The following is a 72,089-nucleotide window of genomic DNA, read 5'->3' on the forward strand; positions in this document are numbered from 1 at the left end:
CCTCTCAACCTCCTTGCCTGCTTTGATATCCTTGGCCTTTCTTGTGTCATACTAACGTGTAACATATTCAATGACAACCCTTGACTTCTTCTACTTCCTAGCAGGGGGAATGTTTTAAGGTAGATAGGCCCTAAGGTCCTCACTAGGAATTGTCTCCACAACCTTATCAACCTTGTACCTTAGCCTTGACACAAGCACAAAATCTTTTCTCATCAGTGTGACCATGCGAGAAAATGTAGCTACAATGTAGCTATCATTCATAAAGTCTATTAAGAAATCCTTAGTAGCCTCCTAAAGGCACATCAAGGCTTGAGATTGCCACCTTACTGAAACAAAAGTTTTTCTTTCATGAAGGGTAGCCTAGAAATAAGAAGACAAGTAGATTTCTGTGCTTTCCTTATCTCCCTTAGAGATTTCACTTGATAATTCATTCTCTTTCTAGCAGTAGGACTCTGACGAGGTTGTGTAGCTGGCTTCTCCTTCTCTTACTTCCCCGAGTATGGCTTGATTGATTCATGTTGGTTGTCATCATCTTTCTTTGAATCCTTTGAAACTTGTTAAACTTTTCTTGTAGTTTGATTTGTCCTTGCCATCATCTGATAGTCAAGAATAAAAAAGGAGCAAGCCAAAAAATATGCCTGAACAAAGCGATAGGAGGTGCTTGCAGCTTAAAAAACCATGTGCTATTCCGTCATGCAGGAAGATGGGAAGAAATTGTCACACTCTATAAGATTGCCTGAACAGTGCGGTAGGAGGTGCTTGCAACTTTTCAAACCATGCGCTATCGCTCATGAAAGAAGATGGGAAGAAATCATCACATTTTATGAGATTTCCCAAACAAAGCAGTAGAAGGCACTTCCAACCTTCATGACTACTCTGTACTGCACCATTCAGGAAGATAAGAACAAATAGTCTTAAACCTTGTAGGATTGCGTGAACAAAGCAATAGGAGATGCTTCCAATGTTCACAACCATGCAATGTCGTGCCGTGGAGAATAATGATAATAAGTACACATGCCCAAACAAAGCGATAGAATGTCCTTTCACTATTTAAGACCACACACTATCGCGATGTGGAGGATGACTTACAAACATAATGGGACGAAGAGATTGTGAAAAGGCTCTATAGAATGAAGCGATGCGAACAAGTTGAGGGTATCTTAGGAAGACTTAATCACGCCGTGTGGGGAGATTGGGATAAGAAAAAATGACACGACAGGATGATTTGAGAGGGGTGAAAAATGAGCAAATGACATGGGACATTTTATACTCCCGATTGTTCATACAGTTGACCGTTATAACTATGCCATGTGGCATATGTGCATGCATGACACGTGTCATCAACGATCATTGTTGCGTGCCATCTATTAAGGCATTTTCTATTTTCTCTCCCTTCTCATACGCTATGATATCCCCCTACGATGCAATTAAACATAGTCCACTGACTTTTCTAGCCCCTTCTTAACACTTTATCACTTGTTCCGCATGACGTGAGTAGACTGTGTTGAGAGATTTGGGTCATACTATGATCACATTGTTAAGGCTTAAACTTTGAGATCTTCCATCCTTCCTGCCCATCAAATTATCAACTCCCCCAACCCCTTTAGAGAACTCTCATCCCCTCAACTTTTGCATTTGTCCCCATTAACACCATACCTCCCTATCGTATACATTCTCTAACAAATCCACCTCCTCTCCACATCGATCGAGCAATTCCCTCCTATCCCATCCATAACTCTTGCACAACACGATAAGCTATAGTTTTGGAGTCTTCCTAAAGCCAGTATTGCATTGTCTTGCTTTGAAGGGTTCACTGATGTGTGGTATCTCAAGCTACCTCTTGCTACCATCCTTTTTAACCAAAGATGAGTCTTATTCCTGAAGGTCATGAAGAGATTTTAGAGGAGAGCCCAAGTGAGAAGCTCTTGGTTGCTATCATGGATGGTGGTGACATGGAAGTGTACTCAAAGGCATATGAAATAATCAATCCTTTGTTTGATCTTGCAATTATGCTAGAAAAATTGAAGGACATTCTATTAGAGGAAGTCAAAGAGTTTGAAGAGACAATTGAGGGTAAGTTTTTGGTATTGGATGGCAAGACCTATTGTCATCTAGCTGAATTTACTACCAATTCAATTGAGAAATGCAAAGTAACAACGAGATTAGGAATATTTTCCAAGAAGACTTCTTTTGTCTGCCCATCGACCATTTCTTGTCCTATCCATTCAAAGCCTTGCAACCTTGTTCCAAAATAATTTGCCTTTATTTTCTTTTTTTCCCTTAAAGTTGATATGCAAGGCAAAGGTGATGAAGTAAAAGATACAAACAAAGAGGGAATAAATACAAATGTTTCCATAGTCCTCCATCTTGAAAAAAGTGAAGTTCTAGAGGAGTAGGAAATTAATATTGTAGATGAGGAGCAAGAGAGTTAAAATTTTTGTTGCTCAATTTAGAGCTACTACTGTCATTGATGAGCCCAAAGAGGAGGTAGAGTTATCTAAGGCCTCCCTTACTATTCCAAGAGTTCCTACTCTTATATCAATAGAAAAGAGTATATCCCTCTACCATATTCAATGTCTGCATAAATCAAGGAGGACTACTATATTGCAACCATTTTTGAAGTTTTTGAAGTGGCCAAATACTTCATTGATATAGAAGCAAAGTCAAAAAAGAAGTTTTTGTAACTTGATCTACCGACATCCGATAACTTATTTCTTCCTATTCCTGATGCACTTCCTCTATGCATGAAAAGAGTGGAAGAAGAGAAACCTTCTCTTGAAGATAAGGATTTTGAGAAGAAGCTTGTTGAGCTTGGTATCCAATCTTTTGGTAGAGACTTTAAGTTAAAGGAAGCTGAAAAGGACATTGACAAAAGAGAGATGACTGGATCATGCAATCCCCTTCATGAAAAAGTCATTACCGAGGATGACTTGCAAAAGGTAGATTCAATTTCATCTTGATCTCCCTTCCTATAATCTTCCTTTTTTTTCAAGTTTGTTTCGATTAATCATTACTTACTTTTTTTGCAAATTGAACTCCTTGACAAGGACAATTTTCTTGGGAGAGCTAACGGCTTGAGAGGGAAAGCAACAGAGGGCACTTCCAGAAGGGATCCCTCCTCTCTCATGCAATATATACCTACATTGGATAGTGCCACCTTTGTGCTTTTCACATGCAGTATTCTAAAGATCTTGAGTTGCCAATCTTTTCCCTAAAGATATTGTCATGATTTTTGGGTTACACTCCCCTTAAAATAAATGAAAAAAAGATCATGCTACTTAAAAGAGTTGTAGCACTTAGAATATTTAGGTATGCTGCAGGATTCAATGCGTCAAGAGAGAGATATTTTCTTTGCTACTCTAGTTATGCAGCAACAACTGAGGAGACAAACGTCAACCTTGTTGGGGGCTATAGAAGAAGAAAGTTTTTGAGATATAGGCGTGACATGCCTAGTGATACCAAAAGAATAAAAAACTGAAGTAAAATTGACAAAATTTTACGTAAAATATATTTTTTGAATCTGGATCTTTTTAGAAAGACTCGGTACAAAGTTTCAAAGTGAAGAATTAGTCTCTGTTTGTGGTTGAGCATCATGGTTGTTTGATCTCATCTGTTGTAATTGCCTCCTATAGAACCAATTGAATAATTTCTTTAGTGCATTGATCCTTCTTTGTCCCCCTCCCTTTCTTGTACATCTGAAAAATGAAGTCCTTGATTGATAGTGAGATTTTGCCATTCCTTGAGTATTCCATGTTGCAAGGGGTCCTTTTTTTGCAAAATATGGTCCATATAGGTAGAGAATATGCTAAAAAAATTTAAAATAATGTTAGTTGAACTCATAGGACACAATGTAAAAAACTATCTAGACTTTAAGAAGTGATTGAATACTCACTTAGTAATATGTGATGTCTTTTTCTCCTCAATCATCTGTGATAGCAGTTATTAAACGATTTATTGCCTTCTTGAAATCATCTACATAAGTAATAGATAACTTGTTGTCATAATAATCAATATCTAATTCTCCTAAATGATTTTCTCATGTTAAATTGATCATTTAATATGGGGAAGTGCCAGGGGAGAAAAAGCTAGAATATTGGTTAAGCTAGTAGACCGGCCACAGTAGGGATACAAAGGAGGGAAAATAGGGATCCAAAGGGGGGGCCATCTTCAAAAGAGCCATGTGCAACAATGGGCTAAAAAGACCCTAAGGTTCAGCCCATTAAGACTTCCAAAATGCTAACGTTCCAAAATTCAAAGGTTGTGTCCAAAGGTCAACCATGGGGGAATTGGATGCTTTGTGTGTGCCAAAAACGTCTTTACACATCCCTACATAGGGGGGGGCAAGCCTAGCTTGTAGGGGATGAGAGAGAAAGCCACACACACACACAATCTCCCTTTACACAAAGGGAATGAGGGACACGTGTCAGCTCCCTAGGCTAGATGCCCACAAGGTGTATCCAATTCTTATTGGATGGCCTTGGAGGTGGACCAATGAGAATTAGGCTAGAGTAAATCTAGTTTAATTAATTAAAAAAAATTTAATAAAAGATCAAATCCGGTCCTCAACTGTTGTCAATAGCTTAATTTCTCTCTCTTTTGAAAGTATTGTTCATGCTATCTAACTAGGTGTTATGCTTTTTGTTGCTCTCTCCACCCAAGCACTCTTGTAATTCTCATTAGGAATCTATTCTAATGAAATGCCCACTATGTTCATGCTAATTTCCTCTACACACAAGTTTTTAGGCCATTAAATGTTACATTGGTATCAGAGCACAAGGTTTCTCTTTTCTTGCTCAAGAAGGGAGGTCCTCAAGCTAGCTATAAATGGTTGGTATTATTAATTGCCTGTGAGTAAGTAGAATAGGGATTTTTCAGCCTTGCAGTGCGCCTGCCTTTGTGCAGTTAATGGGGTATCACCGTCGAGAGCTATGGTCTTAATAGTGGAGTCCTACAGGGCTTGCCTATGGCTTAACCACTATTGAGCTATTAGAAGCTTGACAGGAGCCGGTGCTGTTTTGGTGTTGAATGACCCTCTCTTCTATTCCTTGCAATTAATGGTATTCGAGCCACGGGTACAGTAGCTTGAGTTCTTTTTCTAAAGGGGTAAAGAGGAGTAGTAACTAGGGCTTGAAGTGCCAAAGTACACCTAAAAAGTTTACACCTAAAAGTTGTTAGAATGGCTTACAATAGTAAAGAGAGTGAAATTAATGTTGATAACTTTGATTTTGCTAATGAGCAACCTACTAATGATGCTCCGATGCTTGTTAACTATCTTGTTTCTAGGCTTCAAGAAGCCATGGGCAATCCATCTCTTCAAAGTGAAGTGCAACGGCAAATCCGTGCTCACGAGATTCTCCAAGCTCACCACCATGACAAGAGAACACCTAGGAATCCTCCTTGTGAGACTCCCAAAAGAGGTCTCTCTCCGATTCGGGAAGAAGAAGAGAATCCATACGAAGGGCTCGAGATTTTATTTCTTGATGATGCATCTCCTTCCCAAAGGAGAACTCAAGAGCCTCCACCGAAGGAACGAGAAAGAAGTGAGTCTCCCGCCACCTTGGTGGAGATGGCTCCACAAAGACGGCGGGGTAAACGCTCTCCATTACCACCAAAGCGGAGAAGACCATCGCACCCTTCTCCACACCATAATTCAAAGAGGGATGATAAAAAGCAAGAGAAAAAAAAGGCGAGAAAGAGGACACCTTCTTCTCCATCTTCTTCATCCTCTTCCTCTTATGAAAGTGATGGTGAAGACGACGAAGATCAAGACAAGAAAAAGGCGAGAAAGAGGTCACCCTCTTCTCCACCTTCTTCAAATTCTTTACCTTCTGAAGAAAGTGATGGTGCATTCTTTGAACCATGAAAAAGAAGAGTCCATAGGAAATCCTATGCCGCATGGAAGAGGTCGTCCAAGCTGAAGAAGTTCAAAGAGGGAGGGAAGAGCATCTCTTTCCTTACCTATGATGGCACCTTTGGTGCTACAGACAAAGTCTTGGCCTTTATCCAATAGTTTGATGCGACGTTTCGAGATGAGGGCTTCATGGAGTCCTCTAAGCTACGCCATGTAGCTATGCACTTTCAAAAGTCCGCCAGACAATGGTGGTCTAGCCTACGAGCCAACGGTGAAGCTCCGCGAACATGGAAAGCTTTAAGAGCTTCCATTATGAAGCAGTTTTTGGCCACCGATGCCAAAGACAAAGTACTCACCAAATGACGAAGCTTAAAGCTCTCTCCCTATGAATCCATCCACAAATATGTAGACAGGTTTTAGGAGAAATATGAACCTTGCATGGGCCTTGTAAGGAATCCTAATTTTTAGGGATTAAGGCTAATGTTGTGTGGGGTTAAGGGGGCAAGGGCATTGAAGAAGGTAGTTTTGAGTAGGCTTTGATCACCAGATGATCCTTCCATTTGATGCTCTGACTCGAGCTACTAGACAGCTCATCGTCCGTAATATCCTCTAGCATCTTATCAGTCAAGTCTTGGAAATCTTCTTCATCCGTTTGGTCAAGGTATCTTATAGAGATTTCCTCCACTATCTGATGGAACTCGGCAACCCTGTCCTTGTCCAGGGACTTCCCCCTCTGTCTTTGGAGTTAGGCTGACACCCATCATCTGGAATGGAATGATATCATACCCTTCCTCATCACAGAATTTGGTGAGGGTCACCTCGTTTACACAAACATCAAGAGTGGCTAGTATTTGTTGCCATCCAAAAGGTTCAAACATCTCTTCTGGAAAAGGCTCTGGTATGTATGCATCTTGTGCAGTCCTATCAAGAATGCAATTTTCCTTTTTTATACTTCCACATTTCGAAGCTTCTCTTGTCCACTGGTGATCTTTGTTCAGTAGCCAAGACGGTATTCCTCCTTCCTGGTCAGATGTGGAATGCAAGTCTTCTTCTGGGGTTCTTTCTACATCTCTATAGCTATGATCTGTGACACTAATTTTCGTAGTGACATCCTTGTTCCTCAGATAGATATAGTCGTAGCCCTAATCTTGCACCATTTTGAGCTGACGCATGAATGGTCTGCCCAATATGATATCGAAGTTGTTGCTCTCGTCAAAATTCATAATATCAAATGTGTGTTCATATGCAATTACACAAGAGATTACTACAATCTGCTCCAAGATGCCTATGGGTCTTTCCAGATACCCATTTGCCAATTGAAGTTTCATTCTCGTCTTTTTGAGAGTAGTTTTTCCCCATTTTTTCCACATGGCTTTGGTAGCTATGGCTATTCCAGCCCCGGTATCCAAGATTGCTATCAACTTAGTCTCTTTGTACTCCATCGGTAGGGTATGATTTCCTTCTTCACCTTCACAATAATCCCCTACCTTGTTTACTGGTACTGGCTCATGCTTAGTTTGTTTAGAGGGTTTTGTCTTTAGTGTGTTTGGAGAAGCCTTGGGTGAAGGAATTACCAGCCCAAATTTTTCCAAATTTTTCCCGACCTCATCCAAAGATGCGGTCTGATATGCAGTAACTTTGACAGAGTCAATGTACAATGGATAGGGGATGACATCAGCTCATGAAGAATTTTAGTATCCATCATCTTAGGATTAGCTTTCCATTGAGATGGGACTTTCCTTACCTCCGATCAAGTTTCAGGGTTACCAATAAATGAAGGTAAAGTCTTCAATGACTGCGGTTTACTGTCTTCCAATATTCTTGTGCTTGCATCACCATACAATGATCTGATGTCATTTGGGTAGAGCTCATGCTCCAGGTGGATTTTTGGGATAAGAGCTGACACAAGTGTGGCACTTCCATCTTTTCTATTCCTAATATTTTCCCATAGCTCTTGAGGTCATTGTTCTTCTACCTCCGGAATTGGCAGTGGTACTTGAGAATATGTTCCATTTGTTGTATTGGCTACCACCTCTCATATACAATGGTGTTTCGTCTACAGTATTTGGTAGGTTATTATTTTCAATTCCCCGCCCCTCTAACTCCTGAATATTTTCTCGGATTAGTACCTCGATTTTTGGAGCCATGGGAATTGATGGTTCCATATGCGCTTGAGCGGCTTGGATGAGCTCCTTAAACATCTTTAGCCTCTCTTTCTCATAGCCTGGATGAGGGTACTTTAACCACTTATCCTCTTGGGTTTGGTTAGGCTTTAGCCTTGCGTCGTAAGCTTTTAGAATTGCGTCCAAAGGTTCAAACACCTTGTCTACCAAGACCGACCCTCCTGATGGTAGATCCAATGGTTTTTTTATCTCGTTGTTGCTCTCAAGGTCTCTTTACCTTTGAAGTTGTTCCTCTGTTTTTAGCAATTTGGTTTCCAATGCCGTTTTTTCCTTTTTCTCTTTTGGCTTTCATCATGTTTCGTTTTTCCTTCCAGGATTTCCTAGGGGTTTGGACAGACAAGTTTTCTATCTCTTTTTGGCTGGTTGGGATGTTCCTTGCTGCCTCATGTACTTGAGCTCTAATGACCGCGTTTATCGGAATATTTGGTTCTGTTTTTGATCCACTTGAGCTTGGCACAATCCCCACTTTGTTCATGGTTGCTTTTCCTTTGTTTTTGGGGTTTTTTGGACAGTCTGGAATGAGATGGTCGGTCGTGCATCCGTCACAGAATCCAAAAAGTTTCACCCGTTCTCCTTTGTTTGGATAAACTATAGCCCAATGATCACCCCCACATTCATAGCATGGTCCTACAGGTGGTGGAGAAGCTTATGGAGCTCCCATCGGTTGTCCTGTTCTAGAAGGGTAGCCTCTAGGTTTGTAGCCCTGATTTTCCATGAACATGAGCATATTCTCATCGATCAAATAATGGTTTTTAGTTGGTTGTGCTATGTATGATGGCTCGGACATCTCTTCCGGAATTATCCATGGATTATTCCCTTTGGAGCATATGAATTCCCATCAAATCCCCTCTCATAATTATTGTCTAAATCTTCTCGGTATGAGACTACTTAGACCATACTTTGATCAAAAGGTGGTTCTATGGGCTGAGAAATCCTTACCATAGCCCTATTTTCCTAGGGTAAGGGAGGTTGATGACCCAACATAGGTTGAGCTTTTTCCTGGCCGAAGATTTCATTATTCGGCCCTACTTGGCACCTTGGAGGGGGCGGAAGTTTTTGTCCTCCATGTGGTCTGTATTGTCTCTTGCTAACATAGTTCCGATTATAGAAACATTCATGAGTTTCATGGTTTGTCCATTTTATTCTGTAGCACACCATTTCAATATTCACTGTGTGTTTACTCCTAGCCTTTGTTGAAGGTTGCACCACTGGGTTGGATGATCTCCTCCACAAGTATCACATTTTTGAGTGGGCGATTGTCGTGTGTTTGGGTTCGTTATGTTCCCTTGGTTTATCCTCCTGATCACTTCCTCAATCATTTGATCAACCTCCCAATTTTTTCATGGACTCACTAGTGATTGAAGAGGGGATACTCATCCCTTGGTCTGTGTCTTCAGTCACCTCCCCATATGCCTTGCAATTATCTACAATATACAACACCTCTTTTGTGACTTGCTCAAAAGTTACACATGCCTTCAAGTACAAGTCCCTTTCGAGCGTGTCATTTTGCAATCCCTCTATGAAAGGACCGGTAGTCTTTCATCCTAAGGTAGTTCTTGAGTAGGGCATCTTTCTATGTACTGCTTTAAAGGAAGGGATGCTTCCTTCACTTTCCCGTTTTTGTTTTGCCTAAATGCATAGATCTGGGAGACACTGTTATGCTTGATCCCCCTTTTTAAGAATTCTTCAGCGAATTCTCGGAGAAGTTGCTCAATACTTGGGAATTCCATGTTGTTTAATGGTTGGAACTAAGTCAAGGTAGTACCTTCCAATGTCAACCCAAATCCTTCTATTGAGTGTGGAAATTAGGTACTTGTTCCACTCTCAACACTTGTTTGAAGATTGAAACATGGGCATACGGATCTTTAGATCCATTATACTTTTTGGGTACGCATTTTGCCACCTGAGATGGTCGCATACGTCTGGCCTCTGCAACCATCTAACAACTCCTGGTCCGTCACCTGGTGTGGCTTCTTTAGGTTCATAATCTCCTCTTGGTACTAACAGTGGTATCCTATCCGCTATACGTTCACCAAGTCGATCTCATGTAATAGTCGGAGGGATTCCAGTGGTGTAAGTGATGTCAGGAACAGTACTGCCCCTATGTGTGTCCATAAGAATCCTCCACTTGGTTCTCAAGGGGCTCACGGGTATAGTCTCAGGTCTGGTGTGAGTAGTCATGGTTTTTACCTCTTTTGGATCTACATAGTATTGGTGGAGTCGTCCTCCAAAATATGTATATCTCTCTAATTCCTTACGATCCATTGGAGAGTAATTTTGGCCATACTTGTCCATTATGACCATCTGAATACTTCTACCTTCCGTGTACGTGTAAACATACAAGTTTTTTTGGTCTTTCAATTCTTTGATGCGGGGCTCGTCACATATGTATAGAGTGTTTGTTCTCCATTATTGAACTTATAAAGCCCCACATATTGGTTGTCTGTGTTAAGGCGATCTGTCTCATTGGTGCGCCTAAGTACCGCATTTTGTTTCTCCATTTTGGGTGGTTCATCGGCCAGCTCATTATCTACCTTGTTCTTGGTGCCGGTCATTCCCCATTTATCCACAATAAAAGAGTTATGAACCACGAGGTACATTATTCCCTCTAGGTCAAAATATCTATCCCCGTCATAATCAACATCTACAAGGTCTCTGAACTTTTTCAGCTTATTTTTCAACTTAACAACATAGAGGTCCATTCCATCCTTATAGATTTTGGCCTTAAGCACATTTTAAAATTGAAACTTCAAATAGAACCATTTTACACCAGGTGCAGGCTGAGAAGGACCTGCACCCATCGAAGATGTTCCCTTAGGGTTTGACTTGTTAGAATCTTCAATCATGAGGCTGTCTGATCTCTCAGACAAAGTGTAAGAGAAACTCTCCTCTAAAATGGGTTCCAAAGGCGGCAGTGGTCTCTGATTCACACTTTCTTCCGTCGAGTGATTACTCCCTTGATCAAAGATGCTAGGATTCCTATTCTGGTACAATCATCCTAATCGAAAATTCATGAAGAATTGGTAATACAAAATCCAAACCGAGTTACCTTATTAAATAGTTTGAATTTCCCGTTTGATCTTGCTTGCTGGGTAGTATCTTCTAGTACCTGCAACCTGTCAAGAATTTGCTTGATAGCTGTGAGCGTATAGCCGTTCTTGTTAGTTCTTGCCTTTAATCGACAAAACTTAGCTGGGTTTTTTCAGTAGCACACAATTCCTTACACATCCTCAACAATTTGGGTCCAATTTCAATTCTGAAAGAAGCACCAGGTTACTATGGACTAGCTCTTTGTATGTTAAGCTTTTGTCTCTGTTCTAACTCAGAGGTACATGGATCGCGATCCATGTTCCGAAGCCAAATGAACTTTTGTTGCTATCATCATATTAAACATGATTAAGAGGTCTTATGGTACCAATGTTTTTAGAAATGAACCTCTGGATTGGAGGCTAAGTTGAGTTTGTCACTTTGCTTGAGCTTCTATCAGTTCTGAGCTGTCGGATGGTTTCTTGCACCTAAATTCAACTCTGGAAGGACCACTAGACACTCTGTGATGCCCTCTAGCTATGGTGTCAGTTTGGTGTCAAATTGTGTCAGGGGAACATGGATCATGATCCATGTTCCTTTGTGTCAAAATACACTGAAATTTGTCCCACAGCTAGTCCTTGGCCTAGTGATTTGGCTATATGGTTTTTGAATGTTTTAAAGCTTTTTAGGACAAACAAAAGTCATTTTTAGGGTTTATTTCAGTGGTTTCCCCCTTGATCTGATTTTTTCCCCCTTTTGCCCTCTGTTTGAAATTTTTTGATAAGGGTCCTTTGGGAGAAAGTGTTTCAATTGTTATCACTTCCCTGCTTGCCTATTATCAGCTCAAAATTCCAAAAAGGTACATGGATCGCGATCCATGTTTGGCAAGATTTTGGACTGACACTTTGTGAGCTGATCACACAAGGTATGGTGATGCTTTTTCCCAAGTCTTTTTGGATTTGACCAGCTTTTTCCGAGTGAAAAGCAAGATTTTGTGTCTGTTTTGCGTTTTTTGCAAGCAACTCGTTTTTTGGTATTTTGACCAAATTTTTTCACTTTTTGTCTATGGCTCCTTTTGGAGACGTTGTTCAACTAGTAATCAGGAGTACACTGATCAAATCTTATTGTCAGATGTCTACTTGGAACATGGATGGTGATCCATGTTGGGAAGCATCTGTACATGAAATTTGGTTATGTTGATTCCCTTCTTCTAGCTGATCCCAATTCTCATCCTTTTTTGAATTTGGACAAGTAAAAGCTTAGTTTTTCCTTGTTTTTCCCTTTTTCAAGGTTTTGCTCTGCTCACCCCAATCTTTTGATTTTTTTGATCTTTTAGCACTCTATCTCTGACCAAACTCAAGGTTCTGATGCCTGAGAACCTGTTCTAAGCAAAGAAAATAGTTTTAGCACATTTTGCCAAAAAGGTACACGGATCGCGATCCATGTTGGACAGGCAATTGGAAAGTTTTTAGCACAGTCTTTTTCAGCAAGTGTTTTTATCCCCTTCTTGAAAGTTTTGTTGGGTTTGGTCTAGTTTTGAAGCTCTGACCATCACTTCTTCAACTTTTTAGAGTTATGGTCTTCAACACCAAAATAAGGTTTTTGACAGTTTTTCCCTCGATCCTTTTGGCCCCAAATGATGGTGTAATTTGTTTCCTAACCTACTCCTATAAACTGAAATGAATTTGCAAAGATAACTGAACTTAAAATTACAAAAATAACAACAAAGTGTGTGGTGGAATAGCACTTTCCAAGCATGTGAAAAATCAAAGAACAAAATACTATCTTGTACTTCACTCACAACTTCCTTTGCTCTTAAGGAATAGCACTGGCTAGTCTCGGACTCCAGTCTCTACCAAGCACTAAACCTACGTCTAGATGCTTCACTGTCTATGTGTAAGCGGAACGGGTATCAAAAGCTCAAAGGGAAATTTTTGTTTTTGTACATTGAGTCACTCACCACCTAAGGATCGGTTTCCCCGGCAACGACGCCAATGTTAGCGGGTTGCCGCGATAGACATCTGTAACATAGCTCTTTTGTACTAACATAATGACAATATGCAAGGAAGCGACTCGGGATGGGGTACGGAGACTTAATGAGAGTGTCAATCTCACCAAATTGAACTCAGGGGCTACTCGTTCTACGACAAAAGCAAATCAACCACTTCCTAGTTAGACAATCAGTATGCGTCCAATCTCACACCAATCTAGATCATCATGCCTTTTCAGCATCCAAACAAATCCGAAACGCCGTGAAACTTAAGGAGAGGTATCACAACACTTAAGGGATCAATCCTACCAAGTTTTGCCACCATCTGGGAAGGTACATAAATCACGATCCATCACAAAAAATGTGCAGAAAATTGAAATAGAAGTACTTGGAAAGGTCCTCCTTCAACATAGAAACATTTATCCATGGTCAAAACATAAAAAACAACCATTTTAACCTCCAGATCAATGCATTTAGCTCACAAACAATGTGTCTCAAACCACAACAGAATTGAAAATGATCACACTAAAATTGTAGGGCAAGAGACAAGGAACGCAATGTGCTATTCGAAAACGAATTCTGATTACCAGTTCAGGAGAAAAGAAGATTACAATTTGTAGTAGTAAAAGGCCTCCACAGTGCACGTTTTTTAATTCTTCCGGCTAATGATAAATCTCCCCTCAAAACTAAGGGTTATGACTTTAAAAGTTAAGGGGACTTTCCCACGATCATTCCCGGGGGATTCACTATTTGTAATGGGGGGATGTCACCTGTGTGCATCAAAATTAGGGAAACCCCCCTACGTACGGTATCTTACATGCTAACCTACCCCCCTACATACGAACAAGATACGGACGTTCTTGCAATGAGTCATCCCCCCTCATACGGATTTCGTACAGAATGTAATGACCCGCTATTTTTTGTATGCTAATAACATAACAATTTAGAAGCATAGGCTTTTGCAAAAATACATGTTGAAGTGCAAATGAACAAAAATATAGATTGTAGTGTGTTGTGATTTGCAATAGATGTTAAGAGAACAAACCATGAAAAGAAACAAATATAATGAATACTAAATTAAAATAAACCAATCGATTTTCAATGTAATTTGTCAAAAGACGGACATCATTTCCCTTGTAAACTGATACAAATATCAGTCTCAAAAGAAATGATACTAGCCACCTGCTCAGTAGGCTTCCCACATGGGATTTAAGACACACATATGAAATGGATTGTTCTCTAAATAACAAATAATGGTATGCTCATAATAAACAACCATGGATCAGTCTATGCATGTTTCTCTTGACGGTTGTAGCAAATGTTCTCTATCTAGATAACATTGCAAGAGTTTTTAAATATCATCATTACAATCAAAATCTATGCTAGCAAGCAACATTTTTTATAGAAGAGGCTCCAAAGGAACCTCAATAATCTTCATTATCAACTTACCCTAGAATAGTGCAACAAGCAATGGCAACCCCTAGCATTCTCTGATTGTTGGCTAGGCTAGGAGGCAAGGAAGATGTATCTTGATGTTATACTGAATAGCATGTGAAAACACCACCACAGGCTTGATATTCAACATATCAATCTCTCATTATTGTTGGTATCATCATGAGAAAATATTGAGTCCAAGAGAGTAAGCAACTGCAACATGCAACTACAGTACACTTCCTAGCTAGTCAAAGATGAAATTGATGTACCCAAAAGATTGCATTGTTGCTACTAGTATAAAAGGAAATGATAGTATCACATTGAATATAGACTAGGAAACTACCATTGCCTCTCCCTTAGTGGGTAGTGTAGTCATATCCACATGTGTACTTTGTTGCTTTTGAGCTTCAATCAAGGCGCGATCTTTCTTAGACTGCAATGTGCATAGATTCACATTATGAGTCTCTAGAGAAATGTTGTAACTCGTGACTTGTAAACAATAGTCAAAACGTGGAGATTGAATAAAGAGACTGAGAGTCTAAGGGTCCAAGAGAGGTAGTGGATGGCTACTTGACTACAAGAAAGGATCTTTCTTTGTCATTGTGGATGTACTAGTACTCCAGTGCCCACAATCTCTCTCTCTCTCTCTCTCTCTCTCTCTCTCTCTCTCTCTTTTCACAAACCACACATCCAATCTGCTACAAGCTCCAATTGTTCCTCCTAGTCTCATAAAGCCCTCCCCCCTCATCCATGATCCACCTTTCCCTACCAACTTTTAGGAGATTTTTCATTGAGCGTATAAGGATCCCTTATAATAGTCAATAAACATTTACTCATTTAAATAGACTTAGATATATCAAAACGTGATAAGGAGTATGGACCCTTGTCATCTTTACAATATCTTTGCTAAGACTCTTGTCTCTTCCTTCTTTTAATCTTTTGGTGTGCCTTAAAAACTACAAGTGATGAGAAGCTCATGCTTCTTGCTTCCAATTGTTATTATTTGACAAGAGAGATAAAGAAAGGCCCCGAGGATGCAAAAGACACACAGGTGAGAGAGAGAGAGAGATAGAGAGACTTTGTGCGTGTGAGGGGAGAGATGGACATTGACGATCGATGATGAAGACCCGTTCCCCTCCCTCTTTTGGAGTTTCCAACATGGCCCGCAATAGAGCCAAGTTATGAGACTCAGACAAATTAAAAGACATTAACGATTAGTAACAATTAAAATTTTAAAAAAATAACGGCAATTTTTTCATGTCCATGATGATGAGGGGAATGCCCATTTTCCAGTGCCAGGTTTGAAGCTTCGTTTTGTTTGGGTCCTTGTCTATTCGTACGCTTATATTTTCAAAAGCAAACTACCCTTAATTTCACTATAGCTAGTATGTGCTAATGATTCTAAGACAATTTTTTGAATTGGAATCTCACTGGATACTCCTCTTTGTGATGAAATGGAAAAGGCAAAGAAGGGGCAAGTGTCATGCGAGGTAGGGCAACCAGGTAGGTGCAGGGGACGGATGGCGAGTGCAAGACAAGTGCCAAGGCTGATGTTGCACCGAGGCAAGGGATGAGAAAATGGTTTTTTTTATATGTAATTAATCACAACAGTTGCAGCGAACTACATCCGTGCAAGCGGCTCAGGGAGAATATTTTGCTCACAGACAGAAGGCCATGAGCTCGATCGATGGGCCTTTGTATGTCTATTTTAATCCTAAATCGCAAGAGTAATGACAGCTACAAATGGAATCCGTGGAAGATTCTAGCTAATAGTAATGGAAATGAGCCAATATGTATAAGCGCTATCATGCAAGAGAAAATAAACCTTATACTTTGTGCAATCATGAGTCTTACTTTTCTCTTCCTCCAACTTCTCTAGAAATCAAAGAGTTTTGAATAGTTTCTCTTTAAAGAGTTTAATAACATCTAAGTTTCAGATTAATTGTAATGATTTTTAGTTTCAATCGATGGCTTTTTTAACATGTCCAAGCTTCTTCCTAAACTAGCTAGGTTGGAGGGTCATCTTGATGGAAACCGGCTAAATTTGGAGGATTTTGGTGTAAAAACCAATAAAATTATGACAAAGTGGTATAGTGCATGTAAATCTTAGAATGTAGAATCAATGGTCAAGGAGGGAAAGGAGCCTACCTCATTGCAAAAGACTACAAGATCCCCTTGCTCAACACGCTCAGTAGAAGCTCTATATTGTTGAGGAAGAAGGCCATGGCCTCTTTTGTAAGTCTACATCATCTCTTTTGCAGTACATCTCTTGTAGCATCATTTATTTGTTAGAGGGAACAAGAGAAAAAAATAAAAACAAACCCCCCACACATGTTTCTACCATTAACCTTCTTTGCAATCACACAAGGTGGTGACACTTCCATAAAAATACTTACCAAAAACCTGCTTGCCTAGAGGATTTTCTGTGAACACCTAGAGGTTGCCAAACGAAGTAAGCGCTCAAGATTATTTCCAACATGGTGGTGTTGATGTGCAGAGTAGTCCTCCGACAATGCTAACACCCAAAAACAATGCTGGAAACAACTATCACAACCAGCTCTCATCAAGTATTTATAGTTGCAATGAAGGTGGAGCTTCAGGCAGGAAGAAAGCAACATTCTTGCTTTTGGGAAAACCATTGATGCATCTCCATCATTCAGCCCTCAGTAGCCGCAAGTCTCATCAGATAGCTCGAGGCACAAGGCATTCTCTGACTGGTTCAAATTGGAAGTCTGTGATGATGTGCATAGGTTTTTTGTTGAGCAGGGAACTCTCTCTCATCCTTTCAAGGTGACATCATAACTACTCGACCATCAAGATTTAAATGTTACTGGAACCATTGAGGCTGGGAACTTGAAATGGCCTAGACAACAAGCAAGCTATCTAGACAGAAGCGCTCTAGATAATGGCACCATTGCAAAGTGTTCAGTGAGAGTGATGATGTTGGAAGGAATGTAGACTTTTCAAGATTTCTTTCGTATAAACAGCTCTACGAAGCTCTAGAGAACATGTTTGGTGCTCAAAAGTCAGATTTCCTGAATCGCGCCATATGTGTAGATTCTGTGGGTTTTTCCATACCTATAAGCGATGAGCCTTACTGGTGAGTGAGTTTACTACCTTCTTCGAGCATTTTCCGACCTTTCAAATTAGAAGGAAAAATTTGTTTTAACCCTTCAATGCTTTTTGCAGGGATTTCATGCAGAGGGCAAAAAGATTGAAAATCCTCACAAAATCTACCAGTGAGACCTCTACACAGGATTTCATGAACACCTAGAGGTTGCCATAACCCTGCCTGAACTGCCACCTCAACTAGAATCACCCTCAAGATGGGAAAAGCAAAGCATTACATTGGCTGATAAGGGAGCAACCCTCAATTACCAGATCAAGAGACATAACAACAACACATAACCGGGCATAAAGGGACCCTTACCCTATGTACCACCAATGCAGAGAGATGATGAACCCACTGACAGAGAAGGAAGAAGGCAGTATATTGGGGGAGCCGTAAGCTGCATCACCAATTGTGGCTCCTTTCAACACATCCACCCTGGGCGGAGCCAAGCTCTAGCTAGAGAAGTAACACCATAGACTATTATAGGTGAGCCTAGCGCCATCTTCAAGAACCAGGAGAAAATATGTAAGACTGCCCCACAAAATGGAGAACCGCTTCCACGAGATTTCCACTCCTCCTTGTGCATCTGCACCCAACCGCTTCTGCACTTCACCGCAAACCAGGGCCTCCATTTGCCCCCAAAAATGAGAAGAGGAGGACGACTGCCCTCTGTTCCAAATAAAAAGGGAATGGCATGGACAAAGCTAAACCCCCCATGGCTGAACTGCAGGGGCCTTTCCCCCAAAGGCCCACCCAACCCACTCGGGACAAGTCACCATAAGGGGAAACCCTACCAGCAGCTGCAAAGTGTGCAGACACCTTGTTGCAAGGCGAACCCGGGTCTCCTTGCCCCCTTGCACCTCGCAGACTGCACTCTCTCTCTCTCTCTCTAGATTTGCCTAAGGAATGGGCATTCTAAAATTTACTCCTGAGTCTTGGCTCTAGCTCTAGCCTCTCAGGCTCCAGCTCGGTCTTTCTCTTCCTTTCCTTGGAAATTGCAAATGAGCAGCACCCCATCCATTCACTCTTTAATGAGTTGGAAAGTTCAGGCCTTTGGAAATTGGAACTCTAGCGCCCAGGGAACAAGTGACAAAGTCACAAGGCCTGCCAAGTTTAAGGTAAACACCAAATGAGTCTGAGGAGATTTTAGAAAATTAGGTTTTTTCTTGGATTTTTACACTATTTTTCTCTTTTTTAAGGCGGAATTTCTCCTTTTCCCCTTGCCCTTAACCGGCATTTTTGAAATTGAAAATGGCACGATATTAAGGTGAGACACATTTTTCCTGAACATTGAATAGAAGAGCAAGTATATTAGCCAAGTACAACAACCATAACTGATCTCTATTAGTATGGGTATTCAAGTATGTCGTATGTGTGGTCAATTTTGGAAGTGGTTTATTAATGGGTATCTAAGCAGATGCCACCAAATGGAAAATGGGAAGGCTTCACAGAGATAGCGGGGAGCCAGTCAGGTAGACGAAGGGAGAAGAAGACACGTGGGCATGAGCCAGGTAGTAGGGAGAAGGTGTCCCAATTGCAGATAGGAGTCTCAGACGATTCCGTCTCTCTCTCCTTCCTTTCGGAGCATGCAGGGAATGTCTCTCTCTCTCTCTCTCTCTCTCTCTCTCTCTCTCCCCCCCCTTCATATCGTGGGTGCAGGAGAATCTCTTGATCATGCCATTAGTGTTGCTATTGAATTTGCATACAAAGAAGAAGAAGAAGAGAAGAGTGACTTGGATGATTTGCAAGAAGACAAAAATAAATAAAATGAGGGTACAGATGTGGAGACAACGGCTATGCAGATGGTGGTATTGATGATGATGATGTTGAAGAGGCTAATGAGGGTCTGTAATGTCCAAGATATTGATGTCTAGTGGCTATATAGAAGAAGATTAGTCAAGTTTATGGTAGCATCGACCCCAAAAAATCTATAAGCTTGTTGAACAAGTCTTAAAGATGTTAGCTAAGGGAGAGGACAGGGAGGTACCATATTTTCTCATTGGTATAGCTATGTTAGTTTTCTAGTGGAGTAAATTAACTCTTTGAAATACCAAGAACAACACCCTCATGTGAAAGATTATTTAGTTGGTTTGTTAGGGCATGTGTCTTATGGCATAAGTACTTAATATCCCCCCCCTCCCCCCCCTCTTGCGGGGTAGGTCCCCCCCTCCCTTATGCATACGGTACAAGCATGAAATAATGGGGGGCTACCTCTATTGTATACGCTTATGTCTGACATCTAAAAACCCCCCTTTTGTACACTCACGTGATACCATATGGAAATCCATAGTGAATCCCCCGGGCAACCATTCGGCCTCTTACAAGGGTGTAGACTCAGAGAAGTAGAGAGGGTATTGTCTAATTACATCACGGTTACAACTCATCCTAGGCTGAATTACATGTCTTTCTTCAAAAAAATAGAGTGTTTATAGGGTTTGGTGTGCATATGCCTGTATATGCCCGTATAGCTCCCCAAATCAACCCTTATGTTAAACCCATAGTTAGTAGTCTTTTACTTTGTAGTAAAGTGTTTGTAGACTTTTAGGCTATTTTTAGTATTTGTAAGGGAAAAAGAGCTTATGCCTCTTAAAATTAGGATACGAAGTTATCATCGATGTTTGTAACATCTTGACGCGTATGGAATGAAGGAGAAGAAGGGGATTTTCTATTGTGTGATGTTGTTTACTTTGTTTTTCGTTTTTGAACACGATTCAGGTTCTTGAATGTTTCTGAAATTTTGTTCCAATACTGCAAGTTATATTAACATAAGTTTAATGAATTGAATGTGTGTGATTAGTGATTATGTAGTCTTTGTGAGTTCCCATAATCCCAACAACACCTTAGGAAGGAACATTTTCATGAGTGACAAGCATGGGTAGAGATGGCATGGAAAAGGTCAACTCTCTCTCTCTCTCTCTCTCTCTCTCTCTCTCTCTCTCTCTCGTCATCAATACCATCCATTTGTGAAGCCACCTCCTCCGCCTTTGAGAATGCAAGTGCAAAGATCCATGGATGAGGCCCAAATATTGAGATCAAACCGGCTTGCAAAGAGATTAGAAGAGCAAAAGAAAGCTACAGCAACACAGTAAATTTCATCTTCCTCAGACTCAGATGATTCAAGACTAGATAAGAGGCTGCAAAACCTCAAAGAAGATAGAAGAAAAACTTCAAAAGACGGCCTCAAATTGGCTAATGCTGCAAGACAAAGAATACGTAAAATGTTGAAGCATAAATTTGATCATAGAGAAGTGGAATCCAAGCGACAATAGACTACAAATCTGGATTCAATCTTGGATTCTCCTTGCAGCCCACCTACAGAACATGAGGAGATTGTTCTAGAAACAAGAACTACTACAAATGTACTAGAGGGAATAGGGGTGTTGACCCGTGGGTCAATAGCACGACATAACTCAAAAAGGCCTTATTTTTTGAGAGTTATAAAATGTTGCGGATTATGAATTGAAAAATCCTTTGCAATGAGTAGCTAGTCTAATTGCAAAAGCCGGGGTGCAATGGCACTTCCAGATTGTAAATACAAATCCATTTTACCCCTTGAACTTGATTTTAGGTATAACCTATGGTAGCCTTAGTATATAAGGTACCTGGGTCATTTTGTAAAGAGAAAGTTTATCATAATCAAGTTTTAATCTATCGTTGATTGTGCATGAGAGAGACAGAGAGAGAGAGCGTGAGCTTCATCCCGATGCTACTCCTTGCTCATTCATTGCAATAGGCTCAGAGAGAGCTATGCATCAATGCCAAGCAGCATTCCTCACAGAACGAAGCACACACGCTCACCTATCTCTACGAGTTATTTGTTTCCATAAATATATCAAATAATGTTTGTTTTTTGTGTGCAAGTAGTCATTAGAATCGTGGTGACATACGCTACACGTAGGTACTCATAGATTTCAGTTTCAGGCACTTTCAAAATCCAACGCTGTCTTCATACGCGTTTTTTGTAGATGGGTCTAGAGTGAGGGTTTTGAGTGTAGAGGCTTTGAGACAGAAGTATCCTAGTGAGGGGATGGTGTTCCTTAAGTTTTGTGTGATTCTGGCATGATTTAGTCAGTTTCATTCCTTTTGTGTGCATGTGGGTTGGGTGGTGTAGTTGAGAGCAGTGAGATTTGGGGTTGTGGTTTAGTTAGACTTCGAGAGTGTTGTATGGGTGGGATGGTCTCAGTATACTGACAAGATAAAGAGATTACCTATGTGCGCCTATCGTGTCATCTATGTACTCAATTGAAATTATGTTGATCTCGGTTGTGTTGCATGCACTTTATAGGTGTTGTGATTCGCTCTCGCAACACTGGAGACGTTGTCGGGACACAAGGACTTGAGTAGGTGATCCTACTTACACTCTTGTGATGGTTTCTTGGTTTAGTTTTGGCTAAAGAAAGCATTTTTCTTAAGTGGATCCGGAAGAGGTTATTCCGAGATCAAGTGGATAGCCATGAAGCGTGTCTCTTGCTGAGGTTTTGTGACTAGGTAGATTTAGTTAGGATTTGTGATATTAGTTTTAGACTAGGGTAGTTGTGGTGGTCAATTGATTTATGAGGTGATAAAAGTGGTTGCTAGTCCATGTGTGGCATTGAAGCGTTTTTCTACTCATAAATGAAAAACCCCATATGATGTGTCGGAGTAGCTTTAGGTAAGTGATCAGATTTTGATCTAGAGCTATTCATCAGTGATTTATTTGCTAAAGTTCTTGTTTGCATTCACAATCTCTAAAAAGTTGACGTTCAAAGTAAAAATGCAATAAACGACTTTTTGTTGACATTTTTGCATGACTAATTGATGATGAGCATATAAGAGGGCATGTGCAATGGTTCTGTGAACAAAAATTGAAATGCTGTAAACGTGGACATCATACACGTATGATGCCTCAAGAGGCATATGGAGACCAAATTTGACAAATCTCACTGCATTAGAGTCTTCAAAAGGGTGTTTTACAATAGTTACACACTGAGACTAGAGTTTTGACCCACTCTTGACACCCAAAAGACAAAAGACGGAGTGTCAAAAATAGGAAAAAGAAAAACTTGTGATTCTAAGCACATTTTTGCATGAAATTGATAGAAGTGCTTGAAAACTAGTACTAGAGACTTGGGGAAGCTTGTGAATAGATTCTGACCAAAAATTTATCACCAGACATCATACGCGGATTTTCGCAGCAAAAATAAACTTTTGACATTATACCCATCTTTTGCATGTTGTGTTTAACCAAATTTCATTACATTTGGGCTAAAAATTGCCAAAAAGACAAGTTTGGGCAAGATTTATGTTGTATTGACTATAACTTGTACAAAAAGTGTTCAAATTGAATTCTTGTTGAGTGTTGCTTGAGTGATAAAGAGTCATTGCAACAAAAGTTGCTTCATTTTTTCACAAAAGACATCATACGCATATGATGTCTCAAGTGCCAAATTAGAGGTCAAAACTCATATCTGAGCTAACAGAAGTGTTTTCCATCACAAAATAAACATAGAGATCAAGTTTCATTTCATTTGGATAAATTTTGGCTTAGTTAACCTCCCTGGAAAGTTGCACACAACTAAATAGAAAAAGGACTGATAGACCTGTCTAATAGTGTCAAAAACTGCGACTTGGAGTGGTTAGATTACATCAAGGAGAGTCTATAGTTAAATTTTGGAGCGACTATGAGTCAGTAGACATCAGAAGTCTCCACACAAAGATTAACTATTTTGGCCATAACTTGAGCTACCGGTATCTGATTTAGATTTTTTTAAAAATCAAAATGAAGCTCTAGAGTATCTCTACGTCATTTAGTGTGACCCTTGAACAACAATCAAAGACCCTTTGGGTCATTCATTTGTTGGTCAACGTCTAAAAAAACATCGTTTAAGGTGTCAAAATTCATTCAGAAGTTAGGGGTGTCTAAAATTGACAATTTGAGAAAATTGTGGGAACATGGTTGCGATTTTGGACACAATGTTGGCTTTTCCCTAAGCAAAGCACTTGAACAGAGTGGTATATGCCTTCTCACCTTAAGCTAGAGTAGTTAAGCCCAAAGATCATGTCTTCTTTAGAGTCAAGCTCGGCTTACATAAACTTCGGGATCCTAGCAATAGAGGAGCATCTGCCCACAATGGATCATCCAAACTTGCAATTGATAAAGACCAATCTTGTTGAGAGAGATTGGATGAGAGGCCATGAGAGTGAAGGATTAAATAGATATGTTGACAACAATGAGGTCAACCTTTATAGGTGCTCAGAGCCATACCCAAAAGAGATGGAAAACTACAAGCTCTTATATGTCTATACATACGAAGTTGACTACCAATGGAAATCTATAGTTTTTGAAAAGTATGGACGAGAATACAGAGCTGTAGAAAGCACAAAACCACGACCTGTATTAGAAATAGATGGATATTTGGACCACAGATATCTCCACCAAACACGAGGATTCCTATGAGAATTCCAAAAAGGGAGCCACCTGGATTCCCTTTTAGAGCAATAATGAAAGATGAAGTGATCATAGAGATGGCAGACCAATCTCCAATAGAATTTCCAATCCATTCGAAGAAGAACTTAGGTCTGTATAGTAGAAGGCTTGAAGTGAGAGAAGGATTGGGAGGTATATGGATAGACTTGTCAAGTTAGACCATCCCAAGTCCAAAAATGTGTAAACAAGAATACTCGAGAGAGAAAAATCCGAGAGATCACGTAGCCGCTTTCAAAAGAGTAATTAGAGTGAGGAAGTCTTGGATTTTGCATCACACTTTACAAGATTTGAACCGACTCTTAAAGAGGACACAACTACATGGTTCGATTCAATGGAAAGATGGAATTTTGAGACTCTAGACGAGTTGTTTGAAGAATTCTTGCAGAAAGGCATCGCTCACAATACGGTAATCCACACATTCAAGTAGAAAGGGGGTGAAACAGTACATAAAGTGGCATTACAGTTCAAGAGACACATCAAGTTCTGTTCAAGAGCTAAACTACCTACGCAAGCACGATTGATGCTGATATTTACCTAGGGAATGAGACATGCGGGTCTTTAGAAGGATCTTCATACGATAAGGATCCTGATGATAAACAAATTTATCAAAGAAGCTCTTTATATGGTAAATGACTGTGAGAAATATAAAGAAAAAGATTGTAAGAGTCAAGAGGATGACACATCCTCTCAGCACAGTGATTCACAAATGGCTGAGTCCATTGCAAAGCCAGTGGCACCTATCGATCAAGAAAATTTTATCGACAAAATGGTCAAGAGGTTAACTTCTCTTGTAAATTTTGATATGAGGGAGCTTAAGTGGTGCAAAGTTGAGAGGAAATGGACAAACCATACAAGGGAAGAGTGTTACTATGGCATGGAATATGCTAGGGGGAGGTATGTACAACCTATCCCAGTAGCACCTCCTCCACTTAGATATGCTATAGGGAATACGCCAGGTCCAATAGGAGTTTCAAGGCCACAACCTGTCTTAGGACAACAACCTCCACTACCATGTGCTAGAATTCCTATAGACATGAGATACACCCAATGATGGAAGCATCCAATAAACGAGCGCTATGAGAGATACCCCTACCTAGGGGTCTATACATAAAATGTATAATTCACACATTTACACAATTCCAAATATACATCAGAGCTGCATAGGGGAGGAGTTCTTAGCGCCCAAGCAAGCATGGAGTTTAGGCCATGATTCGGACTGCATCGAGAGGAACCTAGCAACTAGTGCTACCTCTGAATGGGTGTTATGAATGAAAGCGTTTTCAAGGGAAAATATAACATTGTGAAGGGGGAATATATGTGTACACTACATTGCGGGAAGAGAGAGAGAGAGAGAGAGAGAGAGAGAGAGAGAGAGAGAGAGAGAGAGAGAGAGAGAGAGAGAGAGAGAGAGAGAGAGAGAGAGAGAGAGAGAGAGAATATACTGGAGGGTGAAATAGAGTGTAGAGAGACATGAGAGAATGACAATAGAGAATCTTTAAATATGGGTATACCATAACATCAAAAAAAGACTATGACAAAGTAACTAGTAGAGCACCAGACCCTGTGTAGGGATTGCTTGGTCTATCCATCCACTTTCGCTCTACTACGGACAGAGAGAATCTCACTTCGTCGGGAGCAAGCCAGAACACCTCCAACCTACCTGAGCCAAACTTAAGCTGAGGTCACTTCGCCTCCCTCCATGAACCCAAGCTCTGAAAGGATCCCAAGTACCACTAGGTGGTAGGGTATCAATACCAACCATACCAGTTTAGGCACCACGCCTCTTCTTTGCCCAACATCGGGTGTTTAGGGAAAAGATAATGCAAAATTCCTGACGTGTTAGCCGTGTAGGTCATCCAACCCCCTACGCACTAACTGTGTGAATGAGCCTAACAAAAAGAAGAAGACCTAGGCAACACCCCCGATCTAGCAAAGCCACATGTGAACGACCCTTTTATCTAACTTGGCTAAGCATGTAGGTGATCCTAATCTTGTAGCGATGATTACGGGTTGTCAAAAGGCTTCTTTCTTTGCTGCAAGAGAGCAGTGATGAGAGCTATGTAGAGGTTTTCACCACGAGAGCTTTCGGAGAGTGCATGCACTGTGAAACAGGAGAGGAGATAGTAAGCAAATAGAGAGAGAATATCCTTCTTCTTCTTCTTCTTCTTCTTCCCATAAACAAGAGAGAAGAGCTTATAGAGATGGTGATGAAGAGCTTGCACCACTCTATATAATAGGTATGTATTGCCTTGCGGTATTAAACGCAACAAACGGCACTGAGAACTGAGACCTGCTTGCCAATTTATAGGCACTGCAGCAAGCTAGAGTGATGCCGCAAACCAAAAACTAGCGCTAGTTTTTCTGCCTGGAATAGTTGCAAGCTTTTGGGCACTTTGCTAAAAACATGGCTTGGCTTTCGGTGGTCAACTCTCCCACTTACCATTCAATTTTTACAGTAAAACTGACCAACTGAACAGTATCCAACCAACTAATGAAACCTTGACTAGACTATGCCGCACTGTGGTGTCTCGACATAATTATGACTTTCGCGTACTGCCCGGCGTATTTATAATATTGCTTTTTATAGAAATAATTCCTGTAAAAATCTCGTTTAGTCCTGTTTTTTCTTTGAGTGTTCATTTTTAAATCCAACGGAGACTAAAATTACTATTTTTATGCTTAGGTCATCCTTAAAAGCACATACGTTGAAACGCACAAAAAGCTAAAAATAGCATAAAAAGAATAAAAATTATAAAATTGAACAAGGTGTTTCCCTTGTCCATTGGAATAAGAAAGTGGACTCGCTTTTCACTAAAAAGCACTAAAAATTATGAAAAGCTAAAAATAGCGTGAAAAGCTCTCAAAAAGCAGATTTTTACAAAATTGGACCATAGCTTCCTCGGAACACGTAGGTTAAGGATCTGACTCTGCTTTTTACAAAAAAGCACCTAAAAGAATAAAAAGAATGAAAAAGCTTAAAATATCAGATTTTCTCAAAATTGAACTAGTTACGAAATAGGACGTAGCTAAATAGATATTTGAGTAGCTTCCTTTATGGAGAAGGACATATTTTCACACATGAGAGATTAGAGAGAGAGAGAGAGAGAGAGAGAGAGAGAGAGAGAGAGAGAGAGAGAGAGAGAGAGAGAGAGAGAGAGAGAGAGCACACAATATACGTGGTTTACCCAATGTGGGTTATATCCACGGGAAAGCAACCACTCAATGGCTTTAGTACTTCAAACAAGAGTAGGTTACAAAGAGATTTTACCCTTAATAGAGCTTCGGCCTTGTTTTACTCTAACCACCTTACACCTACCTTGTTGCATCAACTTCACACTCCAAAGTGTGTGTAGAAATGGACTCCTTTTATAGGCCAAAAGGCTCGTCCTCTTTCATGCTATCGAGCCGTGTGTAGCTGCCCTTGTGTAGACAAGTCCAAATGAACCCTCCAATCCGCCCATGTGTGGTCGCCCTTGAGAAGAAAAGTCTGCCTTTGAAATCAACCACCGGCCAATGAATTCGGCCACCGGCCACTGGCCAAATGACCAGTTGTTTTTTCACCACTTTTCGGTTGTTGTCCATCCATAATATTCCGACGAAAAATAATATTCTAATGAGTGATTTTTCTTCATGCACGATGTCTTCTCCTCATAATGAGAGCCTTACAAATGTGCGTTTTTAATACACAAAATTACAAGAGGTATATCAGGCTCCATACTTAATAATCTCCTACTTGAAGAAGACTGATCTCCAAACCAAACCTGTGACGTCTTTCTATCCTGGCTTCTTATCCTTGAATGCCGATTCAAGATGAACAAAAGATCAACTTCTCCTTGTTGACCACCTTTGTAAGCATGTATGCAGGATTTTCACTTGTATGTACCTTCCCTAGCTTTAGTTGTCCCTCTTCCAAAAGAGTGCATATGAAGTGATATCTCATGTCAATGTGCTTTGTCCTTGAATGAAAGGTTGACTTCTTCGCAAGATGGATAGCACTTTGGCTATCACTGTACAAGACACAATTGTCTTGTTTGAATCCAAGCCTTCTAAGAATCTGTGAAGCCACAAAATTTCTTTGCTTGCCTCTGTCACTGTTGCTTCCATGGTAGAAAGTGAGACCACTTTTTGCAGCTTTGAAGACCAGCTTACTGCTATGCCTTCAACCGTGAAGACATAGCCAGTAGTGCTCCTTTGACTATCTTTGTCACCTGCCATATCTACATTAGCATACCCTTGAAGAAAAATATCAGCTCCTCCAAAATACAAATCATTTTTTTTTGTCCCTTTCAGATACCTAAGTATCCACTCCACAGCTGGCTAGTGCTCTTTACCTGGGTTTTCCATGAACCTACTTACAACTCCCATTGCATGTGCAATGTATGGCCTTGTCCAGACCATATCATACATAAGAAAACCTACTTCTGCAACATATGGAACTTTAGACATATAAGCTATCTCCTCTTGTGTCTTTGGACACATATCCTTGGTTAGTTTAAAGTGACCAGCCAAAGGTGTAGAAACCATTTTTTGTATTTTTCATTGCAAACCTTTCTATTACCTTCTTGATGTAATCCTCTTGAGATAGCTTTATTGTCTTCTTCGTCCTTTCCATTGATATCTTCATACCAAGTATCCTCTTTGCAGCACCTAAATCTTTCATTGAAAAAGATTTAGATAACTCCTCTTTTAGGTCTTTGATGTCCTGCATGTTAGCACTTGCAATCAACATGTCATCAACATACAACATTAGGATGATGAACTTTCCATCTCCCAAATTCTTTGTGTAGACGCAGTGATCTGAGTTGCATCTTGTGAATCCATGATCCAACATCCATCGATATAACTTCAAGTACCACTATCTTGATGCTTGTTCTAAACCATAAAATCTTTTCTTTAGTTTGCAAATAATTTTCTCTTTACCTTTTACTTCATACCCCTTTGGTTGAAGTATGTAAATGTCCTCATGTAAGTCACCGTGAGGGAATGCCGTATCTACATCCATTTGATCAAGATTTAAATCATGAGCAGCCACAAGGGTCAAGACAAGCCTAATTGAATTCATTTTTACAACAGAAGAAAATATTTCATTGAAGTCAATACCTTTATTTTGAGAAAATCCTTTTACCACAAGCCTAGGCTTGTACCTTTTCTTCCCATCTTCTTCTTCCTTCAACTTGTACACCCATTTGTTCTGAAGTGCCCACTTACCTTTAGGCAATTCAACCAACTCCCATGTTTAGTTGTGATGCAATGAGTCCATCTCGGCTTGCATGCTGTTTATCCATTCTTTGGATTCGTGTTGCATAGCTTCCAGGTATGATTCCGGCTCTCCAGAATCTGAGATCAAGAGATGGTTGAAGGAAGGAATAAACATTTTTGAGGTCTAATTGCTCTTGTAGATCTTTGGGCAATAGGTTGAGTCTCATCATTTGGTTGACGTTGTTGTATGTTGTCACCGTTTGCACTCCTTGAGTCTTCAACGTCCTCTAGCATTATGAAAAATATGAACCCTCTAGGGACCCTTTGGGATTAAGGTTAATTAGAGGCCAGCCAATGAGAAGAGGGTGGTGGACACACTCTATGCCCTCAAAAATGTAGGGGGACAAAGTAGTCTTACACTTCTTAAATGGGCTCTTACCTAGTGAGAAGGTGGGGTGGGGGGGGAGGGTGGGCCATATGGAACCTCCAACTTCCCTCCTTTTTTATCCGGTTATGAAAAATCCCCAAAAATTTGAAAATTTTCAAAATTTTCAAAACTCAAAATTTATCTTCTTAAAACCTCCCTAAATCTATTTTATGGTCAAAAAAACATTTTTTGACCTTAAAAAGTCAAAACGTGCACCAAAAACCCTAAAATTAAACTTTTTTAAAAACTTTTAAAAACTCATTTTTTACTATCCAGAGCTCCCTCAAAAGTAGTCCTTAGGCAAAAAGTTATTTTCTCTCTCTAGAACCCCTTTTCCAACCCCTCCTTGGTTGCAACCATCACACTCATCCTCTACTCCAACACTCTCTCTCTACACCATCTCCATTGCTACAGCAAGGAAGCTCCTCTCTCCTCCCCTACCACCTTGCATTGCCACACCAAGCAAGGGTTATCCACCTTCTCCTTCCATTGCCACACCAAGCAAGGGTTATCCACCTTCTCCTCCCATTGCCACAAGGGTTAACCACCTTCTCCTATCACTTTATCCCACCTACATTGTAGCAACAAGCAAGGTCCTGCTCCTCCTCCTAATTTTCTTTGCTCAAGCATGGCCAACTCTACTTCGCAAAAGCGGCCAAAGGATGAGGTCACAGCACTTGCATGCCATAACACTAGAGGTATAGATGATGAGTGGGTGCCACAAGAGTTCACCAAAGATGCTTAGGTATACATGCAACCATCTGCTATTGGCCCTCATCGTGTGCGGAATCATGCAAACTTGGATCTTCATTGGAAAGGAAAGCTTCTTGGCTTCAAGAATCGAAAAGACAAGGGGACCGTAGCCATTGTGCAACATGTTTTCTCAATGTCAACCATGCAATTGCACCAACCACCTCGATTTCCAACACATTGTAAGTACATGTTTTGAAAATACAAAGCTAGGTGTGAAATCACAGTGTAATGTTATTATAATTTCATACTTCAGATTTGCCATGCATTTATAGTCATATTTCCATCCACGTTGGTGGAGGAGAAACCACTACATAGTCTCTCTGGCACATTCAATGCTATACATGCGGATATTGGAGCAACAATGTTCCCACATCTTTGCCCAACCAAACTGGTTCAAAGAAGGATTTTCTTCTATTCTCACTCCTATATTGTGCCTACTTCTACACAAGCATTTGGACCCATCAAAGTAACTTCCTTATTAAGTATGGAGTGGCCGGTGCTAGATTTGTGTTCGGTAGCATCTTTCAAGCAAAAGGTGATAATAGATGTCCAAAACTCTTTGAAATACTATAAAGCTTCTAGGTCTGTGGGCTTGAGTTGGTGTTTGCCTATTCATTGTTTTGTGCATATTTTTAAAGAGTTTGGATTTGTGGAGACTACCACAATGCTAGACGTGCATTACGAGGAATTAGGAAGGCTTTTAGAAGAGGACTGGGGTTTTGTGGAGGGCATGCACAACAGGGACCGGTATCGTTGTAAGGTTGGAGCTTCAAGTATTGGAATACGCCATTTGAAATCCCGTACCTCCTTGTAAATACAATTTCACTATGATCGTTGGATGTGCAAGCCTGGAGTGTGGACTCCCTTACAGAGTGTAGACGGTGCTATTGCAAGCTTTGACATTGCAGTGAAGATGCCCAACGATGCTTTGGAGGCAGTCCAAGTGAACAAGCATTGGGCTCTCAGTAATGTGCATGAACATTTGGTTATTATGGGTTTTGAGGCCCTTCAACAAGCACAATTTTGTTTACAAGGTCACAAGGTGAGAATCCATCCACCACATTTTTAATACATCATGGTTTGTCGATCATTGGATGCTTATTGTAATGAATGTCCGCAGATTGGGAAGAGAATGGAAGACAAATTGAAGGTCGAGGAGGACTGGGGGATGGATGGAACTATGCTATCGATCTTATAACTTTGTAACTCTTGCAATTTTGAAAACGATCCCCGATGTAATCAACATGATTTGCTTTGGCAAATCATGTCTTTGAATATAATTTTTTGCATTGAGACGAGAAATCATTTTTTGGTGAAAGTGACTTTTTTCTTTTTTTAAGTCTTTAAAAAAGGGACCATTATAAAAGGGGGGCCGCCTAACTCATTCACTATTTTCACTTTTGCAACTCTTGAGCTCCTCCACTCTCTATCTACACCCCATGCTAGACATGGATGCTTCCACAGCCTCTGCATCTGCACCCACATCTACCCCTTTGTCACGCTTCATCCTCTTCCTTGAGGACACCAAATACAAAGGGAAGTTGGACCTCCACACCTTTTTTACTCGTCTCCTTGACCTCGACGCCACAATTCCCTTCACATGGATGCATTTGCCAAGATTTTTGCGTTCATGGAAGAGCACATTATAAAATATTTTGTATCTATCTCCCCACATGCAGGGATCTGGGTGACTTGCGATCTTTTGCGCTATATACACAAAGGTGATCGCCCATTCTCCAAGTGGTTGCAATGATTCCAAGAAATTGCCATCGACGCAGGCCATTTCTTGACGAGCAAGCCCCAGGGGTGTCAGCGCTCAAGAAGCGCAATTTGGGGGTGGAGTACCTTTCTCGGCTTGCAACATTTATCTTCTTGGTGAGTGAGGAACCTGATTTGGAGGAGCTCCGCTTACCACACCTTCAGGTTGGGTCCTTTATCAAGGACACCAAGGAGCAGGAGGTTATCCCCATGAACCTTGCAGCGGAAGGAAAGACACTCCGGCTCGAGTACCCTAGGGGGCTCGAGCAAGTGGTTGAGAAATCCATAGTTGTGGCTGGCTCTAGTGACACTCCAGTGCCACTACCATTGACGGATGTGGCTATCCCAAAAATAGAAAGCAGCCGCTTCTCCTCAGTGGTAGTGGATGGGGAGGAGTATGTGTTTATGCATGATTTGGAGAAAGCATTTGGCCTGCGCATGGATGAATGCTTGAGCGTGCTATGCAACAGTACCAAATGTCCCTTAGACAATACGCCAGATGCCCTAGAAAGTAATCTTGCTAGTTGGGGACTCTGTTGCTGACACTATTGCAGTTGTATGTGCCCTAGTGACACTCCAGTGCCACTACCATTGACGGATGTGGCTATCCCAAAGGTAGAAATCAGCCGCTTCTCCTCAGTGGTAGTGTATGGGGAGGAGTATGTGTTTATGCATGATTTGGAGAAAGCATTTGGCCTGGCATGGATGAATGCTTGAGCGTGCTATGCAACAATACCAAATGTCCCTTAGACAATACGCCAGATGCCATAGAAAGTAAGCTCTTGCCAGTTGGGGACTCTGTTGCTGACACTATTGCAGTTGTATGTACCCTAGTGACACTCCAGTGCCACTACCATTGACGGATGTGGCTATCCCAAAGGTAGAGATCAACCGCTTCTCCTCAGTGGTAGTGGATGGGGAGGAGTATGTGTTTATGCATGATTTGGAGAAAGCATTTGGCCTGCGCATGGATGAATGCTTGAGCGTGCTATGCAATAGTACCAAATGTCCCTGAGACAATACACCAAATGCCCTAGAAAGTAAGATCTTGCTAGTTGGGGACTCTGTTGCTGACACTATTGCAGTCGTATGTGCGGAGTTCCTGGCAGCAGAGTAGTTGCACGTGACTGAGGAAGAATTCCAAGCCACGCAAGCCAAGGTTGAGGCCGCTAGGATGCCTATGCCATTATGAAACCTCCCATCTGATGATCCAAAGCTCGTAGCTACGGTGCATGGGAGCATTGACTTGGATGCAAAGGGCAACAGGGAGGAGGACGACAAGGAGCAGGAGGTAAACTGTATCCTAATTTTCATGTTACTATTTTATCCTTCATTGTCTTTTTTCTCAACCTTCATTGGTTTATGGCAGGATGTCGTGGAGCTTGATGATTTTTCTACAAGGATGGGTGGCAAGCGGACGGGCTTTGGACCTCAAGCTTCCCTTGCGCATTACCTAGGACAACTCCCCCCTGGCGATGTGGCCATTATCCATAATGAATTTACTCCCCAAGCCCATTTTATGACTTGGTCGTTGAAAGCTTTGAGCAAGTTTTTGTGTTTGAGCACCATTGCTCAAACTGCGCATCTTGTGTTCCTAGTGCGTAGATCCCTTGTATGCACAACGTTTGGCACTGGCTTTCGTGCTAAAGTGCTTGCCCAGATAGGGATACATGCTTCCATTGGCTCAACTGACCCAAAGGACATAGCGCAATCCCTCTTGATTGGGGAGTTGCCTTACGCGCAAGATAGGCGCCAGGAAATGTGTTAAGTATGGAGCCTGATTTACCCTTGTAATTTTCTGTGGTAAAAGCGCACATTTGTAAGGCCCCCATTATGAGGAGAAGCCATCGTGCGTGAAGGAAAATCACTCACCGAAAACCAAAATTTTCACGGACAAGAATCAGGGGCACATAGATAGAAGCCTAAGATCAAAGTTAGATGCAAAGTCCAAAAAGTGTTTCTTCATTGGCTATGGAGAAGGAGACTTTGGGTATCGCCTATGGAATCCTGAAGATGGTAAAATCTTAAGGAGTAGGGATGTAATTTTTAACGAACAAAATATGTACAAAGATTACTTGGAAAGAAAACAAACAAAAGAAACAGGTGATGAGTACATGGAGATTGAGGATGGTGAAGACTCAAGGACTGCAAATGGTGATAATGTGCAACAACGTCAACCAAATGAGGAGCCTCAACCTATTCCCCGAAGATCTACAAGAGCAAGTAGACCTCCAGAAAGGTTTGTTCCTTCCTTCAACCATCTATTGATCTCAGATTCTGGAGAGCCGGAATCATATGAAGAAGCTATGCAACATGAATCCAAAGAAGAATGGACGAAGAGCATGCAAGTGGAGATGGACTCACTACATCGCAACCAAACATGGGAGTTGGTTGACTTGCCTAAAGGTAAGCGGGCACTTCAAAACAAATGGGTGTACAAGCTAAAGGAAGAACAAGGTGGGAAGAAAAGGTACAAGTCTAAGCTTCTGGTAAAAGGTTTTTCTCAGAAGAAAGGTATTGACTTCAATGAAATATTTTCTCCTGTTGTAAAAATGAACTCAATTAGGCTTGTCTTAAGCCTTGTGGCTGCTCATGATCTAAATCTCGAGCAAATGGATGTAAATACGGCATTCCCTCACGGTGACTCAGAGGAGCAAATCTACATGCTTCAACCAAAGGGGTATGAAGTAAAAGGTAAGGAGAAAATGGTTTGCAGATTAAAGAAGAGCTTGTATGGTTTAAAGCAAGCATCAAGACAATGGTACTTGAAGTTTAATCGATGGATGTTGGATCATGGATTCACAAGATGCAACTCGGATCACTGCGTCTACACGGAGAATTTGGGAGATGGGAAATTCATCATCCTAATGCTGTATGTTGATGACATGTTGATTGCAAGTGCTAACATGCAGAACATCAAAGACCTAAAAGAGGAGCTGTCCAAATCTTTTTCAATGAAAGATTTAGGTGCTGCAAAGAGGATACTTGGTATGAAAATATCAAGGGACAGGACGAAGAAGACAATAAAGCTATCTCAAGAAGATTACATCAAGAAGGTACTAGAAAGGTTTGCAATGCAAAATACAAAACCAGTTTCTACACCTTTGGCTGGTCATTTTAAACTAACGAAGGATATGTGTCCAAAGACACAAGAGGAGATAGCCTATATGTCTAAAGTTCCATATGCTGCAGCGGTAGGTTCTCTAATGTATGCTATGGTCTAGACAAGGCCAGACATTGCACATGCAGTGGGAGTTGTGAGTAGGTTCATGGACAACCCAGGTAAAGAGCATTGGCAAGCTGTGAAGTGGATACTTAGGTATCTAAAAGGGACAACAACAAATGCTTTGTATTTTGGAGGAACTGATATTTTTCTAGAAGGGTATGCTGATGCAGATATGGCAGGTGACAAAGATACTCGAAGGAGCACTACTGGCTATGTGTTCACGGTTGGAGGCACAACAGTAAGCTGGGCTTCAAAGCTGCAAAAAGTGGTTTCATTTTCTACCACGGAAGCAGAGTATGTAGCAATGACGGAGGCAAGCAAAGAAATTCTGTGGCTTCACAGATTCTTAGAAGAGCTTGGATTCAAACAAGACAATTGTGTCTTGTACAGTGATAGCCAAAGCGCTATCCATCTTGCGAAGAACTCAGCCTTTCATTCAAGGACAAAGCAGATTGAGGTGAGATATCACTTCATACGCACTCTTTTGGAAGAGGGACAACTAAAGCTAGGAAAGGTGCATACAAGTGACAATCCTGCAGACATGTTTACAAAGGTGGTCAACAAGGAGAAGTTGAGCTTTTGCTCATCTTCAATCGGCATTCAAGGATAAGAAGCCAGAATGGAAAGCAGTCACAGGTTTGGTTTGGAGATCAGTCTCCAAGTGGGAGATTGTTAAGTATGGAGCCTGATTTACCTTTGTAATTTTCTGTGGTAAAAGTGCACATTTGTAAGGCCCCCATTATGAGGAGAAGCCATCGTGCGTGAAGGAAAATCACTCACCGGAAACCAAAATTTTCACGGACAAGAATCAGGGGCAACTTTAAAGGCCTCGGGGGCGGAGGCCCCCAAGACTTTTTTTTTCGCCGGAATATTATGGCCGGACGGCGGCCGAAAAGTGGTCGGAAAACAACCGGTCGGTTGGCCGGTGGCCGGTAGTTAATGGCCGATGGCCGATGGTCGGAAGTCAATGGTCGGTGGTCACAAGTCAATGGCCGGTGGCCGAATTCAAAAGCGGACTTGTCTTCTCAAGGGCGGCCACACATGGGCGGATTGGAGGGTCCGATTTGGACTTATTCGCACAAGAGCGGCTACACATGGCTGTCTCTCATAAGAGAGGGCAGCCCTTTTGGCCTATAAAAGGAGGCCATTTCTACATACATTTCATAGTGTGAAGTTGATGCAACAAGGTGAGTGTGAGGTGGTGAGAGTGAAGCAAGGCGGGAGCTCCATTAAGGGTATAATCCCTTTGTAAACTACTTCTTGTTTTGAAGTACTAAAGCCATTGAGTGGCTGCTTTTCCGTGGACGTAGCCCACATTGGGTGAACCACGTATATCGTGTGTACTCTCTCTCTCTCTCTCTACTCTATAATCTCGTGTATATAAATCTGTCTCTCTCCATTAAGTAATCTACTCAATTATCTATTTAGCTACGTCTTATTTCCTAACAAAATGGTCAAGAAAATTATGAACTCCTCATATACATGATGTAAAATCATCGTTTTGGAAGTAATAAAAAATATTTGGAATTGTCTCTCTATCTTGAAAATTCTTAGATGTGATTTGTCAATCTTGAAAATTGTTATGATTGGTGATATGTTTCAATAAGCTATCTTTTTTGCTTAAAGTAACAACACAACGGAAGTTGGATGCACATGATACTGGAAAAAATATAAAACACATTTGAGTGAGAAGTGGTTTCTCTAAAGTAATGATGCAAAACCAATTCTTTTTAGTTAATTTATGTATTTTAAGTATCCTATGGGGTAGAGATGCCTACCAAGAGCAAAAAAAAGGATGGCCACAAGGGTGCACAAATGGCCCATCCACCAGTTTTGGATAGCCCATTTGCGTGCCCTTGTGGCCACCCTTTTTTTGGCACCTGGTAGGCTTATCTATCCCCTAGGATACTTAAAAAACACAAATTTATTGAAAGCAAATGGTTTTGCATCATTAATTTAGATGGAGCCTTGTGGCCACCCTTTTTATGGCAATTTCAGCATATGTTAACACTCAAGGACACTAGAAAAGGTGAAATCAATTCTGAATTTAAGTTTTCCAGCACACTATCACTTGCTTTAGCTCTACCTAGTACACCCCTACACCAAAAAACCCAATTACATTGGACATTTGAAAAATCCAAATTAATGTTGCATAGACACTTGGTTTCACAATATGTTAACTTTTTGATATCCTATGGGGAATTCAAAGCTTGAATGGCCAAAAAAAGGGTGGCCACAAGGCTCCATCTAAAGTAATGATGCAAAACCAATTGCTTTTAGTAAATTTGTTTTTTTTAAGTATCCTGGGGGGTAGAGAAGCCTACCAGGTGCCAAAACAAGGGTGGCCACAAGGGCGTGCAAATGGGCCATCCAAAACTGGTGGATGGGACATTTGTGCACCCTTGTGGCCACTCTTTTTTTTGCACCTGGTAGGCATCTCTACCCCCTAGGATACTTAAAATACATAAATTAACTAAAAGAAATTCATTAACTGCACCAAAAGGCCCAATTACATTGGACATTTGAAAAACCTATTTTATTGTTGTATAGACACCTGGTTTCACAATATGTTAACTTTTTTGATATCTTATGGGTAAACAGAACTTGAAATTGCAAAGTCATCTCATTACAAAGATAATAGACGCAGTACTCACAACTGTTGATCATATTGTCGTTAGAAAGTCAAAATATTACAAAGATAAGGGTGTGCAATACAAAAAGAGGGGTAACTTCGGCTAATGCTCGAAGTCTCGTCGCAGTGGACGTGCAAGCTACATATCTTTTGGCTGTATTGTCACTTGCTTTGCATGAATGGTGCATAGGTTGGTATCTTTCAACACCGAAATGATGTGGGCCTCTGCAGCTTCTTGAATAACCTCTAGCGCTATTGCTTGCATTCTATATTGATTTCCATAGCTTTGAAGCACCACCTTCATTGTGCGATCAAAGGGGGCGCGTTGAATCAAAAGCTCTGTAGTCTTCTGGTAGTGGCGGATTTTTGTGAATGCCCTTGCTATTTTTCGGTGCCGCTGCGATTATCTTGGGGCACTTGCACATTTGCTGGCTAGCGGCGTTTAGGCTTCTTGAAAAACTTAGACTTGCGCCTCTTTTGACTCATCCTCTTCCCTTGCCTGTCGATCTTGTGGTGTGGGGAGAGCTCCCTGGCCTCGAGGCAGTGTCTTCCCTCCAACGGGCACCCGGTGTGTGTGCGGTATTTTAGCTCGCAGCCATGGTGGCTCACTCTTTGATTCAGTGTCTGTATGGACCACCCGAGTCCTCGATGGTCCTGCTTGTGATTGGTGGCGCGACGGCTCCTCCCTATCAGACTTTGTTGTTTGCTGGCCCTCTTCTTCTCTCCAGTGCTGGGCACGTTGCTTCATTCTTTTTCTAGGTGTTATATCTTGAGGATGTGGAGATTCAACAACCCTCGATGACTCTGGTGCCCTACTACCATGCCCACTGCTAGAAGAGTTCCTGGAACGGCCAGGTGTTCGTGGCCATTTTCTTGTGCCTTTAAGCCAAGCCAGCTTCTCACATCCTTGGAGGGTGTTTTTGTTGGCAGGCGGATGCTCTTTCGCAGTTTTTTTGGTGCGCGCCATTTCGTATGGTAAAAGCTCACCTGTTCTTAAGAAATGAGTGGTTTATGAGAGCATACAATATTTATAAGGGACCATTTAAAAAGGGCCCTGCTCACACTAATTTTGAAAAAAAAAAACTATTATTTTTAAATAAACATGTCGCTAAGAGTTGGACCCTGCGTTCACGTGTAGTGACTTGCGCAGTATCCACTTTGATCCTTGTCGCACTTTGCATCGCCGCCATGCAGCATGCTTGGCGGTACCTTGCGACATTTGCCACTTGTTGCTATGCTCTTGATGACTCCATTTACGCACTTCAATAGCTATCTTGGATTGTCGCGCACGCTCCATTGTGAGCTTGCGAGCAAATGTTGTGCAAAAAAACCAGTTGAACATCTCCTCCAAATAATTGGATTGCACCATTCCACCACCATGTCGAGTATTTTTGAAGTACACTCCCCTTGCTTGATAATGGGACTTCTCCATGCCTTGAGTGCTAAAAACTTCAAGTGATCCATACTTGTGCATAAAAAATGCACCATGCGCAAACAAGATATGTTGTTCACATGAGTAAACGATCCACATTATTTAATAAAAACAATCCCTTGTAATAAATACACCACGTAACATGGCTTACCATGTGATGTTATTTTCACCCCAAGAAAGGGTGAAGACCTTGGTAAAATCCGCCAAGGCTTCTCGAAATGATTAGCGCTGTTCTTCTGTTGTGCTGTTAAGGCCCATAAGCTTGACCATTGTATCAAAATGTGTCCAAACTTGTTTGCGCTTGTTTGCAAGCTTGCCATTTGAATCATTGTTAGTAGTAGCTTTGCATAACTCCTTCCAAAGATCCCAAAGGTTACCTGCTTTTGCTGGTTGGAGCTGTTTTGAGCATCATATCGACTCGGCTTTCCTTGAGAAACTTTCTTCAAAAAGTGTCTAGCTTTTGTTCCACTCATTGACACTTGTCGAGCAATTTCATGGGCCTCCCCTGTGTTCTTTGCAGCAATGATAGACACATTTACACTGTGACAGCCAATGGAATTCAAGAGTACCTCCACTCTTTCGATCGCTTCCTGGGACTTTTTCAATGGTTCCTTGTGAAAGCATAGACAATGTGGAGCTTCAATAGCCTATCAAAAATGCGCATGAATGCGTTGTCGTGTAGTGACACGTACATAGTGGGAACGCATCCTACAAGAGTTATCTTGTAATTTTTTAGATACATAATTATCTTTCCTATAATGTACATATGCATATTTAAGTATAATAATAATCTTTCTATCTCATCCTATTATTTATCTCAAGGGTAACCTATTCTTACTTTACCATCAGAAAATACTATGGAAAAAGCGTCAATAGCTCCGCCTCTTTAACTTGGGCAAAAAGCATTAATTCTTTATTTCTACTATCTCATTATCATTTCACACCCTAGCTAGATCCTATATCTAGGGTAAAATCCAATATATATATATTCTATGTATTTTTTATACTTTTCTTATATTTCTTTTTAAATAGCTACTAGGAGGGAATCAAATCCTAGTGGGACACTAGGTGGCATGATTTCAAAGATACACTTATTTTAATGCATTATTGCAAGCATGATTACAAAACTTTGTCAAGGAGCAATGTCATGCTTTCATATGGCATGAGGTGTCCTTTGGAATTAAATGAAAGTATAGGCTAAGGGGACCACGGGAAGACTTTTGCTGCCAGAAATGGACCCTATTTTGATGAATTTTTTACACAAGGTTCCAATCCGAATTGGAAAATGATTTTAAAATGAAAATCGTAGCTAATGAGCTGAAGTTTCTGCTCATATTTTTACTTTTTTATTTGGAGCCACGGTTGAGGAGATATAATCAAAATACTGGACCCCAGTCTGCCCACATCATGCAGGGACAGCTCATTTCCAACTTTTCCAATTCCTATTCACACTGGCTCCTCTCTTCTTGTGTAAACCCTTGGGGGTTCCCTTCACCTATAAAAGGGGACCTCTTCTTCCTTGAAAAGGAACTCAAGTATTCAAGCCATTGATGAGAGGAATTCTTGAGGGAGTGAGTAGTAATGCCTAATTGTACTTAGCCATTAACATAAGCCCAAGCCTACACTTTCTCCTAGAGGAAGACTAGCCATTCTTGTACGCTATCCTTGGAAGATCAACTCTAATCAAAGAAGTTCTTGCACTTGGCGTATCAATCAAAGTGGAGCTCTCCCCTCTTCTTCTCTCTCCATCAATAATGGTGCCAAAGGGTTTGTCAAGTAAGATGTGTTCTACATTGATGTTTTCTTGATTTCTTGTTGTTTTCTTTTTCATCTCTAATCCAATATATATATATATATATATATATATATAATATTATCTCCTTAACCAAATCTATCCCTCTCACTCTTAGTAATTCATCCTCTCTACAAATTTTAGGTTCTCTTTGCTATAGGTACATCTCCCCCCGCAGTATCCTTATTGCCTACGGGCAAGAATAGGGCTTGGGAGGGAAACTTCTCATCTCTTCACTTCTCTCATATCTACATTTCTCACATACTATCCTAGATGAATAACCCACATGATGATAATTTCTATCGCTTTCACTCTGTACAATCTATTAGAATTAACGTATGGATTAGCCGCAAAATACACTTTCAACAACGTATAGTGTTTCTCTTTGGCCCAGAAAGGCTCAATGAAATACTTCTATAACCGGATCCCATCATACTACCTCTCATAGACTATAATTTTTCTTTTGATGTAAGCGTAGTTATCTTGCTATGAACCAAGAGGATTTGTACACACAATTAATCCCAATCACTAGACAAAATATATATACTACGATAAGCACAAAGCTACAATTCCAAAGAACAATTCGTAGCCTATTTGGTCAGCCAAGATTGAATGCCATTAACTCATCTATTAACCCTTTCATACTACCCATGATACGATATGACCATAGCCTTGATGTTTTCATCTTTGTGTTGTTTTGACATTCTCTTTTGTGTTCTTTCTTTGTGTGTGTGAGTGCAAGAGAGAAAGAGTGGGTCTTCTTTGATTGCACTTCTTTCCAAACCCTAGTATTCATGGCATCTATGGTTTAATTCCTTCATATAGTTTTTGTTGAGTTCTCTCACAAACTCTCACAGCCATAAGCCCGGTGCTTTCCCGGCAAGACCGCTAATTTCTCGACAGCGTGTAATGTACAAAAATGTACATTCGATAGAGGAAATGGAAAGATTGGATTCCAAACATGGTCCTTTTGATCACGGTCTGGGGCATTGAGCATGGGACATCTTAGAATAGATGCTTCCCATTATCTATCTTCATCTCTGACATCACGAAAATCTAACCCTTGTTCTCCATGCCCTTGCCATGGAAGCATGGAATCGACCTTTGTAGTGCTCTTATGTGATTTTTGTCCATTAGGTTTGTACCCTCGAGTGCAAAATGGACAAGGCATGAGAGAAGAAGCCCCTTGTTTGCAGCCAAGCAAACACATTATGGTCTTCAAATCCCCACCTAAGTGCCATTCCACATCATAACTACCAAAACCCTCAATCTCCAACTTCTGACCTGCACTTTGGGAGTGTATTACTTTTGTGATCCATGGAGTTCTCTCAAAAATTCATGAAAGTACTCCATTGGTCTCTTTGGGCACCTCAATAGCACCCAACCACCAAATGTCTTTCTCTGATTGCACGCTAAAAGATGGGGTGGGAGATGGCTTGACTGAATCCTTTCGCTTGGTTTGCAGAAGGGCCTTGTTCATTAGAGTGACACTTAGACTCTCTAACCTTTGGCCTTTCACTATTTGACACTCATCGAGTTTCAACACAAAAGCGACCTTTGTGCCAAGCACTACAAAATAAATAGTGCCAAGACCTTAAACTTTAGAGTCTATGATAAGAACAATACCAAAGAAAAAAGTAAAGTGTGTCACTGAAGAGAACTCGTAAAATCTAAGCATGGCTTGTGGACGCCTTCTAAGATCCACAAAATATTGTTCCACATTGTAAGGAAAGCCCTTCTCCGAAGGTCTTATGGATTGTTTCTTACCTTTTCCCCTTATCTTTGTTGCGCACGAAGCATAAAGGGAAGTTGGCATTGTGTCCTCAATGTGTAGGTATGTCCCAATGCGGGAGAACACATCTTCGTTTGTGGCCTTCTTTGCGAGGTTGACCTTGTGAGGAATGGGAAATAGGTTTTCCACAATGCCATGCTCTTTGAGGGCATCCTTTAGGAGTTGGAATATCAGGCTTTGATGCTGATTCTAGCCTCATCACAAGCTTGTTGCACGTCATCATCACTAACCACATTTCTCAATTTACACATAAGGTCCTTGGTGATTACATCTTTAATGTGCTTACCTCTAGGTGATTGTAAGATAGAAATCACATCCTGGGTATTGAGACAACTAGTGAGAAGGTTGACTCAATCATCTTGGCTTGTTCCACCGCGTGCCTCCTGGATGAAGTTTCTAGCAACAAATAAAAATAAATTTTAGAAAATAGTGTGAAGTAAGAATGCATCATGCAAGTAAAGACCAAATCACCTTGTGGATGTAACTTGTCGTTTGCGTGCTCCTCCCGAATGTGCAAGAGTTTCAATGGATGAATACATGCGTTTGCATTCCCTTGCACCAAGGGGTGTTTCTTTCAAGTATATGATGGTGTTGGAAAGCTTCTGGATGTGGGACTCCTTTTCTTGCATTTGTTGTTCAAGAGTTTTAACCACCCTCTGCGAAGAGGCAACACTCTCTTGTAATGCCGTCGTCTTGAGGTGAAGAGCTTGATATTCGTGCATCCACATATGCCGAAGCACCTGCACCCATACACAACCGCTTGCAATAACCTAACAAGCCTGCTTCTCCCCTCCCAAGAAATTGAAGAAATGTTAAAAGGCTATTAAATGATGGATGGAAGTGGCTTATAGGATCGTAACGATACAAATGTCCATCCACCCAAATGTCAACATTGGTCTCACAAGGGTGCGACGTTCCTGTGATAACCTTTGATCACCCTCACTAGCGGTCTTTGGTGCAAACGCCATGGGTAAGCGAATATGTATGCTTTTGGTGTGCGGAATACGTGGTGGTGGAAGCAAACCATTTGTGATGTCTGTGAGCACCATGGACGTTGTTGCGTGAGGAAGCAAATGATGAAAAGATAGAGGGGGCGGGGTAGGGAGGTTGAGGAAGATGGGAGGAGAGAAGGAGGGAGGGGGGGGAGGAGAGATTGGGGAGGAGGAGGAAGGTAGGGGGAGGGAGGGAGAGGAGAGGAGAGGGAGAGAGGAGGGAGGATGGAGGAGGAGGAGAGAACAAAGTGTTTTTTACTTTTTGGGGGAAAATATTTTTGAAAAAATGGACTTTCTAAGCTTGTGGTTAAAAAATGGGTCAAAAAATAATTTTTGGATATGTATATATGTTGGGAGGGAGTTTTAAGTAAAAATGAATTTTTTTAAAAAAGTCAAATTTTGACTCTTAGTGACCCACGTTTTTGCTGATGTGGTCACACCCCTATGCTTCCTTCACTTTCAAAAAAGCTAGAGAGAGAAAGTAACCCCTTAGGTTCACATCCTACGTTTGTCTTAAAAAAAGGTCTACTACGATTTCCCAAACCAAAATCCTCGAAGACAACGCAGATATCGATATAAATGCAGAATAGCCCAAGACAAGAACAATGAGGACTCAGTACCTCTATTAACTGACAAAACGAAGTACTTAAGATTACTAGAAGCGATTGACTGCCTCAAGGGTAGGATATCAAAGAAATACATTAAACCTGACTCAACCAAAACCAAATCGAAAAAGGCGAGCACACAAAAACCAAAAAAAGAGAAAAATACAAAAAAATCGATTAAGTTGTCCAAAATGGAGCGTAAAGTCAAATACAATGAATTGAAGAGAGCCTTGAAGGAAGTTTGGACAACAAAAATGGAAACTAATGAAGAATCAAATGACGATAAATTCGATGCACCTTCCCACTATAAGAAGTATACCATTCAGAATAGGAAAATCGTGGTGCAAAAACTCAAACAAGATCCCAAGCAACCAGGAATTTCATATGATGGGTCTAAAAACGCCAAATGCATCAACTTAGCAGAACCAGGTGAGAATCCTAAACCGGCATACATTGCCACGGACCTTACTGAAGAGGAAGAGAAACTTCTAGTCGATACGCTCAGATGATATAAAGATGTCTTGCATGGTCTTACAAAGATCCAAAGGGGATAGATCCTGAGATCAGTCAGCACACAATTCCCCTTAAGAGTGATACCAGACCACACAGACAACATCCTTACACGCACAATGAAACTTTTGCCAAGAAAATTAAGGAGGAGATAGACAAACCGAAGGACACTGAGTTTATCTACGAGATTGAACACACCAATTGGGTACGCAATTAGGATGGATGGGCCATGAGCTATCGGAGAGACTAGACACCCTGGAACAATTAGATGAAACCAGACTTAGAGCGATAACTGGGATATATGTTAAAAAAAAACAAATAAAAGCTTTTCATGATCAACACGTGATTGAAAAGGAGTTCCAAAAAGGGGATTACGTTCTCATGTATACCCTTAAACAAAACTCCAAAAAACTCAAAAAGCGAGAAATGTGGCTTTTTGTAATACATGATATATCGCAAAGTGGCGCCATCAAGCTTGCAACATTAGCAGGAGAGGAGATGCCTAATTGGATGAGTGGCTGTAGATTAAAGAAACATCTTCTTCCACTGACACCAGAAGAACTCGCAACACTCTATGCAGCAGCCCAGTGAAGACGTCAAGCACATGACATTTGGGAACAAGTACATCAGGAAGCCAAACTCAAAATCTTAAAATGCAAAGAACAAGCAAACTTCCAGAGGAAAGCACAATAGGAAGTTGCTATTGAGAATGCTCCGATAGCATCCATATAAACGACAGCTATGTGGTTAGGAGGAATAGATCTACGCATTCATTTAAAAACTTGTCGATGACACCACCGAAAGAGCCTTAGTGGGCACAGGGGCCAGAGATAATGTGGTTAACTAATCCACTTTCAAAAAAATCATGCAGGAACCTCTAATGTCCAACAATATGCGGTTCAAAGTAGAAAACAAAGGCACTATGGACAGTCTAGGCCACATAAATTTACCAATCACCATTGCTGGAGCAATTTATCCGCATCAATTTCATGTGGTCAAAGATCGACATCTTAACAAAGTAGTTTCTAGGAGTGCCGTGGATGCGCACTTATCAACACACGCCAAACTGGTAGGAAAATACCTTACTCCTCAAACACGAGGGCCAATCTTTCGCCACACCATTTGTACAAATGGACCATGTATGGGAACCTCTACCATCACCGCATGCACCAGCTCAGCGATACTCCACCACCATGGTCAAGAAAATATGGGTTAAAAAATCAATCATGGAAACCAAGCCTAGGCAATTGTGGATACCAAAATGACAAATCAATATACGTCAGCCTACATTACCTACACAGAAATTAAACCACCACAAATTTCCCACCGCTATTGTCACACGACCTAAGCCAATGGACCACTATCTTTGACAACCAAACACTATCAAGTGGGTATGACAACCAAAACAAACTTGCTTTCATGATGCCTCTTCTAGCGAAACCAAACCCAAGAAATTTTGGTGGCAACCCAAACAAAGACAAAAAGCAACCCAACCATCAACATCAAAACGTTTGCGGTCCAAGAAGTAAAAACATCAAAGCATGGTGTCATCCTTAAGGGTTGGTCACCCAGTGGATATGGTGCCAATAGTTGAAACTATGCTGGGAAAGAAGACGGAAGTGCAAGCATATGTGGATGGTGGTGTCTAGGTGTGTGTCATGACCGAGGATCATGAAGGAAGCATGCGTTAAGATGTCAGTGAATGCTTCGATCCGTATGAGGATGGCCAACCACAAAATGGAAAGGTGTCTTGGAATAGATGAAGATATGAAGTTAAAAGTTTTGGGGATTGAGTGCTTGGTTGATTGCTACATGATGCAAGCGGGTGAGAATGCTTATCCGATCATTTTAGGGAGGCCATGGCTTATAACCCTTGGTGCTAAGCAAGATTGGGGCACGGGCTTGATCACCATCCCCGACGAAGAGAAAGGAAGGACCATTGTCTACAATAGGAAGACACACAAGAGCAATACACAGCCCCTAGTGGAGATGCAAGATACGAATTCAATAGAAACCACATCATACAATAGTGATGCTTCGTCTACATCATCAGAAGAAAGTGTACGTAGAGGAAGGCTTGATGCAATTATGTCCTGAACTTTTTGGGACAAGTGTTGAAAAGGAAGCATTGGTGCATGATGTGAAGGTTAAGTAGAAGAAGGATAGTCCAAAAGAAGTTGTAGAGCCTGCCAAAGTGAACGCAAGGAGCATGCTAGGAGAGGACTTGACAGAGAAAGAAAAAAAGGAGTATGAAGACATGTTCAAGGAATCTCCAAAGCTATTCACCACTGAATATACAGAGTTGCAAGGAGCTAAAGGAGTCGAGCACTGAGAATCAATTTAAAAGAAGGTGCCAAGCCAAAGGTTCAAAAGCTTAGGAGGTTGGGGGTCATTCATGAGAAGGCACTTCATGAAGAGGTGATCAAAGCTTTTGGAAGCAGATTTCATCTTTCGAGTGGAGGAGTCTTGTTACTATGCCCAAGAAGAATGACAGATTTAGGATATGTGTTGATTTCAAACCTTTGAATGCTACCACAAAAAGAAATCATTATCCACTACCCTTCCTAGATGAAATCCTCAATTAGGTTGCAGGTCATGAATGTTACTCAATCATGGATGGAATTTCTGGCTACTTTGAGATCTTGATAGCGATTGAGTATCGATTGAAGACGACCTTCATTACTCCTTGGGGTTGTTTGGCCTACAAAAGAATGCCTTTTGGGCTGGTTAATGCATATGCTACCTTCCAAGGATGGATGAATAGAATGTTTGGTCCCTACTCGGGTAAGTTCATTCGTGTTTTCATGGATGAAATTGGGTGTTATAGCTCCAAGGTCACACATTTGGAGAAACTGAGGTTGAGTTTTGGAAGGCTTCAACAAGAGGGTGGGCAACTCAACCCAAAGAAGTGTAAATTTTCTCATGCCAGAGTCCATTTGCTAGGACATGTGGTTTCCAAAAACGGAATAGAAGCTGACCCAGATAAAGTTAAGGCTTTATTGCTTATGGATCCGTCCAGCAACACCAAGGATTTGGCATCATTTGTGTATAAGCGTAGGTACTTGTCATGTTTTTTTTGGATGCTATGTCAGTATGTGTATCCTCTCCAAAAATTGAGTCAAAAAGTTCAAGGTTTTGAGTGGAATGAAGACATGCAACAGGCTTTTGATGGTATCAAGGAGGTATTGTGTGCTTTACCAATAGTGAGTCCTCCCGACTTGCAGTCAATTTTCTATTTATCTATTAGCTTGGGGTCAGTAGCTTTTGTGTTGGTTCTCTTACAAAAGTAAGGAAGGAACTTCAAGCCAGTTTATTTTGAGAGCAAGATGAAGAATGTAAGTGAATCTCCTACACAGAAATGAAACAGTGGGTATTCGCCTTGGTTCTTGCTTGTCAAAGGTTCAAAACCTATCTGTTGCCCCAAAAGTTCTATGTGCTCACCACATCGAATCTTTTGCTTGATGTAGTACAACATTTGAAGCCTAGCAAGCGCATCTTAAAGTGGACTTTGGAGGTCCAAGAGTATGAGTTTGAGTTTAAAGTGGACCATTCTGCTAAAGCTCACCTGGCAGACATAGTGGTACATAAAGGGGGGGAGCTTCCATCTTACCCAAGGGTTGACAAGGATGATCATGAAGAGGAAGTAGATATTACAGATGCGTATACATTGATGTTTGATGGTGCATACAAGAAAGTTCTTTAAAAGGCAAGTGGTGGGGTAGTCATTAAGAACCCAAACGGCGATGTAATCTTTCTAGAGCTTACGATCTTGATGAGGCTGAAAGTAACAATGAGGTCGAGTACCTCATGCTTTTCCTTGGGTTGAAGCAGTGTGTTGAGTTTGGATTGAAGAGGGTCATTGCAAAAGGGGATGCATTGCTAGTCATGAATCAGTTGCTTGGTTTGTGGAATGTTAAGAAAGACAATTTGAAGAAGTGGTTCTATGGGCATCAAGAAGCTTTTGCATGAGTTTGAGAAGATATAGTTTAAGCATGTTCCTCGTGAGTAGAATAAAGAAGCTAATGCGTTGGCTAGGGACAAGTTGGATGCCTTGGTAGCTCGTATGCAGGAAGGGAATCATTGCAAGATGTAGAAGTATTTCTTGGTAAAGGGCAATGTCTAGAGGGCATGTCAAAGGTTCGACGTAAGAGAATAGTTGCAAAAGCAAGAAACTACACATTGGTAGGTGAGGATCTCATGCTTTATGGCAAGGATATCATTTTGAGAAAAGTGACGTACAAAGAAGAGATAGGTATGATTTTGGAGCACTGCCATGAAGAAATAGGCCATGAAGGCAAGGATCAAGTTGTCTTTCATATTTTGAGAGCAGGTTACTGTTGGCCCTCTATGATGAGAGATGCTTATTTTTGGTGCAAGTCATGCCATGAATGCTAGTGATTGAAAATCGGAAGCTTTTGGCTGAGCCTCAAAAAGCTATAATGTCTTTTGATGCATTTGCAAAATGGGGAGTAGACGTTGTAGGTCCAATGCCAAGAACTAACAATGGAAAAAGGTATATCCTTGTGGCTGTGGACTAAAGAGCAGTAAAAGATGTAACAGCAGGAAGAGTGGCCTCATTTTTATATGAACAGGTGTGTTGCAGGTTTGGATCTCCTATGGTTATCATTTCTGATCATGGACCAGGGTTTAGGGTAAAACTTGTCTTGCTGCTCTCATGGAGAAATTGAAAATTCAACAGAGGCATTCTTCTCCTTACTACCCACAATGCAATGGGTTGTTTGAGAACTACAATGGTCAAATTGTGAAGATGCTATCAAAGTATGCTATGCTAGAGAGCATCCTAAAGAGTGGGACTTGGACTTGGAAAAGTGTTTCTGGGCTTATAGAAATGCGTATAGAGTGTCAACACAGTTTACACCATATGAGCTTGTTTATGGAAAAGAAGCTCTTATGCCTATACAAGTGCAGTTGGATGCCTTGAAATTGTTGTACAAAATGCAAGGTGAGCATAATGACAAGATGCAAGAAAGAATTCTTTCTCTAGAGTTGCCATGCAAATGAACAGAGAGAAAGAGAATGATTATTATCTTCAACAAGCAGAGACAAGGATGGAGAAAATGAATAAGAGACTGGCAGAGAAAGAGATCAAAGAGGGAGATCTGGTGATAAAGTATGATTCTCGCTTGGATTTTACTTTTCAAATGAAGTTGAGGGACAAATGATTGGGTCCATATAGAGTGAAGCATGTACTTTTTAATGGCACATATGAGTTGGAAAAATTGTCTGGTGAATGTTTGCGCTACAGAATAAATGGTTATAGATTGAAGAAATATTTTGTGTGGGATGTGGTTTCGGATGCAAATAGTCTCTTGGTTGAGCATAAATTCTCTACCTAGAGGGTGGGCAATGATAATAGACCTCTTTTGGCATGTACAAAGTAGCATTTATATGCATGGTCATATGTACAAAAATATGTAAATACATGCATTTGGGAGCTTTACGAATGCATAATCAGAAATTAGTTGAAATGAGCTTGAAAGCTGAAACTATATGGAAAATTAGTGCATGTCTATGTTAATTAGGGGCTTGTTGGGCTTGGTCCATTGCCTCCTCAATTTAGCGTTCAAAGCCACCAACTGGCCAAAAGATATATTTGCCTTTTGATTTTGTATATCATCAACAATATCATAGTCTTCAACACCTTGGCCAAGGAGGTAGTCCTTTGGACCAATTTTCCTTCTTCGACGCCTCTTGCTACTTTTTGGTTTGTCTTCTACCTTAACCTTTCCTTTCCTTGATCTTGTTTCCCTCTCTTCTTCTGTCTCTTTCTCCCTATCATGCCTAGCTCTCTTATTGGCCAAAACATCCACATCTTGATGCTCAAGGGTAATGATGTTAATAGCTCTACCTTCTCCATTTCCAGGCAATGGTTGTGGTTGTTGTTGCGGAGGTGGTGCTTCTAGTGCTTGCTCTTGATGATTTTCTTCTATTCTCCCTCGGCTACGTCCATATAAGGGGTATATCCCTCCTCTCTCTCTCTCTCTCGGTGGTTCAAGACAATCAGGGGTGTAGTGACCCTCTTCATCACAACTGTAGCATCTAACTTGTAGACTTTATCCCCTACCTCTCCAAGTTGTCCGCTCTTCTCTTTGGTTCTTATTCATTATGTTAATTCTTAACTCTTGCAATTGACCGGCAAGATCATGCAAAACCCGGGCCGTAACGAGATCTGGACCTTGAACCACTCGCTCCACTCTATCATCCATTCCATAGGGACCATTGGTTGCACCATAACTGGCTTAGCGCGTGTGTCATGCCTTGCTCCCACCTTCTCTTGATCTTCTTTCTCTTGGCGTTGGAAATTTCCACAGCTCTTTCGAATGTAGCAGGCTCATCTTGATCGACCTTCTCCCTTACACTTGGATGGAGACAATCCATAAACTCACGCACTTTAAAGAAATCCCCTGGAGGTACTTGGGATGCCGCCATTAATTGAATTCAAAATCCTTTGAAGTGTTGCAAGAACTCTTAAAAGTTAGCATGAACATCTTGCTGCTGCAAACCTCTCAATTTTGTCATCGCTTCTGTTGCACTTAGTTTCTTCCCAAACCTGTCAAAAATTGCTAGCTTCATCTGCTCCCATGTTTTCTTTTTGTCTTCCTCTAAACCTTCAAACCACTCCTGAGCTTCTCCTTTGAGCACAAGAGGAAATACATGAAGCTTTGCTTTTTCATTCACAATGCACATACCAAACGTATGCCACTCGAAGTCCGTAATCCAGTCCTTCACATCCTCGTTCCCTATGAACACTGGCCGACTATAAGCCATCTCTTCAGAGTCGCTTCTCCCTTGCATGAGTAACTCCATAAAAGTTGAAGTCTTGTACCTCAACCACCACTTTTCTTCAATGAAGCTCGAACTTCACAGCAAAACCGCTTCACTTGGGTGCACAACCGGCAAATTTCCGCTCCCTAGTGGGATCGCCAAAGGATGATGGAGCAAAAGACGTTGTGGGCACACTCACACACCCAGACAACTCAAAACCACACAAGGAATTTTCCTAAATTCCAACCCACAAACACCACCACTCAAGAGATCAATAAAAACACTACCCACAAGCTCAATTCAAACTCCAAACTCATTGACCTACAAGCCCTTGCCTGCCCACAGACACTGCCCGCAGACACGACAAGGTGAGTCGAGTTGATCAACAGTATATACAAGAAAACCCATCACAAAGTCAAAAACTACAGCCACAAAAGTCCACTCTTAAACCATAGCAAAGCCTTCACCAAACTCCACTCTGTTGGACTCTTCGGAGTAGCGCCAACCCTAATGGCACCGATACAGGGTCACATGGTCTTGCAAAAAGCCGCACCTTCTTCCCTCAATTCTTCGCAAACACACATCCATGGAAACCTCAGAACTTCCATAAACTCTCCCAAGTGCAAAATTGAAGAGAGAAATCTCTCATTCACTCCTCCACACACTCAAAAACACGACGCGAATGCTTTGGGACTGCACTAGACCACGTGTAGGAACCCTGCTTCCTTCCCCACACAGAGAGGTGAAAGTTCCAAGAATTGGCTTCCAAAATGTTTCTTCAGCTCAAGCACTCATGGTAGAGTCACTGATGTGGCAAATTGAAGACTTTCCACACCATTTTTTGACTTTTTTGACCCAATTTTGGTCAGTTTTGACTCCTGGCGGGCATCTTTCGTGAGAAAAACCCCAAACGGACTCCAAAATTCACCAAATTTTGTACGCTTGATCCTAGATACCCAAAGAACTTTTCCACATCCCAACATTCTATTTTTGACCACTTCTAGGGTGGTGCACGTATCACCGCAGATCAGGCACCGTAAATAGACAGTTACTGCATGTGCCAAACTTCTTGAGCGGGATGAGAGTACCCATACTTGTCTCTTGCATTATTTACATTCTAGAAAGCTCAAAAAAATTCTCTAGAGCCAAAATAAGCCACCTAGAACCATATCCAAGGCCCCAATACCCTGGCCGGGCATGTAGATGTGTCCGACTGCTAGCACGCGAACCTGCCTATGCACAATGTGTACATGTTGCATCTTTTTTCACACTTGAAACCACTTTGCTAAGCTCCCAAATGCATGTATTTACATCTTTTTGTACATATGAACATGCATATAAAGGCTACTTTGTACACGCTAAAAGCGGTTTATCAACGCTTTTTTCCATAGTACTTTCTAATGGTAAAGTAAGAATATGTTACCCTTGCGATAAATAATAGAAGGAGATATAAAGCTTATTATTATACTTAGATATGCATATGTACATTATAAGAAACATACTTATGTATCTAAAAAATCACAAGATAGATCTTGTAGCATTTGTTTCACTGTGTACGTGTCATAGCACGATATCCACCCGCTTTAAACCTGCACGTCCTTTGGTATGTGCCACATAACGGTGAATCACCTCATTAAGAAGGTATTTGCACACAGCTTCCGTGGTTTTAGCTCTTAACGCTCTCCGTTCAACGTAGTTAGTTAGGTCCTCTTGTACAAGAACTAAGTATCTCATTTGCTAGAGTCTTAAAGGCATTGTGACTAGATCCACAACCCATTTATAGTGCATGGCTAGTGGATATGTAAGGTGCAATCCATCACAATGTCGAACATTTGAATACATTTGACAAGTTACACATGACTCTACAAATTGAGATACATCTTTATACATACGCTTCCACCATTATTGTTCTTTCAACTTGGAGAAGTTTGCCCACACACCCCTATGTCTAGCCCATAGACTCTCATGAAACTCTTACATGAACTTTACTTGAGTCTCTTTTTTACATATAACCCTTTGTGGTGTAGCACCCTTTTGTTTAGGATACTTCCACAAGTAACCATCCCTCAAAAAGTACCCATATGTTTTCCTGCGTATCCTCTTTAATTCTTGTTTAGGCCAATCATCCTGTTTTTCTAGAGTAATCAAGTAGCTTCCAATAAGAGCCAATCACCTTCCTAAAGCTCTTTCAAGAACAATTCAAGTGGATTAATCATGCAGACATTATTTCCTTTGACATGAGAGATATAATAGAAATTTGTGCCTACATCATCTCCGTCGTCAATCATTTGTGACTCATCTTCATACCTTGTCCTTGATAGCATATCTGCCACTGTATTGTCTTTGCCTGCAATGTGCTTAAAATCAAGATTTAAGGACTTAATGTAGGCAATCCACTGCAACATAGCAATGTTTGGCGTTGAGTAGCTTGTAATCATCCCAAGAAGTGGTAGACAATCTGTTACTACAACCACACATGTGCCAATTAGGTACTCTTTCCCATGTTTCAAGGCTGTAACCATACCCCATAACTCTCTTTATATGTGGAGAGTTTATTTGGCAAGCACTTAGTACCTCTGCTCCAAATCTCACCACATACCTGTGTCCTTCTTCATCATCTTGCCCTATTGCCCATCCAGTCCTTGTAGGACTGGTGTCTACTGTCACAATTATTGGCCTTTAACACTCATAGTCTACCTTTCTCAAAGTTGGTGCTTACTGGAGCAAATCCTTTAGCTTTCTCATGTCTTTTACATGTGCTTATGTCCATTTAAACTTTTTATTCTTTCTAAGAAATTGATAAAGAGGATCATCTACATGTGCATAATGTGGAATCCAAATAACATAAAAGAGACATGCTCCCAAAAAACTTCTAACCTCAGTGATGCTAGTGCATGTTTCTTTCATTCTTTGGATGGCATCTACGTTTTTTGGACAAGGTTTCCTACTATATGGTCCGCACATGTGCCCCACAATGAGCACTTCATTCACACCAAATATAGACTTTTTCCCTGACAAAGTAGGATTCACTTCTTCCAACCTAGAATTTTTTTTATCACAATCATTTTATGTGATTTACCACAAACCTGCGACATTACCTAAGATCCAAAGCTTCATCTTTTTCACTTTCTTCACATCCTTTGATAGTCAAATCATCAATGAATAGCTTTGAGGAATAAAGTCACGTAAGACCTTATTCATCCCATTCATCATATGTGCAACCAAGTTGGTTTCTCCTTGCGGCAAAATACACATCCTTACCAAACCCAAAAAGGTGTCCTTATGGTTGTCAAGTCTCTACTTTCAATTGCAAGATGAAATTGATCATACCCTAATTAGAGATCCCCCATTGAGTAGATTGACCTTCCTGCAAATGCCTCTGAAAACTCATCCACAATCGTTCCTGTACCTACATTTCTAATTGTCACCTTGTTCACTGGTTGCATATCTTTTATGAAGTGTAGAGCACCATTTCTTTGGAACTATACCACCTGCTTGAGTATGGAGCACAAGAAGGCTCCAAAATCCCCATTTTGATCTTTTCATTCAAAAACTCTACTAACTTGGGCAAATGAGCCTTTAGAACCGGAATAGGATGCAAATTCCAAGGCACATGAGATATTGTAAAAAAAATTACCATAGGTGCTACAATAAAAGGATCAACACATCCTATCTCATGTGGCTCAAATGCAAAATCCTTACCATGCTTTGAGAGCACTTCTTTAAAGCACTTTGTCTCCTCCTGTCTTGAAGCATAGGCCTGAAGCACATACCATCTACAAAGAAGAGAGAGAGTTATGGCCAAGAGAAATACCTTGAAGCTATTTCTAGAATCAAAGAGGACAAGTCCGGGTTGCAAGGCAAGCCTCTCAGCCTTAAAACAGTAAAGCTATTAGATTTGCATCACAAAGGGCTCCCATGAGTATTGCTACGAAGATTCATACAATGAGAGAGAGTTATGCCAAACAATAACCAAATGGCACTCTACTTTATGGGTGAAAGCATGTTACCCTGTCATGCTTTTTCATGTCCCAGACAATGCTAACTAGCATAATTTTGACATATGCTAACTAGTACAATAACTTGAGCTACATCTCCAAGATCTATGACATATGATATATCAATAGAAAGCACTTGAAACAAGGAATCCAAATGTACAACCTTCGACAAATTTTGATATTATTTGTAAAAAATTTACCGGACGCCCAACTTTTTGAAGATGTGCTAACTTGAAACTGCTAACTAGCACAAAAAGCGCGACAGGTTAACATGCTTTCACCCTTATACAACAATGCTATGTTTACAAAATCCTTGGGAGGCGTGTAGAGTGGTCAGACTGCCCCAAGAATTTTGGCATTGGGCATGGCTGGATTGAAAGTGGTAGCAAGTAGCACCAATGTCAAATTCCTACACACAAATGTCCCATAGTTTTGCTTTGTGAAGAATCAAAGATGCTCATTGCATTAGCAAGCCAAAGGCAACATCTTGCAAGCCAAGGAGAGACACCTGACATTTTGCATGGCAGAATCCTTGAGCTTGAGATAGAGCTATCAGAGGCCCAAGCCAAGCTGCAACACTATGCATCATTGTACGGACCATTGCCAAAACACGATAGTCCTTTGCAACAAGGACTTGTAGACCCATCTCCCTTGCTTGAAAGTACTGAGTACAACATAGATGAACTACTCAACGAGCTGACTCAATCTTTGGCTTGAGCACTTTTCTCAATTTACCCCTATCTATTGTAATTTGAAGAGATTCATGCAAAGTGATACAAATTTTGTAATCACAGCTTGTCATTTATCCCCTCATCTGTCCATTTTTTTATTCTTGATTTGAAATTGTATTGTATCTAACTGTAATTATGCCTCTGTTAACCCTCATGGCTCACGGACACCCCATCACCTACGATGGACACGTATTATGTATTTGGTAGAGTCAGGTACCGGGCTTGTCGGTCCAATAGGGAAAGGTAGAGTGATCGTCGATGAGAGGCGCACTTTAACTTGGACATTCAAGGGATTAGTTGGTTAAGCATGGGCGCCCAAGTGTGAATGGGGTGAGCTCCTATAAAAGCCAACTAAACCTAATTTTTACTCATTCTCTCATTTGTGCAATTGAAGAGTGCTCTTGCTCCATCTCCATCTTCTTCTTCTTCACCTCCTTGTGTGTGTGTGTGAGAGAGAGAGAGAGAGGGAGAGTGTGTGTGCGATCGAGCATTACGAAGGCACGACGGCGGCGAAGCGGTTGAGCGCGGCACGACTGCAGCTTCTTCTTCATCGCGGCGAGGAATCCACCACGAAGGCGAGCGTAGAGCGGTGAGTGACACACCCTTTGTTTTCTTGAGCTTGCTAGTTTAGGCTTGTTGTGTGCTTGGAGCCGTTTGTGGCTCGCATACGGTGTATTGGCAAGTCCCTTGCTTCGACAGTGCGGCAAGGAGCGCACATTTTTGGCGCCGCTGCCGGGGATATGCCCTACACTAAGCTCGGTTAGCACTTTACGCTTCCTTGTGGTGCAATTTCTATCATAGGAAAGGCAGGGAAGGAGTGTGTGGAGATTTCTGTTTTTTGCGTTTTCTGCAATTGCTGTCAAGTTTCAATTTCTGCTATTGTCTGCGTTTTTTCAATTTTCGCAATTTCTGCATTTCCAAGTTCGGCGTTTTCAATTTCTGCAATTTTCTGCATTTCTGTCAATTTTCTGTAATTTCTGCGTTTTTTCTGCATTTTCTGCATTTCTGCGTTTTTTTTAATTTCTGTATTTTCTGCATCAACAAAAAAAAAAAATATAAAAAAAAAATTTTGAAAAAAAAAAAAAAGTTTTTTGAAAAAAATAAAATAAAATTCGGGGAAAAAAAAAAAGGAAGAAAATTCGGAAATTAAAAACGCGAGTGAGCGGGCGGCGAAATTTTTCGAACTCTTAAAACGGACGGGTTGGTTTGTATAAAAGATAGATCGGGATCGTTTTCCCAAGCCCAAGCCCAAGCCCAAGCCCAAGCCCACGCCTCAGTCCTCACTCTTATGATATATACTAGACTCACTCTTATATATATACCATACTCCCTCAAGAGAGAATGAGAGCATGTGGGACAAGTCCTCCACTCTCCTCCTTTCTCTTCCCACTTGCACCCTTACACTTTCTAGTTTGGACCTAGTTCCCTACTGGAAATTGACAGTTTTAGGGATTCCGAGAGCATAGAGTGACCAAACGGAGGGCTGTAAAGCACGGCACGACCCTCTGACCGATACGCTCGTTTCAAGCTATCACACGGCCCATTCCACGACACGCTCTAAAAAATCTAGCAAAAAAACAAACAAAAAACACTCTAAAAACTAGTCACAAGGCCTCCTAGACCAGCTTTTTGACACCTTAGGGTATCAAAAGCACATGCACTTACGCTCTGGACGAGTGTTAGAGCACGATCACATTGGTAGTGCCTCTGTTCATACGGACACCCATTACCCATCCACGATAAGCTCTAGACCCTCAGCGGGGACACAAGGTAGCACCACCCAAGACCCTAAAATAGCCGCTAGTGATTCCTCCTCCGACTCAGAAATCATGGAAGCATACCCTAACCAAAACACTGAGAGAGAAGGCCATGCACCTCCCGAAGCTCCACAGCCTAGTACTAGTATGTTTAGCCGTTTCATGGAAACATTAGGTAGAGCTACTCGCTCGGAACCTGAGGCAAATGAAGCACACGAAGGGGGTGGGGAAGTGGAATCTCCTTTCACATCGCACGTGGACCCCACACCCCCAAAGAGTGTCCATGTGGATATCCTGCCAACTTCTTACCAAGAAGGCCCTGTTGAGCTGCCTCCTTCAGAAGTTCCCTCTAGAGTACCGTTGGTGACAAGTAAAACCACGGGGAGCAACATTGCTTCTACCTCACAAGAAACCATTAACACGTCGACTCTAGAAGGATTGTTCATTAATGATCATTGGACATACGACCTCCACACTGAGGTGTTGACGGATCTACACTCTGGCCACGCCTACCATGTAGGATGGATAGAGATTGTACAATCCACCTCTAGTGCCACGAGCATCGAAGATCAACAGAAAATGATCTGTAATGTTATCCATGGCATTATTCAATCAGAAAGGCAAAACCGAGGGGTAAATATACTCTCAACTGGCCCCATGAGATTTCTGGATACGAGCAAGGCTCAACAGCCTACTCTATCACAAATGGAGACTCCTCTAATGAGCCCCATGGACCCATCTTACGTCATTTCACCTGGGGTCTCTATGCAATCTGAGCCTCCGAGCGAAAACTTTAGCTTCCCTAACTTGGCTCAACCCTCTATCAAGGAAAACACAGTGCTCACTCCAGGGATAAGCCTGACAGAGAATGTACCGATGACATCTACGGTTAGCGCAGTGCCACTACCTAGTGTCGTAGTACCTAATATGGGGCCTCGACCATATGTGCCTCTAGCCCCTTATGCACACATGGCCCCCACACCTCCAATTGTACCACTTGCTTATGCTCCTCGAGTGCCGCTCCCTAGCCCTTATCCGAGTGGACCTATGCCCGGTTATGTTCCATATCCTGCATCATCCACACATATGCCAAGACCGGTGCCCGTTCCTCTCCCACATATGATTCCAAGAGTACCTCCACCGGCCCTGCCTCCTCACATAGGTGACTTGGCAGCGTTTGCTCAAACCATAGGTCGATCTATCGCGGAAAATATGCGTCATGCATCTGATAGAGAGCCTAGAAGTAAGGCAGTACAAATTGCCAAACTCACGCAAAAATTCAATGGGGACGAAGATGCTAGAAAACACATTGAAGTGTTTGAACAAGTATGTGATTCCTTAGGGGAACGCAACGAACTACATAAGTGCAATGCCTTAAGCTTGACATTAAGTGGGAAGGCTGGAGATTGGTATAGGACCCTAAGGGTGGACGAGAAAACAATCTACCCTACCCTTCGAAGGTTGTTTCTAAAGGAGTACATACGAGAAGGTGTGCTTTGGGGTGTAGCATCTCAGCTACAGAAGGCCGAACGTAAGGAAGGAGAGTCAGTAAGGGACTTCATTAGTCGTCTAAAGCACTTAAACTCTCGCTGCCCTGTAAATGAGCGCTTCAACAATAACCAACTGCTTGATCGATTCATTCGAGGGTTGAGGAATGAAGGAATCTATAATGGACTAGTGATTAGAGGTATCACAACCTGGGAAGATGTCACTGCCAATGCAATCCAATTAGAGGACAACTTGATGATAGCAGGCATGAGGGTGTCTACTGACACGAGATCCACTAGCTCACAAGCCATTGAGTATGAACCCATGACTGCAAAGCCCATTGCCAATGAGCCAAAGGTATTTGAGACATTCTTGACAGACCTCACCAAGGCAATCCAAGAGTCTCTTAAGGATAACCGACCCCCTCAAAATAGTCACATGTATCCAAGAAGGGAGCAACAATGGTGTTCCATTTGCTTAGGTCCACATAGCACTAGTGAGTGCCCTACGTTTAGAGTAAAATTTAATGGAACTTGCAACGCATGTGGTAGGTATGGTCACCAAGCTAAGGATTGTTTAATGATCAAACGTATGATGGCAAATAGACCACCTGTAGCCTGGACAGATGCACCTCGAGCTCCTGTATTGATGCCTACTCCACCTGTTGAGCAACTACCGCAACACATGGTCCCTAGATCTCAAAATGTTGTACAAGCTACACCGCTACCACCTCCTGTGCTAGGACCGCAGCCCCCGCATCCAAGAGTCGCCCCTATGAACCAAGTGGGTTGCGAGCCATCAAATGCTTATGCAGATGGCTGTGAGGAGGAAATAGACACTAGTATTGCCTACGGACTTGATACATTGGAAGAGTGTCCTATATACTACATGGAAGATTGTTGGGGACAAGTCAAGCCGGTTTATCAAGCTGCTGCTCTCGCATCCAGAGGTCAAAATATCAACACCCAGGCTAGGAGGCCACCTCTTCAATGCTACGAGTGTGGTGGACCACATCGAGTAGCGGAGTGCCCTATTAGGCTACAAAAGAATGCTGCACAGATGCAAGTGAATCAAGGGAGCACGTCTGCAATGCCAATACTCACATGTAATTGTTGTGGCATAGATCACTTGATTGCCCAATGCCCCTATAACCCAAATGCGCCTAAAATCACACCCCTGAATTTGGTCGAAATTGCTAGTGTGACATCGCCAATACCACCCGTTGCACCCGCTTATGCGATTACACGGTCCATGCTTCAAGGGCCAGGACATATCCTCGAAGAGAGAGATACCGCGTCAATTATCCAAGCAAAGAAAAAGAAGACACGAAGGAAGAAGTCGCAGAATACGGAAAATTCAAAGCCAAGTTCCAAAACAAACATAGGAACAGGAGATGACCTCGTGTATATGAATGACCTCGAGGATGATTCAGATTCAGTCGAGACAATGGAGACTAGAACCAATACCACAAAGGGAAAGACCGACAAAGAAAACCGTACATGGAACCAAATGAAAACCGAATGAGAGAAAACCATAAAGAGCCTCTGAAAACACCACAAGTGTTTCCAAATCCAATCCAAGACCCCCAAGATAAACCGCAGGGGCAAAAAGGGAAGAATCGTAAAAAGAAGATTGGGACGTACCCAAACCCTGTAGACGAGATTAAGCAGGTGAAACATCTAAGAGGTTTAGTGGAGGAGACTCAAAGGAAACTAGAACCAGAACCCATGCATGTCAAAATTCATGACACAGTGTTTCCCACGCAAGTTCATCCACCTCACATGAACCATAGACCGTTAGCCATATCTAGTATCATCCAAGAAGGGAGTGAGGACAGGACATCAGAAAGTGAGCATACACCCTTCTTGTTGGAAAGGATGTTTAACGAAGGAATACCTGATCCCATTGAAGAATATGAGATTCCATCCTCACTAGTTCCTAGTCAAGGACCTACACCTTGCAAAACGCCAATGAATGTTGCCAAACTCGTGGACTTCATGTCTTCTGAGGTCCGAACCACGATCATAGCAAAGCTGTATGGAGATCCTGAGTTATTCCTTGCACTTCGAGCATTCCTTAACGGAGAGCTACGAACGGGATTACCGCAGTTTGCGCAACCAAATAGGCCTGACTCGATTATGATTGATGAGGAAAATCATGTGCAATCACTTGACTTAGATGGACACGAGTCTGTGATTGAGGTACCCATTAACGAATTAGGGTAGTATTTTGAAGGTGACGAGTCTAATGCGACCCTACCCATCACTACCAAGGGATTAACTATAAAGGGAATTCTTGATGGTGGTGCAGGAGTTAGCATCGTTACAAAAGATTGTTGGGAATCCATGGGAAAACCCCGCCTCAGTGTTACTAACATTGTGGTAAAGATGGCAAATGGTACCATAGCCAAACCTATGGGGATGCTCAAGGATCTTAAGATCAAAGTTCTAGGATACAAGGTACGACATACGTTCATTGTAATGGATTTCTCTAAACACCTTATGTCATATGAAATGATTTTAGGACGACCATTCATGAGGGAAGCACAAATGGTTCACGATTGGTCTAAAAATCATGTCTATTTGCAATTCCAAGACTCTGTCCTTAGAGTGGATTTGGTGACTGGTAAGGTACACCCCTTAGGGAGTAAAACCATTATTGATCATCGCTCTGACACCACACTTCACTCGGCCCTACTACAATATTGTTACACTTGTAAGAAGGATACAGACATTGGCCAAGATTCTCCTTATATGGATGTGTTACCGGCTATGACGGAATCAGACAATGTAGACTGGGTCCACCTAGCATCAACCATAGACACTTGGGGAAATAGGGGGACGACCTGGGTAACACCTGAGGGGGATGAAATGCATATACCCTTAAATATGCTACAAGCAATGCATATCGCTTCCGACAAGACTCATCCTAATGTAACGAAGAAAACATACAAGTGGGTCCCTAAAGCTTCTTTAGTGACCATAAATAGTGCTAAAAAGCAAAAGCCTTGTAAGAAACGTACCACTCGCTCCAAGAAAAGTAAGAAAATGTTGCGATGGATCCCTAAACGACTATTGGAAGCCCAAGGCTACTATCAAGGAAATGATCAAATCTGGGTGCCAAAACATAGATTGTGCTCTTACCTATCACCTAACCCAAGTGAGCCCAATCCCGTAGCTCCAAAACGAATCAATGATCGTGGAAAGAAAAAAATCACAGAATGCTACACACCTGCTCCCGAGCTTGTTTGGGTACCAAAGAAAGAACGATTTGTTCCACCTAGCTCAGGAAGGGGGGAGTCCCATGAAGATTCTAGCTCCTCCTGTAATACATCCATAGAGGTAAAAGCTTCTACACAGCCTCCATCTATAGTAGTGGACCTCCATGAAGCTACAAAAGAATCCACACCTCCCAGTGTTCAAGAATCACCTAATGAACCACTTCAAGTTCGATCCTGGGAGAGTACCTTACCACCCTTGCAGCTTGACAAGGCACCTAGGGTAATAACAAACTACTGGCAAAAATCCTCACCTATTACCAACTGGAACAATTGGTTTCAAAGGGTGACAAGCTCATTTCAAACGGTATGATCTACCCAAGGAAGGGGGGAGTGTTGCTGACAGTCATCATTCATTTGTTTCCCTCTCAACCTTTCTCCCTGACCTCTCAATTCCAATCTTAGGGAATGTACATATAAAGCTTTATACTCACAAAAAAAAAAAAAAGAGCAAGAGCAATTAGCAAACGAGTATGCACATTAAAAGTCAAAACATTGACTCAGAACTATACATGTCACATCTGGTACAGTGAAGCAGAAACCTATGCCATAAAACACCTTTGATCCTCATCACTTGAGTGATGGAGGGTAGGTAAGATTAGTACGATAGGAGTGTTTTTGTTTTAGAGTTGAGTGATTAGCAAAGTTCTCTTTTCCCACTAATGTGCCTCCTGGAGGTATTCCTTTTGTTTCCTAGTGTGTACAGGAGCGTGTTTCTATTGATAGTATTTGGACCTTCATGGAACCTTCAAATCAAGCGCGACCATCAACACAAACAGGTGTTTCTTGTCCATTAGCATTGCCCTTATCTTTTTTGCATCCATGATTGTCTGCTTTGATTGTGATTGGTAGCATAATATTCAGCGCATTGGCTTAGTATCAAACATTTAATTCAATGCAATCTTTTGTCATAATCACTTGTTTAGGGGTAAAAATCAAGCAGTCCGACTAAGCTAGTTTGACCAAGCTAGGTATTAGAAATCTTCTCTTAATACCATGGGGAATGCCTTCATAATAAACAATGGTTACTTAGGTTCTTAATCCGATTTAGGCAGCATTGTATGAAATGTACTAGGGCTTTCTAGTGGGCTTGACCCTATTGACCTTTAGCTTAAGTATTATAAAGGGATTTTACTAATGTGATGAGCCTGGGGAGGGTAACAATGTTATATGGCCCCCCAAAGTTACAAAATTAAAATGCTGAAAATGAACAAGCAAAAAATCAAAGTGCCACAATGTAAAATTTTAAGTTGGAAGAGAAATCTCAGCTTGAATTGGTACTTCACTCACATGTATCGCCTATGGTACTAGAGCCCTAGAGGTTCCCAGCGTGGGCGCTTTTCCTTGAAAAGCAAAAAACCCAAGGCATACAAAATAAGCACACACATCATAATTGAATCAATGTGAAAAGACCTTGGGGGGTCAAAGAAAAAGTAATCAGACAGGCGATGATTTCATGAGAAATTCCTTTTATGGTAGCTTAACTACAAGGTTTTCTAGATATAGCCTCTAGTCAGCCCTTGAACATGAATACTTGGCTCTCGCGATTAAACAACTTAATTGACCACAGAAAATTAAGAAGCTTACCCATGGTATTAATATTCGATCTCTAGTGCTTTTCGACCGTCATATTAGCGACCCCAGACTTGTTTAATTTTTTGCCTTTACATTTGTTTATGCATTTGATTACATTGCAATTTAATGTTCATTGCTAACAAATTGTTTGAAATTCTTTTACCAATCAATTTTTCTATCTAAAACTGCATATGCTTTTTAAGAGAATGCCATTACTGTGCCAATGTTGTTTGATTTTGCAGTGACTGAAGAAGGCTAAGGACATTCATCTCAAATGCTCTTCCACCTCGACGAACCAGCTTCAACTCAATAGCTTCCGAGGATGGAATCTACATCAGGAAGGGGGGCATGTTAACCCTCACGGCTCACGGACACCCCATCACCTACGATGGACGCGTATTATGTATTTGGTAGAGTCAGGTACCGGGCTTGTCGGTCCAATAGGGAAAGGTAGAGTGATCGTCGATGAGAGGCGCACTTTAACTTGGACATTCAAGGGATTAGTTGGTTAAGCATGGGCGCCCAAGTGTGAATGGGGTGAGCTCCTATAAAAGCCAACTAAACCTAATTTTTACTCATTCTCTCATTTGTGCAATTGAAGAGTGCTCTTGCTCCATCTCCATCTTCTTCTTCTTCACCTCCTTGTGTGTGTGTGAGAGAGAGAGAGGGAGAGGGAGAGTGTGTGTGCGATCGAGCATTACGAAGGCACGACGGCGGCGAAGCGGTTGAGCGCGGCACGACTGCAGCTTCTTCTTCATCGCGGCGAGGAATCCACCACGAAGGCGAGCGTAGAGCGGTGAGTGACACACCCTTTGTTTTCTTGAGCTTGCTAGTTTAGGCTTGTTGTGTGCTTGGAGCCGTTTGTGGCTCGCATACGGTGTATTGGCAAGTCCCTTGCTTCGACAGTGCGGCAAGGAGCGCACAGACTCTTATTGCAAAATTAACCTGAGAGAGAGAGAGAGAGAGAGAGAGAGAGAGAGAGAGAGAGAGAGAGAGAGAGAGAGAGAGAGGTGAACATCAAGTAGTGTAGCATGGTGATCTTTCATAAGTTTCACGTAATCACACAGCAAAAACCTTATAGACCTTTGGTCATACATCTTGGTCTCCATCAAACACACCAATCATATCATCTACTTCATCCATATTAGAGCATTTTGAAGCTATCTCCCATTTCATATGATCATCATCGTCAACTTCCGTAGCTATAGCTTCATGGGTTTGAAAGACATCGTAGTGCGTTTTTGCAGCTCTTGTTGCAATGTTCAATGGCTTATGGATAAGTCTCATGTTGCAAAAAACATAGACCAAAGGTGAAGACGGTTTCATTTCTTGGTATGCATAAAGTCAAATATCGACCAATTTCTCTTGTAGCTTCCACTTGATGCTGCAACAAATAGAACCCTAGATGCAATGTGTTGCAACTCCACTTTCTCCCCACCATACTCCTTCCACCATAGAGACACACATGTGTGTGCAATGGAATCTATATACCATGGTCCTGGAACATGCTAGTTATATTAGCATAATCAACTCGCTGATGAAAAGAAGTTTTTCCCTCCTCTTGTCCCAATAGTTGAGAGCACACTGTCTTGAAGTCGATCATGAATTCTTTATTGGTTGTTTGTTGATGCATTCTAAATTTGGGATCAAAAATAGATGTAGCAGCATATGCAATTGCAGCCATTGCTTGTTGGCAGCTGTGATTATGGCACCTTTGTCCTTTGCACCAAAGCCAACATGCTCTCTTACTTTGCGTAATGCCTCTGAAATACACCAATAAACTCAACCAAAGACGAAAGAGTCTTTGTTGACTATTTGCAAAAGATCTACAAATGGTTTGGTTAGGGTGAAAATTCTCTCTACATTGCGCCAAAAAATTGGCCAGTTCACAAGCTATGCACATCTTGTAGCTGCCTCTTGGTAGCTAGAATACTTACTGAGCCAAGCATCCCATCGTCTATTGACTACCATTTCAATCAAAGAAGGCTTCACTTCTTGCAAGGTGGCAAGAACATAGTATGCGGTTGCAAACCTTGTCGCACAAAATATTTGTAAGTTTTATTGGGTGATTTTATTCAAAAAAGAGCATACAAAAATTGATGCCCTCTAATAAATTTCACAACATGATTTGCATCCAGTAGTGTTTGTTTTATGACGACCATTTTGCCATTTTTTAAAAATAGAAAATTAAGAGTATGCATGGCACATTGCACCCAAGTAATCTTTGGGTACTTAACTTGGATAGTCCTCCTTGTAGTCTTATAATTGGATGCATTATTTGAGACAAATGCAGTCACATTCTTTGGCCCACCTGTCTTTGCTATGGTGCACTCCTTTATGCTTGCTAGATAATCACCAGTCTTTTCTTTTAAGAGGTGTCAATGGCTTATACAAACATGGACCCTCTAGGGTTGATAAGCATCACATTGATGAGCAACTTCTTTTGACAGTTGGTCCATCCATCCAACACTATGGTGCAACCATATGATGGAACAAAGTCTACCACCATGTGCTTGATAAGATACCTTGCACTACAAGACGTACTTCACATTAGCGATGCTCACAATGCGACGCTCAAAAGTGAAAATCCACGGTGTGGCTATGAGCGTTGCTATGGGTGTCGCTATTCTATTTGTTGCATAGTGATGCCTATAGCGATGCCCATAGAGCCGCTCATAGCGACAACGACAGGGGAAAAAAATAAACCGAGAGTGCTAGAAACTCAGATCTCATATCTGAGTTTTCGATGCCCAAGCGAAAGAGGTAACCCGCACTCTCCCTCTCTCTCTCTCTCTTTCTCCCCCCCCCCCCCCCCCCCCCCCCCCACACACACACACACACACACACATGAGGAGAGGAAGGAGAGCCAAGTATGCTCCTTCCCTCTCCTCTCTCTCATGTTCCCTTCCCCTCTTTCTCTCTCTCTCCCTCTCTCTCTCTCACACACACACATTGTGTCTTTGAGAGAGAGAGAGAGAGAGAGAGAGAGAGAGAGAGGAGAAAACAAAGAGAAAGAAAAAGAGGGAGAAAGAGACAGAGAATAAAAAACTAAAGAGAGAGAGGGGGGGAGAAGACGAAAGAGAGAAGTAAGGGGAGAAACCAAAGAGAGAGAGAAAGAGATTAGGTCAAGATTTAAATTAGATTAGGTTAAATTACATTTAGATTTATGTTTATGTTGATTTTAAGATTATGTTAGATTTAGATTTACGTTAGATTAAGATTAGGTTAGATTTAAAATTAGGGCAAGATTTAAGATTAGCTAGCTATGCTAGATTTAAGTTAGATTACATTTAGCTTTAGGATTTAAGATTGGATTAGATTTAGGTTTATGTTGAGTTTAATATTAGATTAAAATTAGATTTAAGGTTAAGACAAGATTTAAAATTAACTAGATTAAATTTAGATTTAAGTTAGGTTATGTTTAGGTTTAGGTTAGATTTAAGATTAGATTAGATTTAGGTTTATTTTGAGTTTAAGATTAGATTAGATCTAGATTTATGTTTGATTTAAGATCAGATTAGATTTAGGTTAGATTTTAGTGCATGTCAATGAAAGCGTGCTTTGCCCAAAGAGAAAACACTAGTTACACAACAATATGTAAATTCCCATCAGAATCTGACACCTATTAACTTACACATTAACCATATTCAATTAGCCGCGAATCACCACATGTTCAATTAGGTTAGATTTAAGATTAGATTTTGGAAGGAGTGAGTTTTTATATTAGAGTCTACCTTCGAGATTACGGTAAAAAAATTAGAGTTAGACGAACGGTGATCCCTCTCTTCCTCTCTACGGATGCGACCTTAAGCTAGAAAGCTTTCAACGGCATGATACTTAGATTGGAGTCCAACATGTAATGTGCTAAGTAATCTCTCGAACAAAGATCTATTGTGAAGAGATGTTAAGATGCTGTGAATTGCTACATCTAGAGAAGAGGCAAAGGGGTTTTGTCCACTACATGCACTATCATGTAGACGTGCATGTGTAGATTTCTCGTACCCACAAAATTTAGGCATTGACCAATAAAGACGAGATTATAACCCGGTGGTTATGATCTCCGTGCAACTCTAGATCGAGGTGGGCGGGGATTGGACATGACTAGAGAATGTGAGGTAGTTTACAATGTGAACAGAGAGAGAGAGAGAGAGAGAGAGAGAGAGAGAGAGAGAGAGAGAGAGAGAGAGAGAGAGAGAGAGAGAGAGAGAGAGAGAGAATGCCAATAGAAAATTAAATTTATTTCCAGGTTATAAGGTTTTTACCTTCATTATGTGTAGTGACAAAGATGTGGGGTCGTCCAACCGAAACACCTATCTCTCAACAAGGATCTTATGTCCTTGTAATCAATGCAAGCATGCTGTGCGATGAAAGACGCGTTTTTTTGCAGCACGTTCGCAAATTTGGCGAGTTTGATCCATTTATTAAAGATCGAGTTGTTGCCTATTATAACTCGTCGAACTCTGACGCTGGCCAACAGGCAGCAATCTTGCAACCCAATAGACGTGTTCGCTGGCACTTTGGTCAAGCAGCATACGTGAGGCCACAAGATGTAGCCTCTGACATCTCAGAGGATGATCATGCAGACCACATTCCCAACGAGGCAATGTTTGAGCCCGAGATCGATGAAATGATCGAGATGATCATGGATTCGGAAACGCTTATCTATGATGATATGAAAAGTGAAGCCGATACGCCGTTGAATGATGGAGCATGTGTGACTAGATTGAAGGCGCTCCTTGTTCTTCTCAACATGCAGGCAAAGTTTGGATGGAATGACACTAGTGTCACAGTGCTTTTCAAGTGATCTATTACAATGTGTTTACTTTAATAAAAAACTCTAGATGTATAATGATCTGGTAGATTACTTACACAAGTGTAAAGCTTTTTTTTCACTACGTAGATTACTCAAAGAGCACATACTGCCAGCTGATAATGTGATGCCAGCGTATGCACAAAATCCACTGCATTCTTGTTTACATGCTTATCATGAGAAAAGTACGCCTTTTTCTACTTTCCAAATTGACAAGCTTCACATATTTTCTACGTTTCAGCAACTCTAAATGAAGGTAAAACTGTAACCATCTCTTTATTCTACAAATTTACATGACCAATATTTTTGTGCCAAATTTCTATATTTGGAACAACACATGCACCTCATGCAAACATGGCCGCATTCACCTCGAGCACATTTACATCCAAAGCAAACATTATGTGTACTTTTTTTCCTTGCACAGCCAGCCCTTCATACTTCTTATGCTCTTCAACAAAGAGACTATTGGAGTTAAACATGACTTGTAAACCCTGATCAACCATTTACCCAACAAAAACCAAGTTCTTTGTAATGTTGGGTACACATAGTACCTTAGCCATGTACTTCACTTTACCATCTTCTATATACAATGACACATTTCATGTATGCATAATACGATATGCAGTATCATTCCTAGTTTTCACATGACCAGGACTTTGTAAAGTCTTCATTTCCTTGAACCATTCACCATGACGATTGGTCATGAGATTTGATGCACCATAGTCCACAAACCATACATTATTACTTGATTTGCCACATTTGCAAACATAGTATTCAGCATGTACTACACCACAAATACCCTCTCAAACTCTCTACATTCTTGCTAGTGGTTACATAATTGTTTCGTTTCCTCCTGTCTGGACAGTCATGTTTAAAGTGACCATGTCATCCACAACCCAAACACACTACATTTCTGTATTGACCTGCATTATTGTGCTGCGCATTTCCACGACCTCTTGGATTCCCCCTGCCTTGAAAGTTTCCTCAGTCACCACCTATGTTCTGACCCTAATTGTTGTTATGTTGCTGTTCTTGGTGGTTGCCTCTTCCTCAGTCTCGTCCATGACCTGTACCACGTCCTCTTCCTCTTCCTTTGTTGTTGAAAAGGACTCGATCAAACTTTTTTCCATCCTACATAGAGGAATCTTACTCAAGTTTATTCTCTTCCACAATCAATAAGGACACTAAATCTGTAAATGAGTGATTGTTCTCTTGAAGATGGATGTCAGTATTAAATTTTTTATACTCAAGACACAAACATCATAGACAGAATTCTACTTTATCATCACTATTGACTGTAACACCAATCGATGCACGTGACTCACGTATATTCTTTATCTTCAATGAATAGTCATTGATGGACATGTTTTTCTTCTACATAGTATTCAGCTCGGTCTTCAACTGCAGCTTCCTTGCCTTTTTGTTGGTCCCATCCAATGATAATAAAGTGTCCCAAGCCTCCTTAGGAGATTGAGCATACTGTATATGTCCAATCCTAGTGTCATGTACACTAACAAAAGGCTAGTACATAACCTTTCAAGCTCCCTGGTTCTAATCTTTAAATGTCTTAATTTGTGCATCAATTGCACCTTCCTCTGGCAATGGTGGTGTTATCTAATGCTCTCCATCAATGTAGTCCCAATATCTTTTGCTCATGAAGAAATTTTTCATTCTCAAATTCCAAGCAAATTTTTTTTTCTTGTCCAGCTTCTCACTAACAACATGATTCAGTCCATCATTGTTGGACGACATGTTTTCAACCCTTCACACAATCTCTGAGTAGCCCTGCTAAAAATAGTTGGTTACCACCTATAACCACATTCTACATACATAAACATGTTTCATTGTGCTAAGCAGTATCTATGTACATTGCAGCCAAACAAAACCTTTTGTACCACCCATATGCAGATCTACAGAATCTCAAACCTTAGCGTTTCTACATGCAAACACACTCTAACTCAAAAACGAGGGTCAAAACGTGCCCAAAATGAAAATTCAGATGCATAGTCTCAGTCCAAAGGATTGTATAGAGCCCTGAGACACACTCTCTCGAAAAAGAATCACCTCAATTGGAGATGGTTGATGATGGTTCACTGGAATACCAAAGCCCCTTCCTAGAATGCTCCTCCTTGTTGCTCCAAGGTCCTTAGACACAACCAGGATTTGATACCATGTCAAGAGATAGAGAAGGAGAGAGCTTGAGATCTTGCAATCACACATAGAAAAACACACATAAAGATGGAGGAAAAAGATTGAACTTCTTCTTCTTTACAAACTCTAGATAAGAGGTCTACAAAACATAAGGGAAAACACAACAAAAAAAGGGAACTAGTACAATCGTCTAATATGAACCGCTAATGAATGAGGTGAGTAGATAAGTCTACCTTCACTCCGGTAGGTAGAACAACTTGATGTAGTATAGTTGTAGTATCACTGGCGATGATATGCGCGCGTATCCACCAAGGTGCACCATGATGATGACTATC

The 72,089-nt window shown here is 41.2% G+C and overlaps 2 pseudogenes; both read left to right on the forward strand.

The window, feature by feature from the left end:
• The first annotated feature begins 1,865 nt into the window (after window positions 1-1,865).
• Window positions 1,866-17,759, forward strand: LOC147436038 (uncharacterized; annotated as a pseudogene).
• Window positions 17,760-24,394: 6,635 nt separating this feature from the next.
• Window positions 24,395-31,640, forward strand: LOC147436039 (uncharacterized; annotated as a pseudogene).
• The last annotated feature ends 40,449 nt before the right edge of the window (window positions 31,641-72,089 follow it).

Source organism: Adiantum capillus-veneris, chromosome 18 (assembly GCF_014529385.1).
Source record: "Adiantum capillus-veneris isolate H3 chromosome 18, ASM1452938v2, whole genome shotgun sequence".
Classification (NCBI taxonomy): domain Eukaryota; kingdom Viridiplantae; phylum Streptophyta; class Polypodiopsida; order Polypodiales; family Pteridaceae; genus Adiantum; species Adiantum capillus-veneris.